A 72,089-nucleotide genomic window follows, 5' to 3' on the forward strand; every position below is an offset into this window, starting at 1 on the left:
ATAAGGACCAGACATTCTCACTCTCCAACTCTCTGGAAATATTGTTCTTTTTTTCTCCAGCTGATCTCAAGACTATTTGTTTGTTCCAGTCCTTTCAGTTTTAGAAAAGAAATCTACTTCTAGAGCCAGTTGCAGGAGGCACTCAGCTCCGCTCTGCATGGGTCCTCACCCTAGATCCTTTTCCTGTGATCCCCTAATGTAACCCAGTTCCTAAGTGACTCAATTCAGAGTCTCAAGATAGAATCTGTTTGGCTTAAACAAGTTCATAGGTCATGTTGGGGCTAAGATTTTTATAATTGGTCTAATTATTTCTGTGGAGATCAGAGTATAGAGGAAGACAAAGAACTGTACAAGAAAGTCAGCTTTGAGGAATGAGAGAGATCCTCATGGAAAAGGACATATGTGGAGAAGCAATGATTGGCATATTTAACGTGCATCTAAATATGCTCCTTACCCTTAGATTGTTCATTTCAAAATAAAAAACTGCCTTTACACTTACTGTAGCCTTTTCGTTTACATCTATAACCCCACTTACAGTGGCAGTAGAGCATAGTAAATAAGAGAACATGCTATGAAGTAACATACCCGAGGTTTAATTTCCAAACCCCATATTTACTACATTAACTCTACTCATCTCAATTTCTTTGTAACTATTTTATCTACCACATAACTGTTGTCATGAGGATTAAATGTAGTAATATTTACAAACTCCTTAGCATAGTGCCTGGCACATATTAAACACAAATAAGTATTAGGCATCATAGAAATTGTTATTATTTAGCCAATGAACGAGGCTTTGGCCATGTCCAGTCATACAAATACTTCCAAATACACTGAATCATAAAAAATGTTTTCTATCTTTGGAAAGAAAAATAAATTCTCAAGAGGATGTTACTGATAAGGGCCAGGGTAAAGTCTCCTTGCAATTCTACCTCCTAAGCAATAAGAGGCTTTGTCCACACTGCTGGCCAAGTATGTTGCAAGAATGCCAAGTGACTAGAACATTACTTTCCAAGGTTAATACAAGGCCTCTAGGGACATAATTAAAAATAACATTTTCGTAGCTGAACAAGATTTGGAAATACTGTCAAGCCCTTTTGGAAAGGCACAATGCAATGTGGCATATTAAGAGCAAATAATCTTTCATTAAAGAATTAGATTTAATTGCTTTATTGACCAGTCTTATATGACAACAACTATCAGCCCTCCTATGGACCCTTTTTTTGTTGTTTATTATATTAAACAACAATAATGCAATAACAATAACATTATCACAAAAATAATGTTCTGGCAGAGTATTAGGCAGGGGTTCTAGGGTAACTGGTCGCTTCCTCCTCTTCACTTTGAAATACTTACAAAAACTGAAAAATAACTCCACAGATCACCTGACAAATGTAATTATTTCTGTCTCTTCCTTCTTGCCATCAACTGCAAGTTCATCATTACTGCAGTAAGCAGAATAATGACCCCTCTGCCCTAGGAAGGTTTCCATGCCACAGTCTTCAGAACCAGGGAATATGTTGCCTTAAATGACCAATGGAATTTTGCCGATGAGGTGAAGGGTAAGGACTCAGATGGGAAGATATTCCTGGATTATCAGGTGGGCCCAATGTAATTCTATGAATTATTAAAAGAAGATCCTTTTCTGGCTGAAATATACAAGCATGAAAGAAGGATCAGAGAGATGCCACTGGACAAGAACATGATCTGCCTATGTTGACTTTGAAGGTGGAGGAAGGAGACAATGAGCCAAGAAATGCAGCAGCTTTTAGAAACTGGAAATGGCCTTTTGCTCAGAGCCAACAAGAACACAGAGACCTAAATCCTCCTACACAAGGAAGTGAAAGCCAATAACACAAGAGAGCAAACTAATAATCACCCTCCAGAGCCAACAGAAAGGAACATTGTCTGATGACCCCTTAATTTTGGTCTGGTGAGACCTATATCCAACTTCTAGCATGCACATAGATTAAAAAATACAAAAAGGTATTACAGTAAAATAGTAACATAATAAATTTTTTGTTTTAAGCTTCTCACTTTGTGATGATTTTTTACAGAAGCAACAGGAAATGAGTACAATCATCATCTTTACAAATAACATTTTTGATCCTTTAATGTGTGGCAGATTCAACTCTATACACTTAGCATATGCATGTATTAATTCACTTATCCATCAATCAATCCATTAATTCTCACAACTACCCTAAGAGGCAGGTACTATTATTATTCCCATTTATGAAGTGGAAACTGAGGCAATGAGAGTGTAGGAGACTTACCCAACCCAGGGTCATATAGTAAGTGACAGCATTGGAATTCAAATGCAGGCCAAGTGTTTCTAGACTCCGGACTCTGATTCCAGAGGACACCAGCTCAGTGAGTGTCATTTTCCAGGAAATAATTATCTAGATAATAGTGACTCTTCTATTAAAATTAAATTATAAATATTTATCTTTATATTTAATTTAGAATCCAAAATTTATACTGCCATTCATAAGATGCAATTATTGGGCCTAAGGTGAACATGAATTGTCCTAATTTTATTGGATTAACTTCAATTATATGCAAGCACACAAATTTATGCTTTCAATTAGTTGTAAACCTTGATTGTTCAAGGAATATTGTCCACACTCTTTTGAAACCTTCATCCATCATTGGCAAAATATTGAACATCTGAGTCTTCCATTTATAATTCTCTACTATTAATACAGGCAACTTATTAATTAATTAAATAAGAGCCTATTATGTGCTCAGTATTGTATGTAACAGAAATGTAAAAGAAGTATGTATGGTGTAGCCTTGGATCTCATAATCTGTAATACTTTAAGAAAGTAAAACATTCATATCAAAAGCAATTTTTATTAAATTCTCACTTTTCAGTAATATCTCCACTTCCCCACCAGGAACAAGATTGTTTAAATATTCCATAGTTTAGAAGTGAACAAACTAGAAGCCAATTAATTTATTACAATATGTTCTAAATCTCTTTTCTCAACCTTTGAAGTAAAATTTATGTAATCTAGGATTGGAAGTCAGAATTACATGGTTGAAAACACACACACACACAGAGTCACATAACACAAATACACATATACTTTCCCCTCATGGGGAGAAAAACCTTTCCTTTCTTTCCTTCTAGATTCTTTGGTCAATCTGTTAATTAAATTGACATAAAACAGATTAACAGGATAAATACTAATATCATATGTATGAGACCTTATAAAAATAAAAGCCTGTCTAGCTGACATGGCTCATTGGTTGAGTGTCAACCCAAGAACCGAGAGGTCACTGGTTTGAATACCATCAGGGCACAGGCCCAGGTTAAGGCCTCAATCCATGTAGGGGGTGTGCAGTAGATAGCCAATAGATTACATGTCTCTATCATTCTATCTCTCTCACTTCTTTTATCTCTAAAAGTTAATAAAAACATATCCTATCTAATAAAATAGAAACATGATAATTAGCCGTACCTCCGCTACCCTTTCCATTGGCTAATCGGGGTGATATGCAAATTAACATCCAGCCAAGACAGCGGCCGGCAGCCAGGCAGCTTGAAGCAAACAGGAGGCTTGCTTGCTTCAGTGACGGAGGAAGCCAATGTTCCCCGCTTGCCACTGCTGGCCTCTGAGCTTGCAGTTTGAAACATTGTTACAAATATAGAAGCTAAACAAAACCCCAGAAACCTGCTTTCAGCCAGCCGGGATCTCAGAGCTAGAGTTGAAACAGTGTTTTGATTATAGAACCCAAACAAACCAGATACCTGCTTTCAGCAGCCGAGGCCTCAGAGCTGGAGCCAAGTCTCAGAGCTAAAGCTGGCCCAGAATAAAAAAAAAAAGATAAAAAGGAGCGGTTGGGAGCTTCGGTCACCTGCCAGCCTGAAAACAGCCCTCAGCCCCTCACCCAGACTGGCCAGGCACCCCAGTGGGGACCCCCACCCTGAAGGGGGTGTGACAAGCTGCAAACAGCCATCAGCCCCTCACCCAGGCTGGCCAGGCACCCAAGCAGGACCCCCACCCTGATCCAGGACACCCTTCAGGGCAAACCAGCCAGCCCCCACCCATGCACCAGGCCTCTATCCTATATAGTAAAAGGGTAATATGCCTCCTGGCACCTGGATCAGCGTGACAGGGGGCAGTGCCCAAACCCCTGATTGCCCTCTGGCTCTGTGTGTGACAGGGGGCGGGCCCCAACCTCCCTATCCACCTTGCTCCTTTCATGACAGGGGAAGGCGCACCAACCCCCTGATCAGCCCTGCTCTGTGCCTGATAGGGGGGAACTCCCGAACCCCCTGAGCGCCCTGTGGCTCTGTGTGTGACAGGGTGGGGTGCCCCTACCCCCTGATCGGCCCTGCTCTGTGTGTGACAGGGTGCGGCGCCCCAACCCCCCCATGGGCCCTGCTCTGTGTGTGACTGGGTAGAGCCATAACCTCCCCATCGGCCCTGCCCTGAGTGTGACAGTGGCGGCACCCCAACCCCCTGATTGGCCCTGCTCTGTGGGTGATAGAGGGTGGCACCTCAACCCCTCCCCCATGGGCCCTGCTCTGTGTGTGACAGGGTAGAGCCATAACCTCCCCATCGTCCCTGTTCTGTGCATGACAGGGGGGAGCTCCCCAACCCCTTGATGGGCCCTGCTCTGTGAGTGACAGGGGGGAGCTCCTCAACCCCCTGATCAGCCCTGCTCTGTGCATGAAAGGGGGAGCTCCCCAACCCCCTGATGGGCCCTGCTCTGTGTGTGACAGGGTACGGAGCCCCAACCCCCCTGATGGGCCCAGCTCTGTGAGTGACAGGGGGCAGCGCCCCAACCCCCTGATTGGCCCTGCTCTGTGCATGACAGGAGGTGGTGCCACAACCTTCCCATCAACCCTGCCTTGAGTGTGACAGGGGGCGGTGCCCCAACCCCCCAATCGGCCCTACCCTGAGTGTGACTGAGGGTGGCATTGCAACCTCCTGATCTGCCCTGCTCTATGCATGACAGGGGGTGGTGCCCCAACTCCCCAATCAGTCCTGCTCTGAGCCCGACCAGGGGCTGCACCTAGGGATTGGGCCTGCCCTCTGCCACCCGGGAGCGAGCCTAAGCCAGCAAGTCATTATCTCCTGAGGGGTCCCAGACTGCGAGAGGGCACAGGCCAGGCTGAGGGACCCCCCCTTCCCCCCGAGTGCACAAATTTTTGTGCACCGGGCCTCTAGTTAAAAAATAAGTGGCTAAAAGAAGTAACCAAAGCAGGCATCTTTTATGCCTTTTGAACAAGGAAACAATAAATTTGTGAAGAATTGACAAGACAAGTGATGGAGTGGCCTAATATAGTAGGTGTCTTGTAGCACAGTCTCCCCATTCACCTGAACTGGGTGATGTGCCCCCCTCCCACCATGTGAGCTGTGTAAACCCTCCTGTTATAGTTGGGCCTTGATTGCTGTTGGCACATCAGTGGGAGGGATTTACCCCAAGGTCAATTGGCTGTGAAGACTGGCTGTGATGACAATGAAGGATCAGCTGTACAGAGGTCCACTCCATGAAGCTGGACTTACTTCAAGGGGGCTCTGGTGCCAGCTGAACCCTCCTGTTGAGTATGTTGCTTGTATGGGTGGTTGGGTGATGCTTCAGTGTGTCCTGAAGTTTCCTTTGGGTGGACAGACTCTGGGACCTCTCAGGAGGTGTGGGCCAAGGTCAGTGGTCACCTGTGTTCTTCCCATTAACACCCAGAACGAGCTATAAAGTCACCTGCCAGATGCTGCTTATTTGAGAGACTTTAGAAAAGTTTGAAGCAGGAGCCAAGCCACTGGAAACAGCTTGGGTGGGCATTATAGTTGAGTGGGGTATCAGGGAATCACCAAGCCTGGGCAATAGTAATATCTAGGTTAATGGAGATTCAGATATGGTGGACCCTGCAAGTTCTATGCCAGGAGGGGTCAGCAAAGGAACAATGACCTCTGCCAGCACTTCTGTGGAAGAAAGCTACCCCAGCTCTCTCCCTGATGCCAGATAGTTCAGGTCCTACTTGTATGTCCCTGGTCCCTTTCAAGCTGCTGCCCCAGCCCTGGACCTCAGAGAGAATGAGTCTGAATAGGACCCTTTAAGAGGAACTGCTTGGGACTACAGCAGCCTCCATCTCACTCAGCCACTATTACCTGCTGATTTTCACAGCCAGAAGCTATGAGAATTTATTTTTCTGGCACTGGAATCCCAGGCTTTGGGGCCTTGTGTGAGGCTTGGATATCTGCTCCTCAGGGGGAACTCTGCAGCCCAGATATCCCTCCTGATTTTTTCCCACCACTCATTGGTGTGGGACCAGCTTGTCTTGAATCTCTGTCTTCCGACCAGTCTGGATGGGGCTTCTTATTTACATCTTTAGTTGTAGGACCTTCATTCAGCTAGATTTCAGGTGGTTCTGAATGATGGTTTTCCTGTATTTTTGTTGTATTTTTGATGTGGTTGTGGGAGGATGCACGTACTGCATTCACCTACTCAGCCATCTTGGTTGGTTGTTTGGAGCTCACAGAGTTTTAAATAATGAGTTTCTTAATAAGTGTTAAAATTAGGTAGTTTTTTTAAAGGTTTTAGTATACTTTATTTCTTCAATCATGCCATATTTTAATTGGGCACAGTGCTTTTATTTGGTATCAAATATGAGTTGGTTTTGAACAGTTTGGTATTACAACAGCTGAGATAATTACTAATCTTTCCACTCCTTTGGGGTAACTCTGCCAATAGGGGCCACGTTGCATTCTATTTCAATTTGTGTTATTGTGTATGCCCATAGAGCAACACAGAAAGTGGCTCAACTAGCTAATACAGCATTATCAGACTTGTCATGGAACATATTTATTACATATTTTTTGATAAATACATACATATGTACATATGACAAATATATTTACTATATATATGTATGTATGTGTATAATTTATGAGTTTCATTTCATGTCTGTAAGAGTGAAAAGACATTTTTTAAGAGGTAAAATATAGAAATCACTCAGAACATGGAACAATGAAAGGTAGGTTAAAATAATGTAAGCCTGGTTCATGTAGGTAGGCAAAAGATAAAAAAAGAAATGTTTTAGTGTTTTATTTATATTTTTATAATTAAACCAAATTATTAAACCAAAATTATGAAAATGTAGCATACTTTTATTGCAAACTGAATGCTTATGTTTTCACTAAGCTAGAATGAAAACAAATACCAATGGGAAATGCAATACTCTACAGCTTCAGTTATAAGTTTCCACACTGAACTGAACAAGAATGCCTCCCTTAGGTAATAAACATGGCTCCAAGTGCTGTGTTTCATCTTTATTTTTTTACAATAAGTTGATTGATCACCAATTATATAAAAAGTCATAAGGAAGACCTTATAACTTGATTAAATCTGATTGAATTCTTATCTATCCTTGTATTTATTCCCAGGTAATTCCAAATTTATTAACAGGGTGTTAATCACAGTGGCATTTGGGAGAAAAGAAAAATCATGCAGCCACTTTGGTGTAGATGTATTCTAAGAGCTGACTTTATCATTAAAGAAGTATAAAGCTTGAGGAATCCATAAGAGGACAGTAAGAACATTTGTTTCTTCAGTATCAATTTGATTCATCAATAAAGGAAAGTAAACTATAGAAACCACAGATGCTAAGTGGATGTTCATAATAAAAAAGTGAGAGTTGTCATTTGTTGATTTGTTGATGATAGCCATTCTGACAGGTGTGAGATGGTACCGCATTGTCGTTTTGATTTGCATCTCTCAGATGATTAGTGACTTTGAGAATGTTTTCATATGTCTCTTGGCCTTCCTTATGTCCTCTTTCAAAAGTATCTATTTAGTCCCCTTGCCCATTTTTTGATTGGGTTGTTTATCTTCTTTTTGTTAAGTTGTATGAGTTCCCTGAAATTTTGGAGATTAAACTCTTATCGGTGATAACATTGGAAAATATGTTCTCCCATGCAGTGGGCTTTCTTGTTGTTTTGTTGATGGTTTCTTTTGCTGTACAGAAGCTTTTTATTTTGATATAGTCCCATTTGTTTATTTTCTCCTTAGTCTCCATTACCCTAGGAGCTGTATCAGTGAAGATATTGCTTCAGCATATGTCTGAGATTTTGCTGCCTGTGGATTCCTCTAATATTTTCATGGTTTCCCATCTTATGTTTAAGTCACTTACCCATTTTGAGTTTATTTTTGTGTATAGTGTAAGTTGGTGGTCTAGTTTCATTTTTTTGCATGTATCTGTCCAATTTTCCTAACACCACTTATTGAAGAGACTATCTTGACTCCATTGTATGTTCTTGCCTCCTTTGTCAAATATTAATTGAGCATAGTAGTTTGGGTCAATTTCTGAGTTCTCTATTGCATTCCATTGATCTATATGTCTGTTCTTATGCTAGTACCAGGCTTTTTTGAGAACAATGGCTTTGTAATACAGCTTGATATCTGGTATTGAGATCCCACCAACTTTGTTCTTCTTTCTCAGGATTGCTGCACCTATTCAAACAGGATATCAGTTGATCTCAGACTTCATTTTAAGATCTAATCTTGTTACAGCTGTTGCTTAATGTTGTGTCCTGAAAATATAACTGCTATTCTTTAAATAAGTTATCTACTTTATTTTTATTATTTGAAATAATAACCTCATACACATATGCTTTTGCCACAATTTTAATTTGGTTCATACCACACCCCTGTGATACAGACTATTGTATGATAGGTATTTCCAGTTTACATTAAGAAAAACAAGGCTCAGAATGAAAAGTCACCTGAAAGAGCTGGATTAATACCCAAGTGTTTGCAGTGGAACTTATATTATTTCTAAAACTAGAGGCCTGGTGCACAAATTCATGCACAGGTGGGGTCCAGCTGGCCCACCTGGATCAGGGCCAATTGGGCTGGGTCGACTGAGGAGAGGGTATGTGAGAGGTTGGCCAGTCAACCCTGCCCTGATTGGGGTGTGTGGGGCCAATCAGGGGTGGGGTAGGCTTGGGAGAGAGGTCCCGGGTAGTTGGCAGGCCAGCCCCACACCCTGGTCAAACTCTAGTTGAACTCCCAGTTGAGATGACAATTTGCATATTACCCTTTTATTATATAGGATGCCATACTGATTATTTTTAATAATAAATCATAATTATTTTATCTCTTCAAAATAAAAAATCTAATGCAATTTATTATTAATAATACATTATTATTAATAAAAATATATTGCATATATTTAAAATTAATTTTAGATTGTTTAAAACAATAAAGTAACAGAATATATTGCATATTAAAATTGTATCCATATATCCTCTTTGAAATTGAAAATCTAATGTAATTTATTATTAATGCATTATTATTAATACTTTATTAATACAAAAAAGTTTAATATATATATTTAAAATCAATTTTAGATTATTTGAAACAATAGAGTAAAAGTATGTATTGCATATTAAAATTGTATCCATGTTTTTACCATCAAACATACAAAATTATTGTATCTATTAATTAGTTACCCTATATCAAATCTACCCCCTCTTCTCGCAAGAAATGAATATATGAACACATTTCTGTTAATAGTGAGATTAACAACAATTCATAAAATAAAATGACACATTTATGAGCAATATCAGATTCTACCCAATAATATTCATAGAATAATTGATGTACAGGTTAAATGTCAGACTTAACTATAACTACGGTTTTTCCTTAGTGCAGGATAAATATGTCCCTATGAAAAGGATACAGCAGCAAGAATCTAGGACAAGTAACAAGCTAACAGGCAGGAAGTTCTTCAGCCATAAAAGGCAGCTCAGAATTTACCATCAATAAAGGATGAGCTTATTTGTCAGCAAGTACACTCTCACAGCGACATGTGCTAGGCTCTCACCTATCTTTCCCAAGTAGGAAGAAATACTTTATTCTTTTGCCAGGAGAGATATATTGTCATTTCCTTTTCCTGTGTATTTTTAACACAACTGTAAGAGCGTTACCACAAAAAAGTCTTCCTTCACTACACCATCACTTTGTTAACTGAAACTTCAAATTTAAGAAAAAATCACCACATTGGTTTTTTTTAACCTCCCAGAAGTTCTAGTCCATCAAAGTCAGACTTGGTAAGACATCACCAAAGGCCTCACTGTGTAGCTGTTGCTAGAAGCAATCTTTGCATGAAATAGATGAGGGGATAATCATTGGAAATAATGTCTAAGGTTCCATGTTTATCTTTTATTAGTGGAATAAAATTTCTCAGGATTTATATATTTAAAGCATACGTAGAAAGAAAAAGAAAGAAAATGAGGAGAAAATATTCCTTAGAAAAAGTTTTATCAGGGAAAAAAAGAGAGAGGCAGTTTGGCTTCCCAACTGTAACTCAATCTTACAGGCCCTCATGGCACTAGATTCTCTCCATTAGAAGATAGCAGCTACAAAAATCCACTTATAAAATTTTTCCTTCTAATTCTTACTTGGAGCTCTTCAGTGGAATTTGAGTTCATTCATAATACAGAGCTGGCTTTGTTTTCTGCTATACTTTCTCAATCTGGACTATCAGAATAATTGCTTCCCTCCTCTACCCTAGGTTAATATCATAGACAGGATTTAAAATCCCGGAGAGGACCTGGCAGAATGAGAAAACAATTATATTCTATTCAATTTAATGTTTCCCAACAAATAGGTGTCCTTATGAGCCTTTAAATCGGAAAACAGATAAAAGAAGAGTTCACATAACAGCATAAAATCCCAAGTGGCAAACAAAGTGAGGTTATTACACTGCAAAGAGTATTTGCTGCTACTGAGAACAAATACCTTTTACCACTTCTAAGTTCTGAGAAAGCAGGCATAATCTTCACAAACACTGTGTGTGGCTTAATGGAAATTTAATTTGCTTGGGATTCCTGGTGGTCACCGTGAGACTGTCAGGCCCAGAAAAATTCAGAGTAAAAGGTGTATGGAAACTTTAAAAATGGAAGAGTTTCTTTTCTCTTCATTTCTGCTATATATTCAACCCCTTTCGGGTTCTTTCCAACTCACAAACAATTCACTTATTCATCCATCATAATTCCAAAATATTATCTAGTTCATTCTACAAGCAATAGTATAGAAAACACTCTCAGACACTGTTTTTGAGGCAGTTGATGTAAAGATGATAAAAACCCAGTGCTTTTTCTTCAGTCAGCCTGAAGTCAAGGATGTACAGTCGATGTACAGCATATACTTGACGGTTTAACACCAGATGATACAGGTGTACTGAGAGGGCCACCTCTCAGCCACTGGGAGAGTGAGAAGGAAGGCTTCCAGGTAGGAGTTCACACCTGAGTCAAGTCCTGAGGGATCCTTAGGAATTCAGTGAATCAGGCAAATGAAGGAGGGAGGGATGTACCAGGCATAGAGGCGACAAAAATAATGATGTGAGGTGATCGATGTGTTAATGAACCTCATTGGGATAATCATTTTGCAATATACAGTTATCAAATCATCATACTGTACAATTTAAATTCACACAGTTATCTGTCAATTATTTCTCAATAGAACTGAAAAAATAAAATAAAAAAGAGTAGTAAAGCCAAAAATCTGCAGGAAATGGTAATTTCTTAACAGATCGTATTTCCTCTCCTTTTATTTTTAAAGAAAATATAAAAGCACTTTTTCTGTGAGGGAGCCTATAAGAATTAAAATCAGCATAATGTTAACAGTGAGTGTTCTGAGAAGAGAGAATGGCTTACAACAGAGGAAGACAAGAGGTAGCAAAGCCTGCTGATATTAATACTAATAAAAACACAAATAATAATTTGCATGTAGTGAGTATTTACTCCACTGTTAAAATGCTTTAGAAATATTAAAATAAGCATCCTCAGTAAGCTCCAGTATCACCAAAGCATAGAAACCAAGTGTGTGAAGTGGCATAGGAAGAGACAGGAATATGTTATTGAAGAGGAATATGAATAAACTTTTATTTCCAAACTGGCGGCCTGATGCACGAAACTCATGCAAGAGTAGGCCTTTCTTCCCCCGGCTGCCAGCACCGACTTCCCTCTGGTACCTGGGACCCGGGCTTCCCTCTCAGCCCTGGCTTCATCTGGTAGGTCGTCCAGAAGCATGTGTGGTCTAATTAGCATATTACGCTTTTATTATTACAAATTACACCAACTATATGAGGGCATCCGGATCAGGAGGATGGCAACAACACCATAAACAACATTCACTGGGTGTTTAACATGTGCTGGGTAATAAGAAAAGTAACTACAACAATTAACTTACTGTTAACCATAGGCATAGGCAGTATTCTAAACCATATATAGAATTTCATTTACAGATGAGGAGACAGACACAGGTGGGCTCAGAAAACTGTCAAGGTCAGGTCAGGTGCCCAATGGTGGAACATGGATTTAAATCCAGATTTTCTGACTTATGAGCACATATTCTTACATCTCCATTCTTGTTATCTTTTGTTTTGTTTTAATAATGGTTGAGACTTGACCTGTCAAAATGATAAAACACAAGGAAATCATGAGAATATGATGACCATAGAGAAGAAATACGCAATAACTAATAATACAATGTTGTCTAGAAATGAGGAAACATTATTCACAACTAAGGAGACAAAAAGAAGCTGATGTGCCCAAGTTCACTGTGGACAGTTTGCATCTGGTGGCTTCTGTTTTCTGTTTTCTATTTCTAAATTTTTAAGTTTGTTTTAAAATTCAAGTTTACAAATTATATTATATGTTTCATGTATACAACATAATTATTTGACATTTATATACCTTAGAAAGTGATCACCGTTATGTCTAGTACCCATCTGTCACCATACACTACTATTAGGATATTATTGACTACTAAAGGGCCAATGCATGAAACTTATACAAGTTGCTCAGCCCTCACAGCTGCAGTGGCTTGCCTTGTCCCTCACAGCCCCAGCTTCATCTGGAAGGTTGTCCAGAAGGACCTTTGGCTGTCTGGTCTAATTAGCATATTACCCTTTTATTATTATAGATAATTCCTATGCCATATATTATATCCCTCTGACTATTTTATAATAAGTAGTTTTTTTGTTCATTCCCTACCCCTTTTATGTGGCAACAAGCAGTTTGTTCTCTTTATCTCTATATTTGTTTCTATATGTGTTTGTTTTATTTTCTAGATTCTACATATAAGTGAAATCATACAGTATTTGTCTCTATTGGTTGACTTATTTTACTTAGCATGATATTCTCTATGTCCATTCATGTTGTTTCAAATGGCAAGATGTCATTCTTTCTTTTATGGCTAAAATTCCATTGTATATATCTACCACCTCTTCTTTATCTATTATCTAGAGGTCCGGTGCACGGATTTGTGCACTGCTGGGGTCCCTCGGCCTGGCCTGCACCTTCTTGCAATCTGGGACCCCTCCAGGGATATTGGAGAGCCAGTTTCTGCCTGACCCCGCAGGCCAGGCTGAGGGACCCCACCTGTGCACGAATCTGTGCACTGAGTCTCTAGTATGCATATGAAATCTTTGGTTAATCTCTTCCTGCCCTCCCCTCTCCCCTCATTCCTTCTGAGATTCATCAGTCTGTTCCATGTTTCCATGCCTATGTGTTGAACATCTGCCCTGCCAGTCGCTTAGGCATATATATATACTAGAGGCCCAGTGCACAAAAATTTGTGCACTCGGGGGGAGGGGGGTCCCTCAGCCCAGCCTGTGCCCTCTCGCAGTCTGGGACCCCTCAGGGGATGACCACCTGCTGGCTTAGGCCCGCTCCCAGGGGGATTGGGCCTAAGCTGGCAATCAGACATCCCTCTGGCAGCCCGGCAGCCCACAGGGGATGTCCACTTTCCAGCGGAGAGCAGGCCTAAACTGCAATCGAACATCCTTAGCGCTGCTAAGGAGGCAGGAGAGGCTCCCACCACCACCGCTGTACTGGCAACCATCAGCCTGGCTTGTGGCTGAGCAGAGCTCCTCCCATGTGAGAGCACCCTGACCACCAGAGGGCAGCTCCTGCATTGAGCGTCTGCCGCCTGGTAGTCAGTGTGTGTCATAGTGACCAGTCATTCCCAGTCCTTCTGCTGTTAGGGTCAGTTTGCATATTACCCTTTTACTATATAGGATAGAGGCCTGGTGCATGGGTGGGGGCCGGCTGGTTTGCCCTGATGGGTGTCCCGGATCAGGGTGGGGGTCCCGCTTGGGTGCCTGGCCAGCCTGATGAGGGGATGATGGCTGTTTGCAGCTGGTCACAACCCCTTTAGGGTGGGGGTCCCCACTGGGGTGCCTGGCCAGTCTGGGTGAGGGGCTGAGGGCCGTTTTCAGGCTGGTTGGTGACTGAAGCTCCCAACCTCTCCTTTTTTTCTTTTCTTTTTTTATTCTGGGATTTATTTACCTTCTATGGCTGTCACTGGAACTGAGAGCCAGCTTTAGCTCTGAGGCTCAGCTCCAGCTCTGAGACCTCGGCTGCTGAAAGCAGGTTTCTGGGGTTTGTTTAGCTTCTATAATTGCAACATTGTTGCTTATAGTGGAGCTCAGATGCCGGCAGCAGCAGGCGGGGAACCTTGGCTTCCTCCATTACTGGAGCAAACAAGCCTCCTGCTGGCTTCAGCTGCTTGACTGCCGGCCGCCATGTTGGTTGGCAGTTAATTTGCATATCGCCCTGATTAGCCAATGGGAAGCGTGTTGGAGGTACGGTTAATTACCATGTTTGTCTATTATTAGATAGGATATTACCATGAATGAGAATCAGTGTGTGTGTGTGTGTGTGTGTGTGTGTGTGTGTGTGTGTTTTACCTAAAGAAAGAGTGGAGATTGAGTGATTCTTCCAAAGCAAGTTTGAAAGGAAAGAGGTATGATAAGGCGATGGTATGATAAGCACTGAGACTCTGAGACAAATTACTAATTGGATGTCTCTTATGTTTTTACTTCTCTAAACTTCAGTATATCATCAAGCATGGAGTAAAATCTCAAATTGGTATTTGCTTTTCCATAATAATGAAAAAGATATGTACTACAAAGTAAAATATATAAGGTAAAATTATTTAAACTTTATAAAAATTCCCCAGAATATAAAAATATTAACATTTAGCATATAATTGCAGGAGCTTTACTTTTAAACCTGCATTTAGAACCGTTGGGAAGAAGAGTTGATTAATGAATGGCATCTGCCAGAAGCATCTTATAGGGAGCAGCAAGCTGGTTTAAGACCCGCCAGGTGATTTTTCTCAGACTTATGTTGTAGGTATAAACAGTTTATAAACAGTTTAAATTTCCAGAGTTAACCCCTGATCATATGTGGATAGAATTGCAAATCATTTAGCTCAAGAAGTACTACAATATAATTTTAATCCAAAAGTTTGCAGCTTTTAAGTAGGGGTGACTTCAAGTTTAAAGTATGTTGACAACATAGGATTAAGAAGCCAGGACGAATCTGGGAAACAGGCATAATCTCCATAAGGCAAACTCAGTAATAATACAGGCACAGGCAGGTTTACAAACTAGTGAGCATAGGAATGAAGAAAGCATGAATCAGTGTTTATGAGGGGAGAACCCCAACCAGCTGGCTGAGATATGGGACTAATTTCACTAAAAAGTGTGACTGGCAAGAATAAAATAAGAACCAAAGCCCCAGGCTCTGTCCTAAATATCTCAGAATAATTGTTCCAGCAGGAGGACTTCAGGGAGGGGTAAAGGCTGGGAATTTCACTAAAGCTTTACCATCAGGCCCCTCACTTGCATGCCTTTCTCTCAAGGCTCTGGGAGAGCCCTAGTGAGGTGTTCCCATTCCCATGTAGTTTTCTAAAACTTGCTAAAGTGAGATATTGTTGAAGGTACCTCTTTGCAATGTTTCTTCCTCTCCATCACACCTCTAATGGCTTCAGAGTGGCTGTGAGTAATTTTGCAACCTTGCTAAGACAAAGTAAGGTATATATTTAATTAAATTTTAGTGAGATGATATGTGGTCTTTAGTCACTTCCATGAAGTTGTTGTTGGTAACCAGATGTAGGCACAGCTTCTTGGAATACTTTCACCATCCACAGGCCAATTCAGATGGCGTTCTAATGAAAGGTAAAGGTTCAGAGACCATATCTGAACACAGTTTTGCAAAACTTGACAATAATCCTAAAAATTTACATAATGTTACCAATAATGAGCTATGAAAAGGGAAGAAATGTTCCCAAACCAGTAGTAATTAGAAACACATATCAATTAACTCTAGAGGAAACATTCGATTATTTAGGATCTATACAAAATGATATTACAATATCATTGTGAATAGTCATGCAAAGAATGTAAAGCCAAACGATGTGCAAAAATATTATCAAATTATTTTGTTAGTAAAAACATTATTTTATTTGACTGGATTGTGATATTTTTGCTATTTATCATTTTTTAAGTTTGTAGTTTTTAATCCCTTTTTATGCTAAATCTTTAGTTCCATACCTCATAAGGCAGGAGTAGGATGGGTGCATGCTGAAAATCTATATATATAAAAGCCTAAGCGACCGTTCAACCAGTAGCTATGATGTGCACTGACCACCAGGGGGCAGATGCTCAATGCACAGGCATGGAAACATGGAACAGACTGATCAATCTCAGAGAGAAGGGTAAAAGGAGGAGGGAAGGAAGAGATTGCCCAAAGATCTTATATGCATACTAGAGGCCCGGAGCATGGATTCGTGCACAGGTGGGGTCCTTTGGCCTGGCTTGCAGGAATTGGGCCAAAACCAGCAGTCCAACAGCCCCTGAGAGGTGACAGATTGCAAGAGGGTGCAGGCCAGGCCGAGGGATCCCACCAGGTCAAGAATCTGTGAATCAGGCCTCTAGTAGTTAAAAACCAAAGATTATATCATGTGTTTAAACCAATTTGCATTAACTCTAGTGAAGCAAAATGCTCACCTAATTTTTTTTATTGTTGACATTACAGATGCTCCCCATTTTCCTTTTTTACATACCTCCACCCAGCCCCCTTGCCTCCCTCCCTCTGGCCATCACCACATTGTCTGTGCCCATGGCTATGCACATATGTTCTTTGGCTCATCTCTTCACCTTCTTTCATCTACTCCCCCAACCTCCTCCCCTACGACCTCTGTCAGTCTGTTCCATATATCCATGCCTCTAGTTCTATTTTGTTTGTCACTTTATTTTGTTCATTATATTCCACATATAAATGAGATCATATGGTATTTGTCTTTCTCTGGCTTATTTCACTTAGCATAATAATCTCCAGGTCCTTCCATGCTGTTGTAAAAGGTAAGAGATCATTCTTTTTTACAGCTGTGCAGTATTCCATTATGTAAATGTACCACAGCTTTTTTTTCCACTCATCTACTGATGGGCACCTGAGCTGTATCCAGAGCTTATCTATTATAAATAATGCCTCTATGAACATATATTCTTTCTGACTGGTGTTTTAGAATTCTTAGGATATATTCCCAGAAGTAGAATCTCAGAGACAAAAGGCAATTCTATTTTTAATTTTTTGAGGAAACTCCATACTGTTTTCCACAGTGGCTGTATCAGTCTGTATTCCTACCAACAGTGCATGAGGGTTCCCTTTTATCTATATACTCACCAGTACTTTTTGTTTGTTGATTTATTGATGGTAGCCATTCTGATAGGTGTGAGGTTAAATCTCATTGTGGTTTTAATTTGCATCTCTCTGATGATTAGTAACATTGAGAAATTTTTCATATGTCTATTGGCCATCTGTATGTCCTCTTTTTTCAATATTTCACTTGGGGTAGCTACACACAGGCATGAAATCTAATATTCAATGTAAAATATGAGAAGTATCTTTGTATTGCTATAGGTGAAGGAACACAATTCATAAATGAACTCATAGTTGACTAGAAACCATTTTTACAATGGCCCCAAATGTTCTGTGCTTTTATTTCTCTAGCCATCATATTAAACAGACAGAACCAGAAAACTGCGGTTCTATTTATTAACTTTTATGTACAAGCACAGTCTCACATTGTATATTCACAATCTCATAATCTCTGCCAGGTATTACTTTCCCAATTTCACAGATGAGAGAGAGGTTCATAAGTATTAAACAACTAGGTCAAGATCACATAGCTAATATTGAACAGGGCCAGAATTCTGGAGAAAGCTTGCTCTTTACCAAAACCTACCTTTTATAGCAAAAACAATATGATGGCCACCTCCATGGTGTCAAAGGGCAGTTGTTTCAATAGAGGAGCTGGCCTTGGGTCTGGGTTTGGCCTCTCATTAAGCACCAAAATAGTGTTTTCTAGAATCACCATGATACTGCTAGGAAAGAAGGAAAGTAAACTGAATGGATCCTCAACACAGACAAAAACAACTATAAATTGCATGAAGTTCATGCAGACAACCTGATTGAAACCTTCTTATATAAGTGAGAGCCCAGACAAGAGAACTGTCTTACTTGTGGCAGCTCAGTGGCACTGATTTGCATGTCGCAAAGCTAGGTCTCTAATCCTAAGGTCTCTCTTGAATTTTAGACCTTTTTCTTTTCTTTTTTAAAACTTCTTTCTACATGTTTTCATCTGAATATTCCAAAGTGACAGTTTCTAACAGATTGATTAAGTAATCATTCTATTCCATAAACTGTTTTAGGTCCAGAACATACAAACCTGAGTATGCATCATTAAACTGGAGGAGTCATACATTTAAACAAACTACCATAAACACAATGATCATAAAAATATAAAGATCCTTGCAAAGTGGCCTGTATCATGACTTGTCCATTTCAGTTAAATAGTTAGTTAAATATACATGTATTCCTTGATAAATATGTCACAGCTTACTATCAAATCTTACTCTTCCCTCTTGTAGCATATTGTCCTATCTAATAATAGACAAAGATTGAAATTGACCATACCTCCACTACACTTCCCATTGGCTAATCAGAGAGATATGCAAATTAACCGCCAACAAAGATGGCGGCCGGCAGCCAAGCTGCTGAAGCGAGCAGGAGGCTTGCTTGCTCCAGTGATGGAGGAAGCCAAGGTTCCCCGCCTGCCGTGGCCCTGCTCTGAGCTCCAAAAGCAACAAAGTTGCAATTATAGAAGCTAAACAAACCCCAGATGCCTGCTTTTAGCAGGCCGCAGCCTCGGAGCTGGAGCAGCAACAAAGTTTCAATTATAGAAGGTAAATAAATCCCAGAATAAAAAAAAAAAAGGGAGGAGGCTGGGTGCTTCAGTCGCCGATGGGCTTGGCCAGCCTGAAAACCCTTAGCCCCTCATCCAGACTGGCCAGGCACCACAGTGGGGACCCCCACTCTGAAGGGGGTGTGACCAACTGCAAACAGCCATCATCCCCTCACCCAGGCTGGCCAGGCACCCAAGCAGGACCCCCACCCTGATCTGGGACACCCTTCAGGGCAAACTAGTCGGCCCCCACCCATGCACCAGGCCTCTATCCTATATAGTAAAAGGGTAATATGCAAACTGACCCTAACTGGATAATGACTGGGAATGACTGGTCACTATGACACACACTGACGACCAGGAGGCAGACGCTCAATGAAGAAGCTGCCCTCTGGTGGTCAGTGAGCTCCCACATGGGGGAGCTCTGCTCAGCCACAAGCCAGGCTGATGGCTGCCAGTACAGCAGTGGTGGTGGGAGCCTCTCCTGCCTCCTCAGCAGTGCTAAGGATGTCTGACTGCAGCTTAGGTCTGCTCCCCGCTGGGAAGTGGACATCCTTGAGGGCTGCCAGGCTGCTGCCAGAGGGATGTCTGATTGCCATCTTAGGCCCAATCCCCCTGGGAGCGGGCCTAAGCCAGCAGGTGGTCATCCCCTGAGGGGTCCCAGACTGTGAGAAGGCACAGGCCAGCCTGAGGGACCTCCCCCCACCCCGAGTGCACAAATTTTTGTGCACCGGACCTCTAGTATTATATAAAGACGGTAGTGATATCACCTTCCATCACCATGTTCTTTTGTAATGTTGTCACACCTTTAGAGATAGAGTATAATTCTCTTCCTTTTGCATCTGGAAATGTTCAATGGAATGCAGCAAAAAGGGATTATAAATGATACAGTAGCTTGGGTTAGAAAAGGTGACACAAATTCTATTTCACTCACTAAAATTCTATTTCTTCTTCATAGAACCCTGAGCCTCCATGTAAGCAGAAACTCTCCTAAAGCTTCCAATCCATGAAGAAGCTCAAATAAAACTATCTAAGCTAAGGCTGCAGGGAGGAGAATGAGAGAGACAGAGAGAGAGAAAGAGAGAGAAAGAGAGAGAGAAAGTCCCAGTTACTCTAGCTCCTTGAGTTCAGCTCCTGCCACCCTCTGAATGTAATCTGATGAGCATCTCTGAGTCAGAAACACCCAGCCAAGCCTTTCTAAAACTCCTGATTCACATAAACTATTAAAGGCACTAAAATAATTGTTGAGTCACTAAGTTTGGGGTTGACTTATTATGAAACAATAGTAACCAGAACACCTGGTTCCCAGTTAGTATGGATACCTACAACTCAGCCATCATGCTTCTAGATCAGCCGTGGGCAAACTACGGCCCATGGGCCGGATCCGGCCCGTTTGAAATGAATAAAACTAAAAAAAAAGACCGTACCCTTTTATGTAATGATGTTTATTTTGAATTTATATTAGTTCACACAAACACTCCATCCATGCTTCTGTTCCGGCCCTCTGGTCCAGTTTAAGAACCCATTGTGGCCCTCGAGTCAAAAAGTTTGCCCACCCCTGTTCTAGATTCTCCCACTTCCAATCCATACTATCTATCACCTGCAATTGTGCTTTTTTTTTTTTTCTGGAAATTGTTAATGACTCAATTTCTTATTTAAATAAATGATAATTTTTAATATAATAAAGTTCTTAGACTACATTACAGGCAGATCCTCATCTAAATTTACCTTCCTTTTACTTTTACCACTCAGGCCCACAGACTCAAGTCAAAATCTTGCCTTATATTATATGCATTTATTTGTGCTTCTACCTAAAACAGTTATTTTCCCTATATTTTCTGCATCTATCTACCGCCTACTCATCATTTGAAGCCTAATTTAATGCCACCTCTTACATGAAGACTTTTCTTCAATAAGAAATGAACTCCTCCAATACTTTGCATATACCTCTATTTTTATACTGCCATATGTTCATGTAACTGTGCATAAATTTCTTATTTTTCAATGAAATATTAAGTTTCTTGACACCAAAGTTTGCATAGTTTTCCTTTTGGCCTTTCTAAAATTGCATAGATTTAGGTCTTTCTAAAGCTGAAATCTAGTTTTTCATATAAAGAACTAGAGGCCCGGTGCATGAAATTTGTGCATGGGGGTAGGGGGTGTCCCTCAGCCCAGCCTGCACCCTCTCCAATCTGGGACCTCTCGGGGGATGTCCAACTGCCTATTTAGGCCCGATCCCTGTGAGCTTAACCCCTACAGTGCCGGGGAGCGCAATCGTGCTCCTCCTGTCTTTCGCCAAAAGTGCCGGGAGCGCTTTATTTTAACATTATATGTTTTGTTCAATTTTTTTTTCTACTAGTCTACACTAATAAAAGAGAAACATGGTAATTGGCGTACGACCGCTACCCTTCCCATTGGCTAATCAGCGTATCCTTATGCAAATTAACTGTCAGCCAAGATGGCGGCCAGCAGCCAGGCAGCTGGAAGCTAACAGGAGGCTTGCTTGCTGTGGACTCCAACGTTCCCCGCCGGCCTCTGAGCTTCAGTTGGAAACATAGTAACATTTACAGAAGATAAGCAAAACTCCAGAAAGCTCCTGTCAGTCAGCCAGGATCTCAGAGCTGGAGTCGCAACATTGTTTCGAATACAGAAAACAAAGGCCAGAAACCTGCTTTCAGCCGAGCCTCAGAGAGAAAGCCGGCTCTCAGCTCCAGTGACAGCCATAGAAGGTGAATAAAAAAAAAAGAAAAAAAGGAGAGGTTTGGAGCTTCAGTCGCCCGCCAGCCTGAAAACAGCCCTCAGCCCCTCACCCAGACTGGCCAGGCACCCCAGTAGGGGCCCCCACCCTGATCCAGGACACCCTTCAGGGCAAACCAGCCGGCCCCCACCCTGAAGCAACAAGATGGCGGCTAATTTGCATACTGAAGGCAGGCAGCAGCAGGCAAGGCTGTCTGCGGTCTGGGACCCGGATCTGTGACCCTGCCAGGTGGGATCAGCGGAGCCTGGAGGCTTCCCGGCACTGGGATCAGCGTGACAAGGGGCAACGCCCAAACGCCCTGATTGCCCTGCAGCTCTGTGTGTGACTGGGGGCAGTGCCCCAACCCCCTGATCAGCCCTGCGGCTCTGTGGGTGATAGAGGGCAGCGCCCCAACCCCGATTGCCCTGTGGCTCTGTGTGTGACAGTGGCAGCGCCCCAACCCCCCCACAGGCCCTGCTCTATGTGAGACAGGGTAGAGCCATACCTCCCCATGGGCCCTGCCCTGAGTGTGACAGGGTGTGGCGCCTCAACTACCCCCCCCCCCACGGGCCCTGCTCTGTATGTGACAGGGGGCAGTGCCCCAGCTCCCCTATTGGCCCTACTCTGTGCGTGACAGGGAGGAGCTCCTCAACCCCCTGATTGGCCCTGCTCTGTGTGTGACAGGGGGCAGCTCCCCAACCCCCTGATCAGCCCTGCTCTGTGCATGACAGGGGGGAGCTCCCAAAACCCCTGATTGACCCTGCTCTGTGCATGACAAGGGGGAGCTCCCCAAACCCCTGATGGGCCCTGCTCTGTGTGTGACAGAGTACGGAGCCCCAAGCCCTGATGGTCCCTGCTCTGTGTGTGACAGGGGGCAGCGCCCCAACCCCCTGATCGGCCCTGCTCTGTGCATGGCAGCGGGCAGCGCCCCAACACCCTGATCGGCCCTGCTCTGTGCGTGGCAGGGGGTGGCGCCACAACTTCCCTATCGACCCTGCCTTGAGTGTGACAGAGGGCGATGCCCCAACCCCCCAATCGGCCCTACCCTGAGCGTGACTAGGGGTGGCATCACAACCTCCCCATCCGCCCTGCTCTGTGCATGACAGGGAGCGGCGCCCCAACTCCCCAATCAGCCCTGCTCTGAGCCCGACCAGGGGCTGCACCTAGGGATTGGGCCTGCCCTCTGCCACCCAGGAGCAGGCCTAAGCCAGCAGGTCATTATCTCCTGAGGGGTCCCAGACTGCGAGAGGGCACAGGATGGGCTGAGGGACCCCTTCTCCCCCCCGAGTGCACAAATTTTTGTGCACCGGGCCTCTAGTATTTTATAATATAATCAGCAAACAATATATGTCAAAGATGAAAACAAATGTAATAAAGGTTTCCTTAAGTTTTTGAATATATAACTTCATTTACTTGTGATTCATAATTTTTTCCTAAACTGCTGTAAAATCAGCAAAATGCCTTGGCAATTTTAGCATAGTTCCTAGAATATTGGTTGGCACTCAAAGGGTTAAACCGGCAGTCAGACATCCCTCTCACAATCTTGGACCCCTGGCTCCTAACCACTCGCCTGCTTGCCTGCCTGATTGCCCCTAACTACTTCTGCCTGCCAGTCTGATTGCTCCCTAACTGCTCCCCTGCTGGCCCAATTGCCCACAACTGCCCTCCCCTGCTGTGACCCACCTCCTCCGCAGGGGACCCGCCTCCTCCATGTGAGGCAGCAGAGATGCCATGACTGACCTCCTTCACACCTTGTGGAGCCGCGGGACCCCCAGGCCTCACAGCACAGAGGGGCCACCACGCTCCGCCACCTCTGTGCATGTAGGCCACCTTGTGGTGGCCACCTTGTGGCAATGATGTGCACAAGGGCCACCTAGGCTTTTATTAGTATAGATCAGTGGTCAGCAAACTGTGGCTCAGGAGCCACATGCAGCTCTTTGGCCCCTTGAGTGTGGCTCTTCCACAAAATACCGACTTCCCTGCATGGGCCATGAAGTTTCAATCCCACTATACATGCGTGCCCACATGTGGTTTTGAGGAAGAGCTACACTCAAGGGGCCAAAGAACCGCATGTGGCTTGCGAGCCGCAGTTTGCGACCACTGGTATAGATGATGGTTGAGTAAACTGAATTAATGAATACCACATATACAAAAAATACTAATTATATCTATATCTCTCCAGTGGTTTTTTTATTACCACTCAGCTAAAAATTTGGACATGAGATGTGACTAAAATTTGGGATCAAACTTTACCTGTCTTTGTAGCACTGTATCTTTTCCCTCTGCTTTTTCTTCACCCCTTTCTCTCTTCTATATTTTTCCCAAAAGCTTAGCTTTCTGCATAGAGATCTACATTTAAACAGAGTAATAAAAAATAATTATGATCAGTAAGTATAGTATTGCCTTAATGTACTTATATATTGATTGCAGTGATGAAAAGGAAGGGGATGCTGAGCAATATTTTAGGAGCAGCTACAATATGCTTAGAATATACGGTAATAATTTAGTTATATTCCTTCCATCCATAATAATTTTTTCATTTTTCAGATGAAGAAACTGAGACTAGAGAAATCATTATTTCTCAAAGGTATCACAACTAATAATAGAGCTATCAGACTAATGATCAGTGCATATATAATTCACCATCCCTTGCTGTCTGCACTACACTAATAGATTTGTAATCAAGAGATAAATAATATTAAATGATTTAAATCTCCTATATAAGAAGCTATCTTTAAGGTATATTAATTTTATGTATATTTTTACATTGCAGATTTCACGTGTCTATATTATGTTTTACTTAATTATATCTATAAGAACAAGAGATTATGCACATTGCCAATTCCTATCTTTTGTCTCACAACCTTTTTAAAATTGAATTTATTCATCCATTCAATAAATATCTGGCACTGGGAATATAACTCTGAATTGCTTTCATAAAATCAATATTATTAATCACAATGACATTTTCTTGAGGTTCTGAATTTGGTTATACTTCATTTCCTTCTTAGCTTTGGAATTAAACTCCATTATGCAATACCTAGAGTCCAGGTGGTAATTCTTACATGCGGAAGAAATGAAAAAGTCTCTGCTGGCATTTGGGTTTTAGGGAATGGAGAAATGAAATTACAAAGTGTACCCGGACTCTTAAAACACATAAATTGTGCCACATCAAGATGGATTATGCAGCCCTAACCGGTTTGGCTCAGTGGATAGAGCGTCGGCCTGCGGACTGAAAGGTCCCAGGTTTGATTCCGGCCAAGGGCATGTACCTTGGTTGTGGGCACATCCCCAGTTGGGGGTGTGCAGGAGGCGGCTGGTCGATGTTTCTCTCTCATCGATGTTTCTAACTGTCTATCCCTCTCCCTTCCTCTCTGTAAAAAATCAATAAAATATATTTTTTAAAAATATGGATATTGCAGACTAAGTGCAAACACATTTAATACCAGTTAAATTAAACCCACATTGTCCAAGATAATATTACAGGCAAAGTGATATGACATTAACTCCATGCACATCCATAATTTAAAAAAAATAAGACCTTTAAATATTCTAGCAACTTTGTGGTTTACAATTTCTTACCATCACACCAAGACCATCCTAAGACTAACTCCAGCCCAACTCACCTCTCTTTTTTTCCCCTCCCTGTAAACCCTATATATTTGTTTTATTATTGGTTAGTTCTTAAGATTAGTGGACTAATAAGTATCTCTTACCATGACAAGCCCTTATCTAGGAAGGCCTGCAAAGATAAATATCTTTCAAAGACAATATTTAACTAGGACATTCTATCTAAGATTATAGTATTCATATACAATTATCTAGGCCAAACCATAAATTGCTCAAGCAAACAAAATGTTTATTCAGTGTAGCTATTGGCAAAAAATCTGAAGAGCAAATTTTGGTTAGCCAGGGGGGGTGAGATGGGGGGGAGAAAAGGATCCTAATATGAAGTGACAGGAGAAGACTTGATTTTGGGTGGTGGGCACATGGTCCTATATACAGATTTTGTAACTTAGAAATCCACACATGAAACCTATATGTTCATGTTGACCAATGTCACCCCAATTAAATTTAATTAAAAAAAGAGAAATGGAGAAAAAAGTCAGACCCATAAAGGTACTATATTAAGGTTGAAAGAAGGTTGTAAAAAAGAAATAGAGGGGACAGGGAGTCCAAGATGAGTCCTCACTCAACACAGAAACTGAGCAATCTGTTTTAAAACTTGCTTTTGGACTTCTGTTAGCCATGATGAAGTAACTATCTCCCCAACCATAAATAACTATAAAAATGTACAAAGATTATGATGTAAATGATTTCACATGTTTTTCAGCATGGACTGCAAAATGGCAAAGCTGAAAAGCAGGGAGAAAAAAAAATCAATTCCATGCTTGTTTCTGATTTTTGCCTGGAAACTTTCTAGACTAAAGTGCAAAGAAGTGCAATTCAAACATAATCTAGTAGTCTCACGGTGTTCAGTAGACAGAAATAAGAGTTGAGTGATTCTATAGAGACTGGAATTTATTGGACTGAGTACCAAAGAAATGAGAACTAGGCAGAAAACAAATTATAGAATCATCATACCTTGAATTTTTAGCCAAACACTAAAATTTATTAAGAATTTATAAAACTCAACACTAAAAAACCCCAAACAATACAATTTTAAAAATAGGCACAGGACTTGAAGAGACACTTCTCGAAAGAGGACATACAAATGGCCAATAACCTATGAAAACATGCTCAATGTCACTTATCATCAGAAAAATGAACAACAAAATCACAGTGACATATAACCTCATACCTTTTAGAATGGCTATCATCAATAAATTCACAAACAAAAGAATTGATGAGGATGTGGAAAAAAGGGAACCTTTGTATACTATTGGTGAGCATGCAGATTGGTGCCTCACTCCGGGCCACAGGGGAGCACTGCCAGGAGCAACTTGGTGAGCCCAGCCAGGGGCCAAAGGACTACACTTCAAGTGCACTGCCAGAGGGACCTAGGTGCCACAGATGCCACGAATTGCATGCCAGAGGGCTCTGGGTCCTCACAGGGAGTCACACACCAGAGGAACTGTGCAAGTGCTTCCATCCCTCCAGAGCATCTGAACAGACAACTGAGGGATCAGACCCATGGGAGAAGGGAATACAACTCAGAGCAGAGACAATAAAGGCATGAAACTTAAGTTAGACCCAGCCCCTGGGCTAACGATTTCTGGACCATTGCCCTGATAGGATCTTCAACCTCTCAAACCCAAGCAGGCTTCCCAGGGCCAGAAAGACGTAGCAAAAATGGGGAGACAAAGAAAACAACCCCCAAAGGAAAGAAGAGCTGGAATGATCACACACATACCCCCCCCACACCAAAAAAAGGAACTAAATGAAACGGAGGCATGCAATATGTCAGAAAAATAGTTCAGAGCAGTGATTCCCAAAGTGGGCACTACCGCCCCCTAGTGGGCGCTGCAGTGATCCAGGGGGGCGGTGATGGCCACAGGTGCATTTGTTTTAACTTTTGTTGTATTACCTTTCTATTCTGAGCTCAATAAATAGTTTCATAATTTCAAACTTCAATGTTTCTAATTTACACCTTTCTTTACTATATTTTACAAAAAAGGTAGAAACATTAATACATATATCTTTCTGTTTAATTGCTATTAAAATTTAAAAAAAATTAATTTCCAGGGGGCGCTGAGTAATATTTTTTCTGGAAAGGGGGCGGTAGGCCAAATAAGTTTGGGAACCACTGGTTCAGAGTAAGGGTCATATAGTTCATAAATGATGGATGAGAAAATCAACAACTTATGTAAGAATCAAGAGGAAATAAAAAAATGATATGACTACAATAAAAAAACAAAATGGAAGCTTTCAACAGTAGACTAGAAGAAGCAGAAGATTGAATTAGTAAGTTAGCAGATAGGGCAGAAAAACACACACAACCTAAACAGCAATTAGAGAAAAAAAATAGAAATAAGGACAACCTAAGGGAGCTTTGGGACAACATGAAATGAAGCAACATATGTATAATAGGGGTGCCAGAAGGACAAAAAGAGGAGCAAAGATTAGTAAACCTATTTGAAGAAATAATGACAGAAAACTTCCCTGATTTGGGGGAAGAAAAAAGTCACACAAGCACAGAGAGTCCCAATCAAAATAAACCCCAAAAAACCCACACCAAGACACATCATAATTATACTAGGTGTACCAGTTAATAATAGTGGATTTTTTAATCAAAGAAAACACGATAATATCAAGAGAAACATCAAAAGTGCTTTATTCAAAGTAATGTCCATCACTAGCTACACATTTCTCCATCTTTCAGGTAATTTGTGGATTCTATGAAGCGAGCATTACCCTAGTCCCAAAACCAAAAAAAAAAGGAGGTCATACACTATGTCATTTCAAGATTTACTCTTGTGCTACATTAATCAAGCTAATGTAGTGTTGTCATAGGCATAAATATAGACAAATATATAAATTTAAAAGAATAAAGGGTAAAAGAGACATACATGCAAATCATTTATTTTCAACATGGTTTCAAAATAGTAAAATGAAGCAGGGAATTATTTTGAATAAATTGTTCTTGAACAACTAGCTGTACATATGAGAGAAAAAAAGGATCTTAAACCATACCTCATACCATACACAAAAAACTAATTTCAGATAGATTAAACACATAAATGTAAAACCTTATATTATAAATATTATATTTAAAAATAATTTAATTAATTTTAGAGAGGCAGTAAATTATTTGAATAAATTTTTCTGGAACAACTAGCTGTACATATGAGAGAAAAAAAGGATCTTGAGTCATACCTCACACTATACACAAAAAAATTAATTTCAAATAAATTAAACACCTAAATGTAAAACCTTATATTATAAATAATATTTTCAAAAATATTTTATTGATTTTAGAGAGGAAGGTAGAGGGAGAGATAGAAACTCTCTTGCATGACCCATACTTGGGATCAAGCCCACAACCTGGGCATATGCCCCAACCCAGAATCAAACTGTGACCTCCTGGTTCATAGGTCAACACTCAACCACTGAGCCATGCTGGTCAGGCATAAATATTATCTTTTGATGTAGATTACCTTCATTACTTAGGCTGACTTTGGGTTGGACCAAATGCTTCATAAACAAGATCCAGAAAGCACTAACCAAAAAAAAAAAATTATCAAAATTAAAACATTTTGCTCACATCACTGAAAACATAAATATACAAACTGCAGACTTGGCAAAATATGTGATAAAAATAACTTACAAAAAAACTTCAAGTCTAATATACAACTTCTACAACTGAATAATTAAAAAGAAATACAATTCAAATAAAAGATGGGCATTTCATTAGGGTGTATATACCAATAACTAATAAGCTCATAACATCATTAGTCACCAGAGAAATGCAAATTAAAGTAACAATGTGATATTGCTATCTACTAACAGCACTAAGTGATGGTGAATAATGTGGAGTGGCCGAAACTCACAAATTGCTGTTGGGCATGTAAAACCAGTTTCACTTATTTGGAAATCAATCTAGCAGTTTTTCATAAAAGTAGTCATCAGTTATCCATGAGACATGAAAACATATAACACAGAAAAACCCTGGAATGTGCTGCTTTAAATCAACCTTCTTTAAAGTAGCTAAAAAGTAGCCCAAGTGTTCATCAACAGGAGAATTAATTAACACTGCAGTATTTCCATATAATAGAACTAGGGGCCCAGTGAATGAATTCGTGCACCTTGAAAGGAATTGTGGGCTGCGAGGTTGCGGTGGACACAGGGGCAGGACTCAGCCCATCCTCCACACCTCCACTCAGCCCCTCCTGCCACAGCCCCCAGTCCCCTCTCTGCTAGCAAAACACTCCTGCCACTGCCGCTCCCATGCGTTGAGGGCACAGGCCCTGCTCGCACCTGCTGACGGCTTGGAGCAATTGGGGCCATCACCAGCAGTAGGTGTGAGCAGGGCCACTGCCATCAGCAGGTGTGAGCGGTGGCTGCTGCCCCAATAGCCCCACAGGAGCAGGGGCAGGTGGAGAAGCCCTCAGGGGTGATCGGGACCGGCGCTATGTGCCCGATGCGGGTGCGAGAGGCGACTTCCAGCCCTTATTGCCCTTCAAGAGCAGGGGAAGGTAGAGAAGCCCTGAGGGGCGATTGGGGTCAGCAGCAGGTGTCAATGGTGACTTCGGTACCAGCCGTGGCTTCGGCGCCGTCAGCGGGTGCAAGTGCCAGGTGGGACCGTGGTGCACAGGAGCAAATAATTTTCAGTAACCACCAGCGGTTCACCCCAATGACAGCAACCAGTACTCCACCTGGGTCTGGCACCCCTGCTCACTTGCTCCACCATCCCGCTGTGGCCGACGCCTGTCATGGTCCACACGCGCATCCTGGTAGTCAGCGCACATCATAGTGACCAGTTGTTTGGTTGTTCCACCGTTCGGTCTATTTGCATATTGGGGTTTTATATAGATAGATACTACTCAGCAATAAAGAGGAATGAACTACTCAACAACATGAATCTCAAAAACATGTGGAGTGAGTGAAGCCTTACACAAAGTACCTTCTGTGCTATTCCATTTAAACAAAATTCACATACAAAGACAAGTAGGAATATAACAACTTTTCTCTGGTGAAAGAGTTCAGAACAATGGATGCTTCTGGTTAAGGGTGGAATTGACTTGGATGGAGCACAAGTCATCTTTCTGGGGCGATGGAAACCACCTGTCTTACTGTGTGAGCAAGATTTATGCAATTGTCAAAATTCACCAAACTATGAATTTAATGTTTGTGCATTTTATTTAATGAAAATTATACTTCAAAGTTTTAAAAAGTTGAAAAATAAGCTGTTTTATATCATAGCAACCCTGTGACACAGAATGGTCTGCTCAGAAAATTAGTCCAAATATACAATCAATACCTGAACTGTTCTACATTCTGAATCCAATGAATTTGTTTCTCATTCTAGCTCAACATAAACTTGCTCACCATTATTTATATTTCAAGTCTTGATAAGAAAGGTTGCTTCCAGAAGAATTTGAGATTTTCCAAAAACTCATCAAATTTTCCTTGTTTAATAAAGTATATTGTTCTTCCAAAAAGACTAAGTACATTCTGTGCAGCACATTCTCTCCCAAATTTAAATGCACATCTATAGTAGTGATAAACCAATTCAAGTCAATCTAATTCCTTTCAAATTTGTTAATATATTCTGCTCTCTCTCTCTCTCTCTCTCTCTCTATATATATATATATATTTTTTCTTCTGGGAAACAGATTGTCACATTATGCAATAGAAGAATAATTTCTACAAAACTGCAAAAGGAAGCACAAAAGTTTTATTGAGATATAATTTACATACAATGTAACTCACCCATTTAAACTATACAATTCAATGTTTTTAAATACAGCCATAGAGTTGTGCACCATCACCACAATCAATTGTAAAACACTTTAATTGTCCTCTCTTTTATTACCTTATTATACTTTTCATTTCCATAAGTTGTATTTTTATGTTTTTTAATATATTTTTATTGATTTTAAGGAGGAAAGGAGAAGGGGAGAGAGAGAGAAATGTCAGTGGTGAGAGAGAATCATTAATCGGCTGTCTCCTGCATGCCCCACATGGGGGATGGAGCCTGCAAACCTGGCATGTGCCCTGACTGGGAATCAAACCATAACCTCCTGGTTCATAGGTTGATGCTCAATCACTGAGTCGCACTAGCCAGGCAAGTTGTATTTATTTTTGTTTTAACATGTTGCCTAGTTCATTATTATGTCTCTAGTTGTTTTATATATACTCTCAAATTTCTCCTTTAAAGCATTAAACATGATTATAAAGTATGCAAATAATACCATTACCCCAATTATTTGTAGATCTGATTCTAGCTTTTTTTTTTCTTTTTTCCTCTAATTCTTTCATAAGGACTAATCTTCATAAGGACTAGCTTGTGATTAATCATCCTTAGGATATAGTTTTTATTGTATCACTGACTGCTAAGGTCAAGATTTGCAGGTTTTATTGTTACCTCCCTTTGTGGTATGTTTTATTTTTCTCTCTCCAACTTCACCATTTTTCCTAATGTTGGACACAAAGCTTTTTGGAAGCCCACATTGATGCAGTCCCTAACCCTGACCAGAAAATCCACCTTGAGTGGGCCCAGGTGCCTCCTGTCACTCTGTTAGGCTGTTAAACCAAAGCTCAAGGCCTAGGCCAGTGATGGCGAACCTTTCGAGCTCGGCGTGTCAGCATTTTGAAAAACCCTAACTTAACTCTGGTGCCATGTCACATATAGAAATATTTTGATATTTGCAACCATAGTAAAACAAAGACTTATATTTTTTATATTTATTTTATATATTTAAATGCCATTTAACAACGAAAAATCAACCAAAAAAATGATGTCATAGGTTCACCATCACTGGCCTAGGCACTAGTGTAGGACCTCAGGCAGCTGTCATGCTGAATCTTAGCTTATCTCTCTGGGCTAGGGATTCACTTTGTGTTTCTTGAACTCAGAATGTCTACCATTATTTATCCAGTTAAGTTTAACATTTTTTTTAAGTTTTAAAAAATATTCTACACAATTGTATGGATTAAAATCCATAATTTTAATTCTGTCTATATTTTTTTAATTATTTAAGGCAAATACTATCAGGAACTAAAAGGCAAGAGTTTTCAACAATATGCTATAAATATTTGCATCAAATTATGTTATCCCTTTATATTGCTTATACATTTTTGTACAAAAAAATATTTATTATTTGAAAAGTCAGATCCTCTCCCTCCCCACTCTGTTCTCTCTTATCTAATCTTAACTCCCAAACACAGGAAAACACAGGTGAAACAAAATTGATATTGAAGTTATATATATCTAGCTTAGCTATAGCAATCACCTTCCTTTATAAATATTACAGTTTAATTGGATATACCAGCTTCTAAAATACTTTTAACCAATGTGATGCCAGATATTAAAAGCCACACATCCATCCTCATTTACCATTGGATACTCAAGTGAGTACTAATATTATATTATCAATTTTTTAATTAAGCAAGTAATTAGCATAGGGTCAGAAATAAAATAGAACTTTTATCAGTAACAATATAGTAAAGCACCTCTTCATTTTTTTACATTTATTTTGATTATTTCTTTTTTTCTATTCTTGGTCCTTTCTGGAATCTCTTAGTTCTCTCCCTACTCTAATGCCATGTCATCTTTTACTCCATCTCAAACAGATATGATCAAATATCATTGTGTTTTATAATAATAATGAAAAAGTCCTCTAATAACAAAGCAAGAAACGAATAACCTTAGCTAACATAGTTGTTACCTAGATTCTACTGCATTAGGTCAGACTATCCTGAAGATAAATGCAAATTAATTTGTTATTGCCCCATAATTTAAAACTCTTATGTAATCAAATCAGATCCCATGGAGACATCATTGTAATTATGGAACTTCATTTCCTTTCAACAAAATGACTGCATAAATACCCTTCAATTCTCATATTTCAATATCTTGTGGGAAAAAGTACTCTATCTTATTTCTGAAAATGTGCAGATTTCACAAATTGAAAGGAAAAAATGAAAACTAAAATGGTTTTCAATGGGTCAATTTAACCTAACTGCTTAAGGTTAGTGCAATCCATTTAAATTGCTTCAAGTAGTGAACAGAGGCACACCTGGAGCTGTCTGCAGGTCAATTCACTCCAAGGTAATAGGTGTAAATTAATATTTGCGAGCATCAGTTTTCTGATGGGAATCTTTACTTCACTTTTTTTCAGCTTCTCTATTAATTGAGTGAGCCCTTCTGTTTCAAGTAATGAGCATTTCTTTCAGTACAGCAACTTGTTCAGCTGCAGTGTACAGACTCTCAGTATCAGCTACTCCCTAAAACCTATGCTAATTTTAAAAAGCATTTGCTGCAGGTTCTTCTCTTAATTGAGACTAAGAGACTAAAATTGTATATAATAGTCCTGACCAAGCAGTCCTGACCAGGCATAGGCTTCATAAAAATCTACCAATATAACTACTTAACATCTTTATGTCAATAAAAAACAGATATTAAAGTACTAATTTAACTGAGTGCTGAGCTGCCTTTGAAGATAAAACCAGTTTTGTTTTTAATTCACTAATTATTGGGGAGATAATAAAAATGAAAAATACACTGAAGCCTACTCTTTTTCTTGTGGGCAAGAGAAGGTGAGGGTGTGTTTAGAAGTAATGGACCACTCCTGGGGGAAACCCTAGCCATAAAATAGCTAAAAACAATAACCATCATCTCCAGAATCTGGAATTGTGAAAATCTGAGCAATTATTTTCTTTTTATCCTGGCTCAAAAGAACTGTAAAGAAAAAGTGTGTATGCTCCCAGGCCTATAGCTATATATAGATAGGTCGGTGTTAGATTAGATACAAAATGTCACAATTAATCTCAAAGTTATGATCTCTTAAAATAAGCACTGACTTAACTTCTGACTATAATTCCTCACACAATGTGTCTTTGTTAAACATGACATTTTCTCACAGACATTTCACTGCTAGAAAAAGGTGACACAATGTCTTAGAGCACTAGAGAGACAAGGCTGCCACCTCACCAAAGGCAGGTAATCGATTTTTCACTAAACCAGTTCTGCATTATATGATGAGGGAATAAATAGTTTAAACAAACCAAAACTAAATAGAGTGAGAAAAGAATTATGTCACACAGATTTTTAATTAATAACTCAGCACAATCCTATATAATAAAGAGCTAATAGGCTACTTAGACCAAACAGCAGAGCAACCGTCCGGACAACCTTCCAGACGAAGCTAGGGCTGCAAGGGCCGGCCAAGGCAGCCGAGGCTGCGAGGGCAAGCCCCTTGCACAAATGTCGTGCATCAGGCCTCTAGTCTATAATAATAAAGTGTAATATGCTAATTAGACTGGACAGCCAAACGACCTTCTGGACGACCTCCCAGACAAAGCCGGGGCTGTGAGGGCCGAGTCCCTTGCATGAATTTCGTGCATCGGGCCTCTAGTATTGTATAAAGAACAATCAATGGAGAATTAATATTAATACTTTTGACAGTTGCAAAGTGATTTTGCTTAATACTTCACACCATATAGATAGCATTGTCTCTAATCCAGGATCTTATTCAACCTACATTACAAAGTGTTTCTGATCTAGAAGATATCACGCTGGTTACCGTGAAGGGTAGGTAAATTGTGACCCAGCGAACAGCTCTGGCCTGCTGCCCTCAGACTTTTCTTTGTACCTTCCCAGTGATTTACATTCTCATTATTATTTTGGCTTCCAGGACTTGATTTCCCACGGAAAAGAGAGGCCAGCTCAGAGGTCACAACTAAGAAGATCTGAGAAGACCAGTGACAGGGAACTACTGCTGGGAGCAGAGTGGGTCCAAGTAAAGCAAGGCTTCCTACCCCCTAGTCAGTAGAGTCCTATTAACACACCCTGCTGGATTGTTATAATTGCTATAAAAGAGGGACTGATATGTACCTTTTATTCTCTGCTTCTTACATGGGAACAGTTATTGTAGTTATTCTGTTCCTGTGACATCATATCTATCTTGGGTGTATGGAAGACAGTTTACTTCCCTTTAGTCCATATGAACCATAGAGCCCTCATCCACACTGGACTTATTTAGATGATGAGACCCTTTGAGACTGACTCTACAATGAGATGAAAATCTTGTGAAGGTTACATCTATTTCACCTGTAGAAGAAATATAAATAATTGTGTACTCTGGTAAATGAAAGTAGTTCCAAATTGCCTCTCCTTCCACCAAGAGACAGAATCTAAGATTCTTCCTACATTCACGAGTTGATAATTGCATGTTTCCTCATCCAGTTAGTGCAGTTTTATTTGTTATTATAATCAGGTATTTAAATATTCTTTAAAACAGTACTCATATTCTAGTGTGCTGACTGGGACTAGCTGCTACCTGACTTTTACTGGCTGGCAGTGAGGTCAGCACAGAAATTGAGAATGGCTAGAATACCTCATAGCAAATTGATATCGCCACACAACCAAACATATAAACAGGGTCAGCAAGTGTGTTAAGAAGTTTATACCAGAAAATAAATCAACATCATTTTCTTTATCAAGAAAATCTTGCTATATAAAATTAAAAACAACAAAACAAAACACAAAACATAACTGTGAGCTAAACCAATGTGATTACTGGCAAGGTAAAAATTGTGAATTATATAAAGACTAACATGTTAAATTTGAAAATATATTTTATCAAGTGATAATATGGAAATTGATTATAAACACTCCCATTGCTTGTTGAGATACAATGGTTATGGAGGAGGAAATTTCAGTTGGGAATGTTTGAACTACAAAGTAGATTCTTAGTGTTTTATAAATTTAAAAAAAATAGTTTGATTCCAAATGTGTTAAAAAGACATAGTTATAAATATTTTTGCTCTTTTTAATAATAACCATAACATTTCCATGCAAGAAGAAATGAAACATGTTTGTCAATGGGAAAAAAGGCAGATTTCAAGGCAAAAAATAAAAATAGAAGCTTGAAAGAACAGAATTTCTAGAGATATTTTATGTTCTAAAACATAACATTTGTTAATGGACTATGTGATGACTTCAATGTTGCACATATAATAAAAGTTATCATCCAACAGCATAAAAATGTGATAGAACATTTTGAAGATTCATTTATGATAAATTCATAGACCTAGAATCTTTTTTTTTTCAGCGAAAGATTATTTATCCATTCCTTTATAGGAAATGTAGCTACTGTTGAAAGATTGAAGATTAATTTTTGAAATTACAGCACCACTTAATCATTTTGGATAAACATTACAAATGAAATATCATGAGTTTACTGAAATTGTTTAAGAATCACTTCTATTCCTTGTATTTTAAAACAAAACATAGAAACTTTTATAGCTGCACATAATTGTCTATACATAGCATTTATGTCAATTCAAAATATATTAAAAAATCAAGCACATTTATCCCATTAAAACTTTAAATATTGATATGTAGGATGTCCATTCAAGTGGTGCATCTAGTCACTGAATATACACAATTATTATTTCCTTCCTAATTTTTGTTAACTGATAATTGCAGGATGAAAATGAGTTATGAACATAGTAGTGCTTTACGTATTGTCTATACACATATTTTCAATGAACACTGTACAAATCTTGTAATTCTTTTTCTTTTTTCTTAAGTTATGTTTGTTTGCTTTGTATGCATTGGCACTTAATTTCATATCTGCTGAATCTAGTTATAAAAAGAGTTTGTTTCTTATAAAAAATAACTTTTATTTCATTTTCCTAGTAATTCTTTTTTATTGTATTTAATAAAAACATTAGTCTCAGATGGGTGGCAAGGGAAGGTCATTTACCACAGATCTTTTTAGAAGCACTCTTAAAATGTATAGATAGAGTTTTTAATGTATTGTGAAAATTTAATCAATGAAAATAAAGTTGAATGCTTGAATGCTTTACAAAGAACTTTTTAATGAGTTGCTAAAAATTAGCATAAAATTAGCTGTGGTCAAGAAAAGGAAATAATAGAAATTAAATTTTAAATATAGAATTCTGCCTCAAGATTATTTCACAGTATTTTCCTTTGATTTTAAAAATTCTGAAACTGAACATTATGAATTGGGTATAGATTTATCAGAAAGTTTATGCAATCCAAACACAATGAAAAGACTTTCTCCATCCAAAGTTTGACTAAGTCATGAATTCATGTGTATTTGTGTGTGAATATTGTAATCTATCTCTTAAAATTAGTTTTTAAGACATAAGCAACAAAAGAAAAATAGATTAATTGGAAAACATCAAAATTAAAACCTTCTCTATATCAAAAGACAAACAACAAAGTGAAAAGGCAAGACATGGAGTAGGAGAAAATAGTTATAAATCCTTTCTGGTAAGGAGTTAATATTTAGAATACCTAAAGAACTACAATTCGACAAAATAACAAACAACCCAATTTTTAAAAAGCTAGAGGGCTTGAATAGACATTTCTCAAAAGAACATATATAAGTGGTTAATAAACACATAAAAAGATTATGAATATCATTGGTTATTAAAGAAATGCAAAGCCAAACAACAATGAAATGTCACTTTATAACCATTAGAATAACTTTTTTTTTTTAAATGAAAAATTGGACTTCTTATACTTTGGTGCTGAGGCAGTAACAGTGCAGTCTTTATAGACAACAATTTTAGCAGTTCCTTAAAAAGTTAATTAGAGAATTACAATCTGGCAATTCATCTTATAGGTATATATTCAAAATAATTGGAGGAAGGGCTTAATATGATACTTGCAGTATTATTCACAATACGTAAAAGGTAGAAACATCGCAAATGTTCATCAACAGGAATGGAAAAACAAAATGTGTTGTATACATACAATGGAATATTATTAAACTTTAAAAGGAAAAATATTCTGATACATGCTACAACATGGATGAACTTTGAAAACATTATCCTAATTGAGGAGGTAGGTAATTTGGGATTATTAACAGGTACAGATTTTCTATTTGGGATAATGAAACATTTCTAGAAAAAGTTCAGGAAATGGATAGTGGTTATGTTTGCAAAATATTGTAAGAGTATTGAAAACAACTGAAGTGTACCTTTACAAATAGTTATATATAAACTAGAGGACCAATACACAAAATTTGTGCAAGAGTAGGCCTTCCTTCCCCCAGCTGCTGGCACTGGCTACCCTCTAGCACCCAGGACCCGGGCTTCCCTCCAGCCACCAGCAGGCAACTGGGACCTGAGCTTCCCTCACAGCCCTGGCTTCATCTGGAAGGTGGTCTGGAAGGATATCCGGTCTAATTAGCATATTACACTTTTATTATTATAGATACAATAAAAAATTTAAGAAATGGTTTTTAGGAAATTATGCATAATGTTTATGATTATAGAATTGTTCATCTGAAACCCTGTATAAATTTGTTAACCAGTGTCACACTAATAAATTCAATAAAAAGGGAAAATATTTCTTTTTAAAGAACACGTTTAAACAACAGACCCAGTTAGGTCAGATAAAAGGGCTTCTACAATTTGAATGCCACTACTGAAAACTCAAGGAAATGAGTAAGAAATCAGAGGAAATTCTATTCAAGAACAAAAAAATGAAGTTTAAGCCAGAAAGTCCCTCAAGCTAGAAACCAAAACATGTTATTAAAAAGTAATATGCAAAAAAAGTAATATGCCACAAATATGGCTAATAAAAATATCACTATGTGATCATCTATGTTTGATGGGTTAAATCTAGTTTTTTGGCCAATAAAAAATTGTATAACTTAATGTAATATAATCAGATTCTCTGATTTGTTTTTATTTGTTTCTTCCTGTGCTCTTATGAAACATCATTTTATCTAATAACTGTAAACCTTAAACAGAATGCTTTTTTGGAGAGATGCTCTTATAAACTATACTGGCCATATTGTTTCTTAATACAGATTCCTTCCTTATACAAAGAACTCTGATTTTGATTGAAATAGCATTATGATCATCATAAATCTAGTGAGATAGATGGGAAGAATTTCTGGGACAATACAGTTTTACTGATATAAGTCCAGTCCTTATTCCTTGTGATTTCTTTATTGCTCCTCTGAAATGAGAGGCAGAAATAAGATTGAAAGTAGCTGTGCCATTGTGTTGCCATAAGGTGATCGTGAGGGTAAATCCACACACTAGAATCACAGAAAAGGGGGAAGGAGCCTGAGGAATGTAGACATTGTATCCCCAGTGCACATCCCTAGATCATGCATCTCTACACTTCTTGTTATGGGAGAAACAATAAGCCGTATTTTATGAAGTTCCATGGTCTGATCTCTATGACATATAGCTGAATCTAATTTTAAAACAGTTTTGGATCCTTTACATTTTACTTTTAAATTCTACTAGATTAGTGGCAGCTTTTGAAAAGTTCAACTATAGATCAAGAAAAGGAATTGCAAAATAAAGCTTCTGACAAAAGCCAAAAAAAAAAAAAAATCTCTTAGGCTTCTAAAATAAGCCAAAGAAGATTCAATAATATTGTAAAGTCCTCATAAAGAAAATGCACTTGACAACTCCCAAATAAACAAATAAATGAAGGTGAACAAATAATGATACCTCTGGCACAATGGGCAGGAAGACATATCTCAGAAGAGATGTCCGTATGGCCAATAATGCACACACAAGAGAAAAGCTGGCCTCATTGTCCACAGGCTGTCCCAACTCCTCCTACATCTGACCACTGAAGAGCTAATAAGGAGCCTTTCTTCTTGGCTTTCATCCAATTTTTTATCTAGGAAACATCATCCAAATACTCCCAAGGGGAAAGAAAAACTCAAGTTGACTTTGGTGCATGGCAGGTTTCCTGTCTGCAGAATGATTTCCTAAAAAAAAAACAACAGTCATGAAATAAACACTGGAATTCTCTGTGGGATATTGCCCACCACCTTCCTCTGACGGTAGGGGCCAACCTTCTATTGCCTCCATAAAAGAGGCCCACTTGGAGGAATTGGAAATATGTCCCAAAAGAAACTTATGTCACTTTTTAGTACAGAAAATGTCATGCACGGGCGCACACACACACACACACACACACACACACACACACACACACACACACCAGCTCCTCTGGTCTAGGGTAAGCCCAGAAGAGAACAGAGAACGCCCTCAAATTAACTCATTCCTCTACTTAACCCATATAGACTTTACTAAGTAAAAAAGCAACCTCCTGAAAACCAACAACAGATTTCTAACAATGCAATAGTTTACTCAGCCTTTAATTACCAAGCATTAGTGCCACTCTACTGACCTGAAGGAAACTCTAAAGAATTGACTGTAATTTTAGGTCTGCTACTATAATTAGGATGTGTCCTGATCAGTATAAATGTGTGCTGATGGTCATAATTCCAGAGCCACACCAAGCACTCCACAAAATATTTGAAATTTGATTGATGATGAGAAATTATATTGAGTAAAGCACTCATCTCTGCATCTTTGCATTTTTCAAGCACTTTCAACATACACTTAACAATGAGTTTGCCATGGAGGCGTTTTTTAAAAAAGTGATTTCTGCCAAGAGCCTTCCTCATAGGTTAACCATGCTATTGCTTGACCTCAGTTTTCTAAAAAAATGCTCTCTGATTGTGAAGTTTTGGGGACTGAGACACTAGCTCATAAGGTGTCCCAAGTGTCAGCTAGCTGAACAGCATAGTCGTTGCTTGTTTGAAGGTTACAGATGGATCATTTGCATTTACTGGATATTTTATAATCTCAGAATCTTCTCTCTTCTGTTATCTCTGTCTCTCTTTTTCTGTGTGGCTATATGTGTGTATTCTTTATTTTAAAAAGTTGAAAGAACATGAGATAAAGAAACAGAGAATGTTCAACAAACAAGCCAACCATTTTAAAATAAATGTGCCAACGTTGGCCACAACCACTCTGTTCAGAAACCAGCTTTGGAGACAGGGCTTACTTCTTTTGCCCTAGAACGTCCCACAGAATTCCTCGGTTAAGTTCTTACATCAGTCCTTTTGTACATCAAAATATTTATTACCAGGTACCTTTCTGTTCCTGAATACACCAGATTTCTCATATCTCAAAAGCATCTTCCCTTGATGTTACAAACTCTGCAAGCGTTTGCCCTTGTTCTCCCTCCATTTCATTCTCAGAATTCTTGAAAGCCCAGGTTCGTCATTTAGCCTTGATTTCTCAACATCAATAAAAACTTAATCACTGCAATCTGGTGTCCACCTCCACATTTGCTCAAGCTGCATTTTCAAATGTAACAGCTGGTCCCAAGCCTTGACATAAATCCCGCTCCTCCCTCAACTTCATTATAACCACACTACCCCATCCTTCCATTCCACATGTGCTCATCTTGCCCTTCTCACTAGCTCCACTGCCGCCTCTAAATCCCTAAACATGTGTATTCCCAAAGTTTAATGATCACCCACCTCTTTTTTTTACATTTTTTCCTTTGGTAATTTCAAAGATTGTTGTGACATCAGTCCATCAGTCAATTCCTTTATACTGAAGACCCTACACCTCTTCATCTGACCTGACCCCTCTCCAAGCCCCAGGCACACATTTCTAGCTCCTGCAAGAGTCTCTACAATGGTATTTCAAAGTCAGTGAATCACAATCAGATCTCAACTTCCTTCTCTCAGTCTCCTCCTCCACCCCTCAACTAGATGTTCTGTTAACTTTTCTGTTGACTTGTATTCTTAATTATGCTGCTCAGAATCTTGCAGGTATCTCTGGCGCTGTCCTAAGATTCATGCATTTTGCTTCCGATATACCTCTAGCAGGGTTTTTCCAGTCCTACCGTCACTACACCACACTCACACACACACACACACACACACACACACACACACACACGCCTCTCTGTTTTTCTTGAATTTTGTTCTGGAACTTTGATTTCAAAGAATTATATAATCTAAATGATAATGCAAACTTTATATTTTAACAAGCAATGCTACCAGTATAACAACATACACATTCATTGTATGCTTATGAATTGCAATTTTTAATTCAAATAAAATATATCTTTATTCATATAAACTTTTCTTTTTCTTTTTCACCTTTCGACCTCACAGGGCCATCATACCTCACAGCTAAGGCTCTCTCTCAATTCCCTAACACAGTAACATGATTCAGTTGCACTTCTTAAAGAGCAGATCCTGCCAAGTTTCATTCCTTCTTATAAACTTCTCAGACTCCATTGTGATTCCAATCCACCGGTATGGCTTTATCTTCTCTTCCTGATACATACTGTAAGTATCAAATAAATTGTGCTTTTTTTCCTGTTCTCTAAACATGGTCTAGACATTCCTTATTCAGTCCATATATTTATTCTGCCTTTAATTCTATCCAAACTCCACCTTTTAAATCCTTTAAGGCCTGTCTCTAAGGCAGTGGTTCTCAACCTTGGCTGCACATTAGAATCACCTGGGAATCTTTTTAGAATCCTGATTTCTGGGCCTCATACTGCAGAAATTCAGTTTCTTTGTTACTAATGTTGTGGCCCCATCCCATAACAAACTCAGGTCACATAAATCTTCGTGCGGTTCTGTTTCCACCACACTCCAATGGCTCCATCTCATTCCCTTTCCCCACTGCGGAGTTTATCACAGAAGCATGTTATATAGTAGAAACCCACAAATTGCTGACATTTCAGAGGAAACAAAAATTGATTTTAATGTGGTGAAATGGCTACTTTAAATATAGCTCTTTAAACACTTCTTTGCAGTCCTACACGCTTGGGAACTTGGGACCTCTCTGTAGACAGTGTTTGCATGACCCCTATAATAATTTTTAAATACATTTGATTTTGAATAACAGTAGATCAGAACTATACATTCAACATGTAGTCATATTTCCTTCCCATCTTCCACTCACTTTCTGGCTTACACCCAGCCTCCTTCAGCCATGTAAGTTATCAGAACTGCCCAATAGTCATTGGGTTTTTAATCTTTGATTCATGACTATATTTAAGGTAAAATATCATGGAGAGTTCCAGGATAATAATCAAATAAAACAAATATTTTATGAATAAAAGTGAATAGGAAGCCTGATTTCAAATAACTTTTCCATTTCTCAGAAGAAAATATTTGAGAACTCCAAAATGTTAGTGCTCCAGCTTCAGCGCCTCCTTCCACATGAAAGACTTTCTCTCTTCCTCGTTTGAACTCTGATAACACATTGGTTGTACCTCCAATGAGAAAGGTTATGTAGCCTCTGAGCTTCCGTTTCCTTATCTAGAAAATGTTTTAATGATGAAGCAGGACAATGAAGGGTGAATGAGAGCCATGGGTTGTTATTGACACATTAAACAACTGAAATCGGAATATACTTGTCTGAGATTAAAGACCAAATTAGTAACAGAGTATAGACCAAAATTCACTTCTCCCTGTCCAAGATTCCTTGCAATGTATCATTTTGGTTAGAGGAAACAATCATGGAGTCCCGTCTGTAGACAAGAAGTGCTAGTTAACATTCCTGTCTGCCTCATTTATGCCAAACTCTTCCAACCTCAAAACAACCTCAATAATAGGTATTATTCTTTTCAAACATTATTTTGTTGCATAAACAATGAAATCGAAACTCAGAGAAGTGAAGTCACTTAATGATGGTCATCCAGGAAGTAAGTGAGAGAGGATTTGATTTCTGATCTGATCCTAAAATTCATAATCTTTTGATTACACTGCATTACAAAAGAAAGTTCACAAGGCTGAGATGTGAAAGAAACTTGAATTTACATTTTTTCTTGTCACAGCCTAATTTTGCATGCTAGTCATCCATTTCAAATGAATCCATTAATGTTTCAGGCCCCTGAGTAACAGAAACACCATTGCTGCCTACCAATGCATAACAAAAGAGTATTATAAACGCTGAAGAGCATCAGATATGAAATCCATAGCATTATGTGAAGGAATATATTTTTCAGTAAATGAAGTATTTGACCATCAACCAGATTATTTAATTTGCTTCTGTGCCTTTTCCAGAACATTATAGTTCTCAGTGAATATTCAATTGACTTCAAAGAGTGACTTATTTGGTTCAATTGGAGGCCACTGCGACTTAGTATGAATATATACAATTTACAAATGTTTAAGTAATTTTAAACACATAATTTGTTTCAAAAATCTATACCTAGCATTCAATAATTCTTGTAGGATGTTTTACAGTTTATTGAAACAGAAATTCCTTTCAATATAAGTAAAAGAAAGTATATGTGTGACCATTGTATTTATTTCATTAAGCATTTTCCATGACTTAAAACCAATAATTAATGTATGTGCTGATTTGTGATCTCTTGATAAGATGACTTATCAAAGGCTTCACACTGACTGAAGTGTTAAAAGAAACTGAAATCTCCAACCTTTTGCTAGTCAAATGCAAAGTGCTGAGCACTCTATTGGGAATATAGGGACCATGTAATAACCATAGTTTTCATGATTAGGCCTAGACCTGAATTGAATAGTGAATCAAAATGTGTCATTTGTATACCGCTGGTTCTCTGTGAACTAAGGATGAATAAAGCACCATCATTGGAAAGCAATCATGGAGGGTTTAAATGCTGATTGCAGGGCACATAAGTGGCTGAGAATTAGGTATCCTAAACACTATCTCTCAGAATTTTTCCCTCACATAGAGGGATTTGGCCTATTAAAATAAGAATATAATTTGAAATAGAGTGATATTCCTAATTCTCTTCAAATTTCTGTGTGCTCATATAAAAGAAGACAAAGTGCATTTAAGCTTTCAGGTGTGAAGGATGCCTAAAACTTTCCATCAAGCCTTCAGTTATTGAACTCTCCTTCAAGGATGTCTCTTTCCATGAACTCTCTCTTAAATGTAGAGTGAAGTTTTATTCAATTTTCTATTGTTTGCTATAATTTCCTGTGTCTGATAACCAGCACATAAAAAGATATACATGTTTAATTCCATATACTTTTATAACTGTCTTGAGTTTATAGAAAGAACTCTATAAATATAACTTGTTTGATTTGTTTCTTTCAAAGGATAGCAGGATATATGTACTTGTAGACTACAACTATAAGGCATCATATTCATAAAATTAATTAATTCATTCATCCATTCATTTTATGACTGTTAATTTCTGCCCTCTTCCCTAATGTGTGACATACTAGGAGTACCGATTAATAATGCAGATTTTGTAATCAAAGAAAACACGATAATTTCAAGAGAAACATCAAAAGTGCTTTATTCAAAGTAATGCCCATCACTAGCTACACATTTCCCCCATCTTTCAGGTAATTTGTGGATACCATCCCAATATAACTTTTCTTGTTTTGAGGCAAACGATTCAGAAATCCAATTTTCCACTTCTTCATATGTTTTGAAGTGCTGCTCAGAAAATGCGTGTGCCATCAATCGGAACAAGTGGTAATCTGAAGGAGCAAGGTCTGGTGAATACAGTGGATGGGTTAATATTTCCCAGAGAAGATCTTTTAACGTGTCTTTAACTGGTTTTGAAATGTGTGATGGTGCATCATCATGAAGCAAAATTACTTTGCCGTGTCTTCTGGCCCATTCTGGTCATTTTATGATCAAAGCGTGGTTCAAATTGACTTGGACGTTCTTTGTCTTTCACATCAAAAGCATCACTTTTAAAGCATTTAAACCAGAATTCACAAGTATCTTGAGATGGAACATGTTCACCATAAGCTTCCCGAAGTATGCGATAACTTTCAGCAGCACTTTTCTTCAAAATAAAGTAATGAATTAAAACTTCTCGCAAATGCTCTTTTTCTTGGCATGAAATTTTACATTTTTAAGCGTAAAAATATCTATGATGTTAACATCTTTAGTAAATTTGACATATGAAATTTTGAAGCTTGTCAATACAACAAAATAGCATACATACCAAATCGCACATATGTGTAACTCCATCTATTGAAAAAAAATCAGCATTATTAACTGGTACACCTGGTACTTATGGTAAGTGTGATGAAGAAATTTAACAAGTTAATGAAAAAGAGAGTACCTAGGGTAGGGGAGGGGTAGGGAGATGGGATAGTGTAATCAGGACAGGCTTCTGAGGCAGAAAACATTTAAATAAAAAACTGAAGGAAGAACCCCAGATGGTGTGGCTCAGTTGGTTGAACATCATACCGGTTCAATTTCAGTCAGGGTGCATGTCTGGGTTGTAGGTTCGATCCCCAGTATGGGGGGTGCAGGAGGCAGCTTGATCATATTTCTCTCATGAATTTTTCACTCTCTCACTCTCTCTTCCTCTTTCTAAATAAATAAATAAGTAAGTAAATAAATAAATAAAAACACATTTTTTTAAAAATTGAAGAAAGAGAATGAACCAATCATGTGAAAGTGGAGGGAAGTAAGTTCCAGGCAGAAGGAACAGTGAGTACAAAGTTCAGGGGGTAGATTTAGTGTAAGCAAACCTTTTAAAACGTAAGAATCTATAATAATAAAAGCATATTTGCTACTTAGACTGGACGTCCTTCTGGACAAAGCCGCAGTGGGCAGGGGCTGAGGCAGAGGCCCCAGCCATGGCGGTGGTGGACGGGGACCGGGGCCAAGGCTCTTGCACGAATTTCCTGCATCAGGACTCTAGTAGATTATAAAAAATCAAGGGACTCTTGGTGAACATAGATAAATTAAATAATTTTATCAGAAATATGGTCAATATTATTCCTTTTTCTCATATAATTTCAGATTAAGTGCCAGGACACACAAATTTTCAATGAAAGTAATTTTTGAGCTCAAATACTATCATCTCATGTTTAATCTCTGCTATTTGTTTATAGTTGCTGAATTAATACAATCTGAATATTCTTAATTCAAAGATACTGTTATGTATCCCTAATTTTGATTTGAATTTTATGGATTTCTTTATGGAATTTTATAGACTTGGAAAAAGCATATTTATTTTAAGTTAGATGAATTAATAATTCTAAATGTGTCATATTAATATGGGGAATAGTCGGCAAGAATTTTTGAGGTCATAATATAAGTAAAGAATGTTACTAACTTATACTAACCATTTTTTATTTCAAATGAATAATACAAACAAAATGTAATAAAATATTCCACCAGCCATTTTCCTTTTTTATAGTCAACTCCTGTTTGCTATAACTCCACAATAAGTTTTCTAAAGGTTTGTAAACAAATTAAACTGTGCTTATCATTATTTAACCTGATTTTTTTAAGCGTGATTGCATCGCTTAAAAAAATCAATTTTTCATCCTGCTCAAGTTAAATTAACTGTGCTTGAATGGTTATATTTTCAGAAAAGCAAAACAAATTTGAAAATTGTTGCTGTGGTGATGAGAAAACCTCCTAATTTGTTTTGTCAGGGCTTTCAACAGTGTATTGAATGTACGGAGTATGGTAATTAGACTTCATTTTTCTAACAATTATTGCCAATTTCCTGAACAATTCTGTTTCACTATCTGGTACTATAATAATGCCAACTTAGAGAATTAAATTTTAGAAATGCAAAAAGAATTGTCAAATGCAGAATTTAGTCCAAAAGGGAAAGGCCTACATTAAATAATAACCATAATATATTGATATTCTTTATACAAATGACTTAAGGAATAACTAATTTCTTCTAAATTCATATTATTATTACTAAATAGAGTAATATGTTATTTCATAATAATTTACATAGAGCTTCAGTATTCAACATTTTATTTCATACACACAAGAATCCTGAAAAGTAATTTATATCATTTCTATTTTATAGAAGCAAATATGAGTTTGCAAGCTAAATACCTAAGTTCTTTAATTTATGCTCTTCCATGATTTTTTTGGCATTCTTTAGCTACATTTTTATTAACAAAATCTTTCAAAAGTAAATCTGGTAGAATAATTTATTTTAAAAATCAAGATCATCTCATACCTTCTTATTAACTGCTAGAGCAGTGGTCCTCAACCTTCTTAATGCCGCGACCCTTTAATACAGTTCCTCATGTTGTGGTGACCCCCAAACATAAAATTATTTTCATTGCTACTTCATAACTGTAATTTTGCTACTGTTATGAATTGTAATGTAAATATCTGATATGCAGGATATATTTTCATTGTTACAAATTGAACGTAATTAAAACATAGTGATTAATCACAAAAAATATGTAATTATATGTGTGTTTTCCGATGGTCTTAGGCGACCCCTGTGAAAGGGTCGTTCGATCCCCAAAGGGGTCGAGACCCACAGGTTGAGAACCACTGTGGTAGAGGAATCAAATGTGAAATTAATGCTATTGGTAGATTTTTATTTAATTATTTGAAAAAATATACTTATTAAGATTGGTACTGAGATACAGAATTAAAAGATCGAATGCCTTCTCTCAATACCATAGTTGTAGTAGCACAGCTACATAAACAATGAAGGTACCAAGGTAAATGCTGTGATAGATGTGTGCCAAGTTAGTTTGGGATTGTGAACAACGGGTATCTGTTCATCAGGATTCTGAGACAGACTTGATCAGTTGATCCTTGATGATTTGAGGCTCAGTCTTGAAGGACTTTTAGTACTTATCCAGATGAAGACGAAGGAAAGGAATTCCTTAGGTAGCATGCCAGAGTAGCAAAACAAAAAAGGTATGCAATTGTGAGATTTGTTCCAGGACTTACAAGTATTTCGGATGCCTAGAAGGTAAGAGTCAAGTGGAGGTTTGGTAGGAGAAGGACAAAGAGAGACCACTGAGACCAAGTCATTGGGTCCAATGCACCAGCTCCACAGCTTAAACTTTAACCTTCTACCTAATTTCTAAAGTAATTTTTTTTTATCGTTTCTACCTTTGCTATTATAAAAGCAATTGTAATGTACCTAAATGCAATATAATGTGATTAACTACAATATAATATAGGTATTTGAGAATGGCATTTTACTTTTAATTGATTATTTACTTAATATTTTATTACAAATATATACTTCTACATTGTAAAATTAAACAATATAAAACAATAAAGGTAAAATACCTTCTCTAATTCTTTGTGTGAATTTTTACTCTTTGTTGACATTTTAAATTATAAATAAATCTATCCCTACCCAGTTCTTAAACTAGACCACCAACTTACACCATTTAGAAGAATAAACTCAAAATGGATAAAAGACTTAAATGTAAGATGTGAAACCATAAAAATCCTAGAAGAAACCATAGGCACCAAAATCTCAGACATCTCTTGTAGCAATATGTTTACTGATATATCTCCTAGGACAATGGAAACTAAGGAGAGAATAAACAAATGGCACTACATCAAAATAAAAACCTTCTGCACGGCAAAAGAAACCATCAACAAAATAGCAAGAGAGCCCACTGCATGGGAGAACATGTTTGCCAATGATACATCTGATAAGGGGTTAATATATAAAATATATAGGGAACTTATGTAACTTAACAAAAGAAAGACAAACCATTCAATTAAAAAATGGGCAAAGGACCTAAATAGACACTTCTCACATATTTACACTTTTGTGCCTACAGATTTATTTGCACATTGTTAATAACTAGAGGCCCGATGGACAAAATTCATGCAAGAATAGGCCTTCCTTACCCTGGCTGTCGTCACCTGCTTCCCCCTGGCACCAGGGACACGGGCTTCCCTTGCAATCTCGGCTTCGTCTGGAAGGTCATCGGGAAGGTTGCCTGGTCTAATTAGCATATTATGCTTTTATTATTATAGATATGTATTTTATATTCAAACAAAAATACTCTGACAGAATGAGACAAAAGTGCAGCTATTTTGATTCCATGTAAATTTTTGGAGTGTTTGTTATAGATCTCTGAAATATGCCAACATATTTTAATAGGGATTGCATTGAATCTATAGATTGCTTTGGGTAGTATGAATATTTTAATTATGGTGATTCTACCAATCCATGAACACGGTATATTCTTCCACTTGTTTATATCCTCTTCTATCTCTTTTTTCAATGTCCTGTAGTTTTTAGAGTATGTCTTTTACCTCCTTAGTTAACTTTATTCCTAAGTTTCTTAATTTTTTTGTTGCAATGGTAAATGGGAATTTTTTTTAGTTTCTCTTTCTGAAAGTTCACTATTGGTGTATAAAAATGCAATTAATTTTTGGGTGTTAATTTTGTATCCTGCTACATTTCCGAATTCATTTATTAAAACTAGTAGTTCTTTGATTGAGTCTTTAGGGTATTCTATGTACAGTATTATGTCATCTGAGAATAATGACAGTTTTACTTCCTCCTTTCCAATTTGGATTCCTTTTATTTCTTCTTATCTGATTGGCATGGCCAGGACTTCCAGAACCATGTTGAACAAGAGTGATGAAGGAATGCATCTCTATTTTATTTCTGCTCTTAGGGAAAATGGTTTTAGTTTCTGCCCATTGAGTATGATGTTGGCTGTAGGTTTGTCATATATGGCCTTTATTATGTTAAGGTATGTTCCCTCTACTCCCAAGAAGCTGCTGGTTTGATTCCCTGTCAGGTCACATGCCCAGGTTACGGGCTAGATCCTCTGTGGGGTACATGCAGGAGGCAGCTGATCAATGATGTTTCTCTCTCATCAACGTTTCTATCTCTCTCAAAACATATTTAAAATAATCATTAAAAAATTAAAAAAATAAGAAATAAAAAAGTGAAGCGCTATTTGCTTCAGTTGAGTTTTAATGCTGCATGGAAGCTGGTTTAGGGCTTCACACTTCCGTTCTGTCCGCTAATTCTGCTTCCTTTTAGGTACTTGGGTGCTGGCCATTGTCAGGCACTGTCTTTTGACTTTTAGCATCCTGCTTGAAGCTCCAAAGGATCCACAGGTTTTCTGCCTTAGTCTGTCTCCACAGGTCTTGGCTGCAGGCAGGCCAGGCCAATCTGCCTTCTTTGCCCGTCTGCCAGCTGTCAGTCTTAATCACTCAAGCATCTGTTTCTGACAGGCTTTAGGTCGGGTTGGTGCTGTTTTTCTTTCAGAGAATAAGATGGGTATTTTTTTCCTGACCCAGACCTACTCCTCCATAAGTGGCCCAAAATATTACTCTAGCCTTGGTTGGTCAGAGATCCTTGTATGGAGACCAGTGGGGTTGGCTGGCAACCTGAAGTTTATGTCAGTCTGGTTCCCTGAATAGCAGGGCTGAACTGCCCCTCTTCCAAGCAGTCATTGTTGGCTCCTTGGGACTATCAGACCCGTCATCTTGGCCGATGCCTTTATTTCTTTGGTAAAGCTCAGAATGCAGGATGTGACCTGCCCTGAGGCAACTGGGAGGGGCTAGCTCCCCTGGGGAGAAATAGTCCCTGAGGTTTAGAAGCCTAAGAATGTCCCAATTCAGGGGTCCTGGCCACATCTCCCTGCCCAGCTTCCCTCCCCAGCCTCTCCTCAGGCACCTCATATCTGTGCCTCTCTCTCTGCGCTGAAGCCTCAGATGAGTGTTTGCAATCGAAAAGTCCTGTTTTCTGGGTCTAGAGAGAATAAAAGCAAAAACAACAACAAAACTGTGGGTTTCTCTCCCCCCAGTACTGTGCTGCTGGGGTTGCCTTTTGTGGTGCAGCCTTTCACAGCTCTGGTCTTGGGTCCAGATTCCCCAGCAGCTAGGACCTCTGTGGCTTTTCCTTTGCACAGTTGGATGTTATGTCTGTTGCCAAGGGACATGTCTTTGGTGCAACACACACAACTTCTTCCTCTCCCTCTTAGCTTGCTGGCCTGCCACCCCTCTCAAACACACAGCCCAGTTCCTGCAGGTCTCTAGGCATCCTCTGCCCTTTCTTGTTGTAAATTTTCTTCTCAGCTGTGTCTTCTTCATTAATTCTGGGTGGATGATCTCTGATTTAGTTGTCTGTCCCTGGGATGAGGTGCAGGACATGTCTGCCTACTCAGCTGCCATTTTTTCCCTCCTCTCAATAAGTTTTGCTGAGAATGAATTATACACTCTTCTGATCACAGTCCCGATTTAGGACATTTCATCACCTAAAAAGCTTGCCTGTGCCTCTTTCCAGACAATAACCTCAACCACAAGCAACAATCTGTCACTAGAGATTAGATTTTTTTTCTTGATTTTCAGAAAAATGTAGTCATACCATTATACTGTGTGTATCTTTTGTTTCTGGTTGGATTTGTTTGTTTTTCTCAGCATGTTTGTAAAACTCATTAATGTTGTATCAGTAGTTCATTCATTCTATTTCTTAATATTCCACTGTGTGAATAAACTATAATGTTTATTTATTCACCTGTTGATGAGCATTAGGAATGTTCCCAGTCTGACACTAATTAAGAATAAAGATGTCAAAAGCATTAATGTGTGAATCTTTGTGTGAAGATATGTTTTAATTTTTCTTATGAAAATATCAAGAAGTAGAATATTCTGGTGATAGTATATCTATATTTGTAAGTTCCTAAGACACTGAAAATTTATTATCTCATTTTACATTTCCAGTGTGTATGTGTATTCTAGTTGCTGCGTAAACATTCTTGACCAAAGTTAGCATTGTCAGTGTTACTAAAGTTAACCATTTGGTGGGTGTATAGTGGTATCTCTTTGTTATAATTTTATTTCTCTAATTACTAATTGTATTGGACATATTTTAATGAGATCATTGGTTCTTTGTATATCTTCTTTTGTGATGTCTGCTTAAATTCTGTGTATATTTTAAAAATCAGGTTTTTTGTCTTATTAATAAGTTGCAAGAGTTTATTTTAAATGCTAAGGCCCTTTGTCAGATAAATGTATTGCAAGTATTTTCTTCCAGCTTGTTTTCAACCTTTTTATTTTTTAACAGTGCCTTTTGAAGAACAGAAGTTTTTAATTTTGAGGATGTCCAATTAATACATGTTTTTTTATAGTTAGTGCTTTCAGAATCCAATGCAAGAAATTTTACTATGTTAAATAACCAAAAATGACACATTGAAGTAATTTCTTTAAATGCATTCCGTCTTGCCACCAATGGAGGGATTTACAATGATTGAAGCCTTTAGATAGAGCAGCTATATGTTCTAATTAGTCCAACACAGTGCTGGTTTAAGTTTATTATACCCCTATTATTATTAACACTTTCTCTTTTACTCTTAAAGATATTCTGGTTTAGGGGTAAAACATAGGCCACCCCACTATATTCCCTTGCTTTTCTGTCACCCATACGTCTTGTGATAGTGATATCAGATATGTATTGGAATACCATCTAAATGTGTTGAATACCATCTAAAAAGCTGAACATAGGGTTTTGGAGAGTAGATATTTCTAATTTTTATTTTTTATTTATTTATGTTTTAATTGTTTTATTGCTTAAAGTATTACAAAGGGTATTACATATGCCTCCTTCTTTCCCCCACCCTTGACAATCTTCTGGCCTCCCCTACCCCCCAGTGTCTTATGTCCATTGGTTATGCTCATATGCATGCATACAAGTCCTTCAGTTGATCTCTTACCCCCCTCCCTCCTGCCCCCCAACCCTCCCTGGCCTTCCCGCTGCAGTTTGACAATCTGTTTGAGGCAGCTCTGCCTCTGTATCTATTTTTGTTCATAAGTTTATAATGGTCTTTATTATCAGAACAGAACATGCCCAAGACATCTGTTGTTGTTTTTGTTTTTTTTTTTTAATTTTTGTGAGTTTATTTGAGCCAAACTGTCAACATATGCCGGAAAACAGAACCTCAATGAATTGAGATAATGCTCCAGAGAATGGCGGGTTACATTTGTATTTATACATTGCAATCAAAGAAGGGACATGGGTGGGTTACATGAAATCCATTGGTGATAGATTAAAGAGGAGGGATAAAGCAAAGCAGGGGAAACCCCTGGGATTGGATAAAAAGTGAAATGATGGACACACACTTAGGTGGGTGCAGGAACAATTAACATGATAATGAAGGAATTTGTGGTATCTGTCCTGGCGCCCAGCACATTTGGTTGTGCCCCAGGGGCTCCAGAAAAAGGGAAGTTACAAGTTACCCAGACATTTCAAGGGTTTGTTATCATAGATGCAAAAAGACAGATAGGCTCAGTTAAGGTAAAGGTTGACCTTGTCAGTGAAGATACCAGCCTAGGACGTAACTGCCCACCATAACTACTTTTAGTTGAAGTTTAATTTCAGACCATCTTTTGTGATTACTTTAGGTCTCTGAGTTTGCAAGACCGCCAAGCAGGCCTCCCCTGAGCTTGTCAGGTCAGCATGTGGCCCCTTTCATCCACACATCCTCCTTTTGTTCATAAATCAATCCAAAGGATGCATTGATGACCAACCTTTTGGTTGGATAATGGAGTCCCACGGTTCTAGGAAGGCTCATCCTAGGACAGTGATAGCTAACCTTTTGAGCTCGGCGTGTCAGCATTTTGAAAAACCCTAACTTAACTCTGGTGCCGTGTCACATAGAGAAATTTTTTCATATTTGCAACCATAGTAAAACAAGGACTTATATTTTTAATATTTATTTTATATATTTAAATGCCATTTAACAAAGAAAAATCAACCAAGAAAATGAGTTCACGCGTCACCGCTGACACGCGTGTCATAGGTTTGCCATCACTGTCCTAGGATGTCTCAGTGTCAGCATGTCTTGCTGAACAGGTGGGCCACTGAGGATGGGACCATAACCTTAGATGGCATTTAAGGTCTAATTATTATTATTCAAAAAGGGCAGGTAAATGGGAGGCAGTCAGATCCTATGTCGTTATTAAAAAGTATTCTGGATCATTTCTAATTTTTGAGCCACCATGATCTGAGTCTTTTTGATGTTTGTCAAGTTTTGTTTTTCTGTATCTAGTATAACATTTTACATATCAGGAACAAAAGTAACTAAACCAATAACATTGATTAGGAACAGAAAATGTCTAATACTAGATGAGGAAAAGTCTGAGGGGAACAAACATCCCAGACAACCGAAAACCCCTTTACATGTATTATCATAATTTTTATTAAGCTAATTATATGTTTTCCTCCTTCATCCACTGTCAGTTGTACCTTATGATATGTTTGGCCAGATAAATTAAGACTCTCTACCATTCCATTATCTAGAAGCTCTAATTTTCTTCTGGCCAGTTAGTTTCCATAGAAATGACTTCATGGGGAGGAGTTCAATTTCCCAATAAATTGGTCTTTCAGTATCAATATTATCATAGGTTTTATGAACCTCAGGCAAAGTCATTCTGCCTATAATTTCGGTATTACACCATATTCCAGTATTATTTAATGTAAACTTGGTGATATTATAGTAAAAATTGCTTAGTATAACAGAAGAGATTTTTAACCCTTCCCAGCAAAAATGCCCCTTTCCCATGTACCGTATATTGTTATTTGTTGGGGTAGATACAATAGACCAGGACTGGGTGAATTCGGTGTTCTATATGGATTGGGGGCATAACCATTCACCTTTCCGACTTTCACAATCAGACAGTGAGATGAGTTCACATTGTTTATTATTTTTAAATATGGCCCATCTACTTCCCATTGGAAGTACTCTAGTATTATTGAGGATGGTCCCTATGCCGGCCAGTTGAACTACTGGGAATTTAAGCTTAGGATTTAACCAAGGCACCTGGGCTTTTAGGACACAATGTCGTAGATCACATTTCCCATCCAAAATTTTCCAATTCCTGGGAACCATATGAGTCCCATAAGTGTCTGGCCTGCGCTTCTGCAGCCTTTATAGTTGGCCATTGTTTCATAGCCACTTCAGATTCCATTTGCATTAGCATAGACAATAAGCCCTGTTGAGTTAAGATGCAGGCACGTTCCCATTGTTGGGTTTGTGCATGAGTTTTTATAGTCTGTCGAGTCTGTTCTATCCATGAAAGTAAGGCTTTATTGTCTTTCCATGCTGCATCCCACCCTTTTTCCTTCTTCCTGAAACAGTATTCCCTCTATATGACCTATTTGAGATAAAAACCTTTTTCTAATGAATGATGATTCTTCATCAGCTGCAAGTTCAGCTTGTCCCAGGATACTAAGGTCAGCCCTTACTCCTCCAAGTATTCCCCTTTTGCTTCTTTTAGGGGGTCAATGTTGGATCCACCAGAAATGTTGTTGCCATTGGGTAGCTATGGCGTGGGAGCAGTTAGGGTATACTGAATGGACCCCAAAATGTTGAGTTTCCCATGCCACAGTTAAATGGGTGAAGGTAACCCTAAAATGAGCTAAAATTTAAGTATTCCATAGGGCTTCCCACAAGCGTCAAGGATGCAAGGATGGTGGGGTAGTTAGACATATCAACCCACCAAGTGAAGTGATCCCAATAATTCTTGAAATGGGAATCCATTGATTTCTTTCTTATTTCACAGACATCCAGCCACAAGAGCGTGGTTGGTGAGTCCGAGGACAAGATATGCTATGACAGATAGGACAGGCTGCTGCAAGCCTTTGGCCATCATATCCAGGTGTTTTGTCTTAGCTATTTGTCATCCATCTCTATAGCTATACAATATTCATCCAGATTAGATCCATATACAGTTCTACCAGTGGAATTACCAGGGAGGTATTTGCCTAAGGTGGGTCCTGTATAGTAGATATGTCAGAAAAAAAAAGTACCAAAACTTATATTGATAGTAGGAGAAAACCAATGTGGCTAACAAAGCATTAATTTCACTATCATACCTGATAATCAGAACATCATTGTGCAGTAGGTGGGAAAGATTAGCAGGTATCCAAGTTAAATTTTTTATATCTAATAAGGGAGGAGGTCTGGGGAGGCAGATATTGTTTCCACTAGGAAACCATAAGGGGGATAATAATAATATGAAAATCATTTTATGTACATTCAATCAATAACAATTAGATGATATAAAAACAAGGTTCAAGCAATATCAGTTTGTGAGCATACAGACCGTGTTGACGTCGTCTTGGGATAGCTGTCTGCCTCCGGGGACAGCGACTTCTCATCCTCGAAAAGTCTCAGTTGTTTCTGGTCTTTGAAAAGTCTTTAATCTCAGCTGCAGACAGAGATAGGTGTCAGAGATGGGAGTAGATGTCCATTCCCAGTCAGGTGCCCAAGTTTACCCAATGGGCCGAGAACCGGCAGGCTCAATCCTAGCACCAAGTCCAAGTCCAAGAGATGGTCCTGGGTGAACTTCTTTGAAATCCTGTTCATGATGCCAAGTAATGTTAACGTAAAAAACCATTGAAACCTGTAAAGAATTTTTGTGAGTTTATTTGAGCCAAACTGTCGACATATGCTGGGAAGCAGAACCTCAATGAATTGAGATAATGCTTCCAAGACATCTTTGTATATTATTGTTAAGTGTTTTCATAAGAGGGATACATTAGAATATTCTGGGACAGTTTTCAGAGATGGGCCTTTCTTTGTGCTACTCTGAAGTGGACCCAGAGAAGTTTGTAAGAATAAGAAAGAGAGGCTTCTATAAAAGCTGAATAATGTCCCCAAAGATAGTGGTGTCTTAATCCCTGGATAACCTTCACGCTATTTATGTGGAAAAAAGGAGTTTGCAGATGTGATTAAGTTAAGGATCTTGAGCTCTGAATATTACCAAGGCTTATTTATGCTGATCCTGAGTGCAATTACTAGTGCCCTTATTAAGAGGAAGGCAGAAAATGATTTGACTAAAGAAGAGGAAGTAGGAGACCTGAGAAAAGTAGTAAGGGAAACGAATGGGTCACAAGCTGAAGAAGGCAGGTGGCCTCCAGGAGCTAGACAATGAAAGAAAATGAATTATCCCCCTGGAGATTCCAGAAGGAATCAATTCTGCCAACATCTTGACTTTATTTAGCCCATTGGGGGAAGGTAGGGGTGGGTGGGTGGGAAGAGATCAACCAAAGAACTTATATGCATATATGTATAACCCATGGACACAGACAGTAGGGTGGTGAAGGCCTGGGGTGGGGTGCAGGGGTGGGCTAGAAGAGGTCAATGGGGGAAAAAAAGGGGCATATGTAATACAATCAACAATAAAGATTTTTTTAAAAAGAACTGATTTTGGACTTCTGACCTCCAGAACTATAAGAGAATTAATATGTGTTGTTTTAAGCCACTAAATTTGTGGTAATTTGTCATAGGAGCTGTAGGAAATACAGTAACATAGAACTTTTTTACTTATAGTGTATATTTTAAACATGTTATATTGACCAATCTCACAGAAACTCAATGAAGTAAAAGGAATTACTTTCCATAAATGAGGAGTCAGAAGTTCAGAAGTAAAAAGATGCAGTTAATAATCCTTAGCTTTTAATATTTGCCATATCTTGGGCCAAATATAACATAAATCCAGAAGACTAGAAATATGCCAGTGGTCAAAATCAAGCCAGCCAGTTGTAGAATGTTTGACCTCAATATGAACTATGGCACTAGAGATGAATGTCTGCATGAGAATGAAACAGCTCTTAGTGCGTACTAGTAGGAACCAACATAGTTCTGAAAGCAAGCATAAAAGTGCATTATCCTATCTAATAATAGATAAACATGGTAATTAACCATACCTTCGCTACGCCTCCCATTGGCTAATCAGCATGATATGCAAATTAACCTCCAACAAAGATGGTGGCTAATTTGCATACTGCAGGCAGGGTGGGACAGCGCGAGCTGCCATCCAGGTGCCCATGTGTGACCCCAGAAGCCACCTGCCTGCCGTCTGTGTGCGTGCCCCAGCAGCTGCCCCGCCTCGCCGCCAACCGGGCCTGCAGTCCGTGTGCAGGGCCGGGCAGCTGGCGGGCCTGCAGTCTGTATGTGATCCACCTGCCCTGCGCCCCACCACGTCCCACCACCCGCCGGGTCTGCCATGTGCGCGGGCAGCAGGGTGGGACAACGCGGCAGAGGGCCTGCCATCTGTGACCCAGTGCGGGATCCGGGTCTGCCATCTGCCACCCGGGGAGCCGGCCTAAGCCAGCAGGTGGTTATCTCCCGAGGGGTCCCAGACTGTGAGAGGGCACAGGTCCGGCTGAGAGACACCCCCCCACCCCCTGCCAGTGTGCAGATTTTTGTGCACCGGGCCTCCAGTTTAATAATAAATGTGATTTGATGAAAATGTATCAGTCACTTAATTTAAACAGGAAAACTTGACACCTTTGGTTATATACTTCTAACCAAAGATACAATGCATAAGTATAGTGTAATTGAATTTCAGAGGTGGATCTTCTTCCTTCTATGTGAAGTCTTTATTGAGGAGTAACTTATAAGCTTTTCTAAATAATAAAAAATAAATGTCTTATATATTATATGTTGGAACATAAACACATTTCCATGAGAAATATTTTGGTAAAATGTGTACTCTAAGTTATATCTAAAAGTGTGTACAAGTTGGCAATATGAAGAAATGCTACAATAAGCTCCATGTTTTATAGTTATGTCTTGTTACCACAGGTAACTGGGACTTTGCAGTGTCAAGCACATGGTAAATGGAGATTTGTTAAAAATATCAGGAAATAGCCATGGCCAGTGTGGTTTGGTTGGTTGGAACATTGTCCCCTGTGCAATGAAAGGTCGCTGCTTAAATTTCTGGTCAGGGCACATACTCAGGTTGAAGGTTCAATTTCCAGTCAAGGCAAGTAAGGGAGGAAACTGTTTGATGTCTCTCTCTCACATCTCTCTCTCTCTCTCTCTCTCTCTCTCTCTCTCTCTATATATATATATATATATATATATATATATACTGAGCTTGGTTATTTTCACACCTAAATACATTTTCCAACACTTGTCAAAGCCACAAATGACTGATCTGAGAGTGAAATGAAAGATATTTAGAATTAAAATAAACAGCTCAATAAACTTCATTTATTGGAGGTCATTTTTAAGACAAAGACTTTACTAAAAAAAACAAAACACAAGTTTTAGGAATGAAATTTTAAGATAGTAAAATTGACGAATTGCTTACTCCTGCTGCTGAACTCACTCAAACATTTCTGGCCCAGATCATAATAGGTCAGTAAGCTAATTCTCTCTTGGAACCTACTTCTTGATGTCCAAAATCTATTTTCCAAATGTAAGAGTAAAAAGTATGGTTATATTATAAATGTATTACATGTGCAAGTCCCGTAAAAAAGGAAAAGAAAATGTGAAATGAAAGGAAAGGTTAAAAGCTACGCTGGCCCCCTATTCCTAACTAAACTAACTTCTTCTGGCCATAAATTTTAATGTAGGAGAAAAACAAGAAAGTTCACTTAACATTTTACCTCCTGACTCTTACATGTTACATGCCAATTGCTCTGTTCCCTGCCCTCCTTCCCTGGCTTATGATATATTGGCTCTTAAGAGTAGGACATATATAATCTGAATGCTTTAGCTTTGTCTTAAGAACAAAATTTGTTCCCAGAATACTAAGAGTATTTCAGTAGGCATTATTGCTTAAATTTTGGGCAAAAAATGATACTTATCAAAAAGAACAAGTGAGATTGCATTTCAGAAAAAAAATTAAGTATAGTATTGGCAAAAATATAATTTCTATATAACTTCTTCATACATAAAATAGTCTGTTCATATCAGTGCTTTCTAAAAACAATTTCCCAAGGGAGCAGTTTTTTAATAATTGATAAGAAGGGACATGATACTTAGAGTTCTAGTCATTTACCAGCAGAAACATTAGCTCTAGGTAGCCTCACATTGGAGGTATTACAATACCAAGTGTTTTCTTACTTTTTTATTACTGAACTATGGGTTTTATTATGTGAACTATGGGTTGGAATGTAAAATAGTGTAACCACTTTATCAACATCCTTGAAAATACACGATTATTATTTTTTGATGATAGCTATCCTAATGGATATAAAGTGGTACTTCATGAGCCAAGACAAGACATTTGCATGGAGAACTACTGGAAGTGGCTTGGATGGGCCCATAAGTTAGGTGGTGGGGCATCTCAGAGTATCACCAGGGCAGAGAGAACAGTGCCAGCCTAGTTGATGGAGACTCAGACTTGGAGTCAGCCGGTGCCTACAGGCTGGGTTGGGAGAAGGCTCAACGGAGGGATAACGGTTTATGCCAGCACTTCTGTCTGGGAGAAAGCTGCCCCTGCTGCCCTCGCCTTGAAGCCAGATAATCCTGTTCCTCCCATAGGTCCCTGGCAATTTTTCAGCCACCGCCCAGTCTCGGAGCTCAGAATTTGTGGGTTTGTCAGCCAATAAGTCCAGCAGCCCTCTGCCTCACTCAGCCACAATCTCCGCAGCCATAGTACGTGTTGATTTTCATAGCCAGAAGTTATGGGGACTTCTCTTTCTGGCTCTGGAAACTTGAGCTAGGGAGCCTGGTGTGGGGCTGACACCTGTCACTCCTCAGGGGGAACCTCTGCAGCTGAGATATACCTCCCAATTTTTAACCTCCACAGGTGGGGGTAGGACCAGCTGTTCTCCTACCAGTTTTGATGTGGCTTCATGTGTATATCTTTATTTAACGGACTTCTGTTTAGCTAGTCTTCAGGTGGTTCTCAAGGTTTTAAGTGTATAGCTTAGCAGTTAGACGATCATATGGCATATATTTTGACCAGTATTACTACTTGTTGCTCTCTGCCTGTATACAGCTGTAATCTGAATTATCAGTAGTGAATTGTTAACCAAGTTTGCATTTTATATTCAATACCAAAAGTCTCTAAAGCTGTAGCACAGATTGTTAAAAGTTGGTTTGCACAAATGAGCCACACAGCTTCTTGCAGAACCAAAAGGAGATCACTGCCAAATGATATCTAAAAGCTCTTCATGATATGCACAGCACATCACATTCATGAGTACTCAAACATGAGTTGGTTCAGAATATGAGGACAGTGAGGAATAACAAATATTGGCATTATCTATATTGAAGGCTATCTTGAGAGCTCATTGTGCCTAATTGCTTTATTTTTTGTTGCTGATAAGCTAACTAAAAATCAATAGCTTCTTCTATACTTCATAATAGATTGTCCATGGCTATAAATTTGCAACTTTAAACTTCCTCTGCCTTACATGAGAGACATTTATTAATTGCCCATTGTGTGTATTCAGTGCTGCTCAGGTTCTTTATAATACTGAAGTCATATCTGTATACTGGCAGATTTTGTAATTTCACTTCTCTTTCTTCTATCTTGTCTATTTCACTGGCATGAGAATCTAATCTGAAACATAATTCAGGCAAAATTTTAAAATGTAATCAGAGTAAAACTATTTCCATGTCAGCTTCCTTATCAGAACTTATGCACAACTTCTCAGACAATTTTATCTGAATAAATGTAAATTTTAAATATGGGAAATTTCCAGTGTAGAAATGAATTGTTTTCCCCAAGTTTATTTCCATGAGAATTATTTTAAGCTTAGCAGGCTTCAATTCACGGAAGCAATGTTACATATAATAATAACCCCTAATGAATTTCTAACATATCATTGTTTTAAAAGTATCTTCACAACTATTTTTTCACCCATCTTGGAAGGAACCCTTTAGAATTTATGTGGGTTTTGTGATTTCCTTTGTACAAAGGATCAAAAACAGGCTGAAAGATTAAAAGGAAACTCCTCTGTTCTTCTACTCATAGAACACTTGTGACACCAAAAGTGGGGGTGTTATCCCATACTGACCACTTCTCCAACTCTCCCAACACCAACTTGATGTTCCACAGTTTAATATGGCAATAACTATCTGAAATTCACAGTCCCCACAGGTTATGAGCTCAGCCCCATAAGACTGTACATCTACCCCCACACACACGTCAGACACCAGTAGCAAGTCCCAAGTTGTCACCTGCACTTCTGTCCAACAACTGGCTGTAAATCAGGACTTCCCATAACTCCTTCCTCAGGTTCCATAATTTGGGAAAATGGCTCAAAGCACTCAGGGGAACAATGACATGTGTGTACTGGTTTATTATAAAGGATATGGATGAACAGCCAGATGAAGACTTACATAGAGTGAAGTCCTGAAGGATCCTGAACACAAGCGCTTCTGTCACCATGAAATTGGGGTGACCATCATTTCAGCACATGGATGCGTTTACCAACCCAAAACCTCTACCACTGCATAGTTTGGGGATTTCTGTAACGGCTTCATCACACAGGCATGCTCAATTATGAAATCATCTCCAGCCCTGCTCTTTTCTTCAGAAGATGATGGATGGCACTGAAAGTTCCAAACTGTAATCTTAGCTGTAATCAGTTCCCATCCTGAAGCAATCTAGGGGCTCCCAGACACCAGTCATCTTACAAGCGTTCAAAATGAAACTCATCAGTCAGAAATTTCCAAGGATCAAAGGAGAACATGTGTTAGGAACCAGAGTTAAAGACCAAATATTAGAACAAAAGATGCTTTTAGCATCTTTATCCCTCAGAAAATTACAAGGGTTTTAGAAGTTTTTGGCCACAAAATATTGTGACTTGCCCAAGGTAATGTGAGCAGTGAGTGGACCAATAATAAGCAGCATTGGGCTAGTAGTGTTTATTTCACCACAATAAATGATCTCATAAATGTTAAGTTACTTGGAATGTCCAAATCTCAGCAAGTATTGTACATTTTCTTTGAGATATGTTATGAAATATTAGAATGGTGGTGACTAAGTTAAATAAAACAGGTCAAGTGAGATATATGGTATCTATTTTTAAAGAGAATACTTTGAGAAGAGTGTGTTTAATTGAATACAGATGAGTAAGCTGCTCTTAAAGAGTCTGAAGGGTTCTTCCATGAATTTTCAAGGTCATTAGTTGAAATGGAAATTTGTAATTGCAACAATGTTTCTTTTATACAATTTTTTTCAAAATATGAAGCTATACTTTTATTTTTCTTAATATATGCATAAAAAATAAGACAGGAGTCTTGTTGAGGGAAGGGATCTTTTATAAATCAAAAAGAGAAAAGTAAAAAGAAGTGGGAACAACCTGGAGAGAGAATTTCTTATGGTCATTAGGAGAGTTGAAAGAAAAAGGCAAAGAAGAATATATGCAAAAGAGAGCCTGCTGTTGTGAATTGAAATGAAATATGAGAGAAGCAAGAAAGAGCAAAACCGAGGGTCCCAAGGTGCGCCAGGCATTAGAGAGATGGAGAACGAGGACATGAGTTCCATCCTCCTTTTTCTTTCTTTGGAAGGGCCTTGGAAAAACTGCACAGTCACGTGTGGAAGGCAGGCCCTAAGGTGGCTCCCGTGTTTTCACCCTCTGGGTCCAGCCTTTGTGTAGTCACCTCCCCTTGAGTATAGGCTGGATTTAGTGACTTGTATCTAGTGAATAAAACTGTACAGGATGAAGGGATGTCACTTCAGAGGTTAGGTTATAAAAGTCTTTCATTTTCAACTTCAGTGCCTACCCTTGATCTTTCTTCCTTTCTCTCTGCTTCTCTTCCTCTCTCTCACTCTGTTGTATCACTTGTTCTGGGGGAAGGAAGCTGCCATGGTTTGAGCAACCCTGTGGCACAAGCCAATATAGCAGAAACTGAGTCCATCAGTCCAGCATGCCACAGGAAGCCAAAACTGTGACTCACCACACAAGTGGGTCCTTCAGCTCCAATTGGGTCTTGCGATGACTAGAATTCTGGTCTGCTTTACTCCTCTGAAATGAAATTAATCAGTAACCCTTCTACATGCAAAATTGCAAAAACACATTTAAATGCCGTAACTATAAAACACAGAAGAAATAAAATGGGATAAGTTAATGTGACGTAATATGCATTTAAATTTAAATATGTAAATAGTCTTACATAACTACATTTATGACATAGGAAAGTAGTCAAGTGTTTAAATGTATATATGACTTCAAAAGCAGATTGCTACAGTTGTGTTGCCTCCTCAAATACCACAAGCAGTATTGCCACTGGTGTTGTGATTTTGAAAAATAATAAAGGCAAAACACCAACTTCCCTCGAAATACAGAGTAGTTATAATCTGGAATATAGTTTCATCATTATATTGAATTTTGAAAATTTTGCTTGTAGATAGGTTATTATCTATTGATTTCATTTCAGAATTGTAAAGCAGGCATAAAAAGCAATTATTATAAAAAGGGAACAGTAAATATAATAGGACTGAGCCCTGGTTTAGAGAATTATTATAAAAAGAGGATATTAAGTCTAATAGAACTGAGCATTGTCTAGAGAAAAAAACTTATATTAAGTGAGAATATTGGATCAACTTGGTAAGAAAAAAAAATCAGAAAAGTAATTCAATGCTAAAAGTGTGGAAAACCAAGCAGTATAATTCAAGGAATTCCTGCACAGAGATTCATGATTCCTCTTAATATAAATAAGCAGTGTAACCTTGCACCTTGTAACATTGATTTTCTGTATTTTTTACACTGTAACCCCAACTAATGTAATTAAATGTTTTTATTTATTACATTTTAGTTAGTAACATTTAACTTTATTTTACAATAAATTTTCTTTTTACCTGAAACTGAGTCCATCAGTTTTCTACATAAAAGAAAATTCTGTCTCTCCATGCCAACCAGATGGCTAGTTAGCAATCAATCCACACCCAAGCTAGAAAAAAGCTATATGACATTAATCCTTAAGAAATTCTGGATGCTTTCCTCCAGAGCATGTGTTTTAGACTATCCTTGGATGAAAACATAGTGATTTACTGGGATTGGAGTCATAGTGGGATTGGTTTTGATACAGTTTGTATAAACTTCTGTACTTTAATGTATGAATTGTTCTTCATTCAATTATTACATTATTTTTGATGGTATATGAATATTACTTCAGAGATATTATATACATTAGCAAAAAGTGAAGCTATATAAATGTCTTACTATAATCTTACAGCTGTCAGCCAATTAAGAAATTATAATCTCCACAATAGTGATGACAGCATAGCTAAAATGTGTGAAGAATATCAGCAGCTGCAAGAAGACAGGAAGGAAGGAGAGATGAAGGAAAACTGGGAAAGGAAGAAGATGTGGTATTTAATGCAAGGGATATTGTTTTAAAAGGTCGATGACTCTGGTGGTGGTTTTCATCTGGTCGATAGTGCTGAGTAGTGAAAACCCCAGGGTCATTCACAGAAAGTTTCTTAGTATTCAGACCATATTGCATTGATGTACAACTTCATAACTCAAGTGTGTAAAACCTACACCCCATATTCACAAGCAGAAAAATCAAAGCCATCTCTTATTGCACACCATTGACTTTCAAATATAACACATTGCATTCTTGTTTGCTTTCAAGCTACTTTTTCTTGCTTGCAGCTCTTTTGAAAATATTGACATTGCCATTCTACCTTGGGCTACTCCACATGCTCTCAGGTCATTTTTTAAAAATTATCTTTGTTGCCAATGCAGTATTCATGAAACTGTGAGCTCTTCACATGTACTTGTAGTTGTGAAACTGGGGCCAGAGTAAGTCTCAGCAGTTCATTCACCCATCCCTTGCTTAGCCCCCACTTCATCCAACCCTCTATCTGTTCAGTTTTACATCTGTACAGTCTTACATCTATTCACCACTGTGTCCTATAGAAGTGTCCCTTGAATTGTTCCCATTCTTATTTATTTGATTTATTAGAAGCCTGCTGCAAGAAATTCAAGCAAGGGGCTCGGCCTCGCAGCCTCGCAGCCCTGGCTTCGTTCAAAAGGTCGTTCTGCTGTCTGGTATAATTAGCATATTATGCTTTTATTATTATAGATTTTCCCATTTCTCTTACTTCTCAGTCTAAAAAATCCCCACCTTCCCCCAGTTCCATCATTCCAGCCTCATCAAGTTGCTGTCCTATCTTTATAATGTCCATCATTATCTGTTTATTAAGAGAACTAGAGACCTAGTGCATGAAATTCATGCATGGGGAAGAGGGCTCCCCTCAGCCCAGCCTGCACCTTCTACAATCTGGGACCCCTCAGGGGATGTCCGACTGCCAGTTTAGGCCCGATCTTGGCATCCTGACATTCCTCTCACAATCCGGGACCACTGGCTCCTAACTGCTCATGTGCCTGTCTGCCTGATTGCCCTGAACTGCCTCCCTGCTGGCCTGGTCACCCCCAACTGCTCCCCCACTGGCCTGGTCATCCCCAACTGCCCCCCCTCCCCCACCGACCTGGTCACCCCACACAGCCTGCTGTTCGGTCGTTGCTGTGGCGGAGTCCTGGACAATTTGCATATTCCTCTATTATTAGTATAGATAATATGTCACATCACCACTTAGTCTCAATTTATTCAAATTTGGTTTCTGTTCCTGGCAATTGAAATAAAATTACTCTCATAAAATTTCTCCAGCCCACTCAACACTGTTTTATTCACTAATGCATTCTTAATGCCCCATATTTAGTAGATGCTCACTAAAAAATTGCTGAGATAATCAAGGATGAAATTATTCTCAAACTTCTTACCAAACCATTCAAATATCTCAATAATCAATCCCAAATATTTTTCTAATTTTCTCTCTTACTCTTTCAAATGATGCATTGTTTATTTCTGTCATACTGAGCACACTCTGATTTTTGTGTCTGTGTTTTCATTGATGTGTCCCTAGGATAAATTCCCCTTTCCCTCTGACCATAAAATATTATGCAGAGGCATTAGAATATAGTGGTTAAGAGCTGGGCATAGGATGTCAGGTCACCTGAATTCAAATTCTACTATATTACATACCTTCTGTGTTAACTATTGTTCTTATCTACTTACCATTCAAAAGCCACTTAATCAGTGGGGGAGAAAGGAGCACTTCGCTCTTCACCCCACCCAGCATTCCAAGAGCTTCTGTCTCCTTATGTCCTTATTAGATTGAAAGTTTCTATAGGATTGGGACTATGTCTCCCTGACCTTGATGTTCTCCTGCCTTTCCATAGCCTCAGAGACAATGCTTTCTGTCTGGCAGTCATCACAGTCTTTCCTATGGGCAAGGGCAGTTAGGTTCAGCTGGATATTAGCCCCATGATTGGAAACTGGGGAAAGATCGGAGGCTAGAAGTTGATTTGATTCCCTCCACTTCTAGAGAGAAACTGAAAACAAGTGTAAGCCCTTATCTGTACCAAAGATCTTCCTTTAGAAAATCAAAATTGTTCTTCAACTGCATATTTTAATGGGTTGATTGGATGAAGCAAAGAATATACCCACCTCAAATTGGGGAAAGAGGGGGTTAGAGTACCTCTTACCTGATGATACAGTCAGTGAATGAAGAACATTCAGTCACCTGACCTAAGAGGCTAAGTGAAAATCAGAATATACAAGGAGAACCTACCATCTGGTAGCCAAATCCAGTGGCTTATATTGCGAAATCAGAAGCAAAAATGAATGAAGAGCCATATGTGTTGCTGAGTGAGAAGTGTTGATATAAGCCTACAAGAGGTTTGTGGACTGAACAATCAGGACAGTCCATGGTACATAGTTATACATAAGAATTCCAACAACAATAATAATACTTATTACTATGGTCAGGGTAGTCATTAAGATCTAAGAGAGGCCGTCTATTGGAGAAGATGTGAATCAAAAATACAAGCATTCAGACTGAGTTATTTCTCATAAACATAGACAGAAAACAGTTTGGTGGTTACCAGAGAGAAGGGATGAGTGGCAGTTAGTAAAGGGTAAAGGGGGCCAAATATATGATAGAAAATGATTTGATTTTTGGGTAGTGGGCACACAATGCAATATACAGATCATGTACCATAGAATGTTCATTTCAAACATATATGACCCTATTAACCAATGTCAACTCAATAATTTTAATTTAAAAAATACAAGCATTCAGTCCAAACAAGTTTTTTTTTTTAAATGTTTCCGGGAGCCGGTCCATCCTTGCTGTTTCAAGGGACCTGGCGTATATGGCATATTGTTCTTAATATGTTTGCTCCCTTTAGCGCTATGTGTTTTAACCAAGGTCACCTCTCCGAGAAAGGTTGTTTTCCCAGGTAGGGATTTTTCCCTGAGGTTAGGGAGGGGATACAACCCCTTAATTAAGTGCCAGGCGGGTAGTTAATCATGCTTAAGCTACATAATCTTTACTCCCTGGAATGGAGATAAGAAACACCCTAACCTTTGGAATAGAAGTTGATAGGATTAAAATCAACTGGTATAAATACAGATGTAACAAGACAACAAAACACAGAACCTAGAGACAGGACTTGGCTGGAGATCCTAGACAGAACCTAGACAGAGAACCTAGAGAGAGAACCAAGAGACAGGACTTGGCTGGAGATCCTAGACAGAACCTAGAGACAGAACCTAGCGAGAGAACATGGCAAAAGATCCTGGACAGAACCTGGCTACAGATCTTGGCTGGAGAACCTAGACAGAACATGGCGACCGAACCTGGCTAGAACCTGGCTGGAGAACCTGGCTGGAGAAGCTGGATGGAGAACCTAGCAAGAGAACATGGCTACAGAACCTGGCTGGAGACCCTGACCAGAACTTGGCTGGATCCTAACCAGAACTTCGCTGGAGACCAGAACTTCGATGGAGATCCTGACCAGAACTCGGCTGGAGGTCCTGGCTTGAGATCCTGGAGGGAGAACCTCGCTATGCTGATCGACTGAACGCTGACCCCGTGCCATTCCTTCTTCGCTGACTCCGTCCACACCTTTGGGGACCCCTGGACCCACTGGGGTTGGACCCCAGCAAAATGTGTCTTTATTGTTGAAGGTATTACAGATGCCCCCTTTTATTCTCCACTGACCCCACCCCCCATATTCCCTAGGCCTTCACCCTGAAGGCCTTGGGGACATATAAAAAGGTCCAAGAGAGGAAACCATGTATGAACAAAGAATAAAATATCAAAGTTGAGTTTTAGAAGCAAAGCTCAGAGAATTAACTTAAGGTGACAAAAATGTAGCCTTGATTTGGTATGTGATTCTGTGACTGTTGCCCAGTGTGCCCGGGAATTGACCTATATATCTAAGATTCCCTCCACTGAGGAAAAATTCCTCCAGATTTTGTAAAAATTTCTGTTTTATATAGAAATGGATCCTGGTGTTTGATTCTTGTCATTCATTTTGTTTTCTGGAGAAGAAAACAGTCCTAGGTTATGCTCGTTCATGAATCTAATACTTAATCTTGGGAAGTATGATCCAGAAAATAGGTAACTGTGAAATAAAAAGGCTACAATTACAGATTTAGATGAGGGGAATGGTCATAAAGACAGTGAAAATAGGGAGGAGAATAGGCATTTTAATTTGAATAGTGTCAGGAAGAAATATTGCTGGAAAGAACAGGAACACAGCAAAAGAAACGGTTTGAGTTGGAGCCGCAGCATTGGCTAACGGAAACTGGGATATCTAGGGATTAAAGGGAGCCACTGAGTTGAGATTCCACCTGACATTGCTGGAGGCAAGTCATGAGCCAGCGCTCCTGCAATCATGTTCCATATGGGTCAGGTTGAGGGTTCTGTTTCGGTTTTCTGCAGAAGGGCACACTGCATCTCACCTGTGAGGCCATTTCAATTGTTAAACGGCGGAGTTGAGTGTTTAAGAGCTCTGGCTCTGTGAGTCACACTGGACTTTGAATGTTGGCTCTGCCACCTTTGACTGTGTGATGGAAAAGAAACGAGGAAGTCTGATTTCGGAGAAATGGGTGGGAGTGGGGGCGATGGATGGTGCATTTTGACTGTGGAGCATTTGGGAGCTAAGGCATCCTTATGTTGGACCGCTCCTATCTGAGCCCACTTGGAGATGCGAGGAGTTCCTACTTCTCATTCCTGAAGTGACTGCTATATTCTAATTACTCCAGAAATATTACCGGATCTAGAGAGTTTGTCTGAAAGGTTGAGGCCACAGGTAGCTGTACCCAAAGCCAACAGCAAGTGGCAGTTTTAACTGATGTGTGATTAATTGAAAAGCACCACTTGAAGAATCCAGAAAATAATTGACAGGGAAATAAGAAGTTAGCAAAGTCCTATCAAATGTTTATTTGACTTCATTTTTAACCAAGCTAGGAAATTTCTAAGTAATATAGATGTAATAAAAATTTAGTCATTATAAAGGCTAAATGAAGCAGATAACACACTCTCAATTTTACAGAAACCTAAGGATCATGTAGCGAAGGAAATATGATCACAAAACTAGTACAATAAAGGCACAGTTTTAGGCTGAATTTTATGTTTCTCATCTCACATTCTTTCTCTCACCTACTCACCTATTAGTACTACGAGTGGATAAACTTGAAGATAATAAAACTGCATGCACTTCAAAATGCCCTTTCGTCCAGCCATTTCCTAAGCCAGCCAGCCTCATCCAGCACAGTGCGCTGGGAGTCTGACATTGCTGTCGTCAGCAACTTGCATGTCCTGTCTTTTGGAGGAACACTGTCTGGAGATTATACCCAGATGACATCTCTGATGCTTAACAGGAAACAATATCTTTCCTTCAACTTGCATATCTTCGGTCAAATAGTTTCAATTCTCCAAATTTTAACTGACAGAAATCATTAGCTTCAGGGATATGCCCTCACCCCCGCCTTTAACACCCACTATCACCAAGAAAATAAGCACTCTATTATTTCCAAGATCTCACATTCTCCACAGTCCCCACTTGAGATGCCATATAATCATCTTACCTGAATGATTAAGTTAAAGCAGAAGCTCTTCTCAGGTGTTGCTGTGCAGCTGTTGTGCATTAGTAAATTCCCATACGTTAGAGTTAGGCCTGATTTTGAACTCTTATTTTCACAGTTCATGGCCAGGTGACCTTTGGCAATGCCTCTCTCTAGACTCCACCTTTTTAAAATCCATATAATATTGATACTTGATACTAATATCCATCTCATGGGCTGGTTATGAGGACTAAGTGAGATACAAGGCCCATCCAATAGCAATATTTAAAATGTTCTTCCCCATTCCTTCAGACTGAGTAGGCAATCACTATAAAGGACGCTCTGATAAAAAAAAAAAAAAAATAGCACCTTCTGAAATTCTGAAGACAGAAAAGTCTGTAGGGAAGGTAATGAATGTATTAAACCATACCATCTGTTGGTACTTATTTAGAATGAGTTTCTTTACACTTTTTCGATATGATAAACTAAAAATACCTCCCTATAAAATAAAACTCATTATATGC

The sequence above is a fragment of the Myotis yumanensis genome, unplaced genomic scaffold, assembly GCF_028538775.1.
Source record: "Myotis yumanensis isolate MYYU_CA2020_CCGP unplaced genomic scaffold, mMyoYum1.0.hap1 SCAF_10, whole genome shotgun sequence".
NCBI classification, from domain to species: domain Eukaryota; kingdom Metazoa; phylum Chordata; class Mammalia; order Chiroptera; family Vespertilionidae; genus Myotis; species Myotis yumanensis.